Source organism: Miscanthus floridulus, chromosome 10, assembly GCF_019320115.1.
Source record: "Miscanthus floridulus cultivar M001 chromosome 10, ASM1932011v1, whole genome shotgun sequence".
NCBI classification, from domain to species: domain Eukaryota; kingdom Viridiplantae; phylum Streptophyta; class Magnoliopsida; order Poales; family Poaceae; genus Miscanthus; species Miscanthus floridulus.
The window spans coordinates 123,887,900-123,954,417 of record NC_089589.1 but is presented as its reverse complement, the minus strand read 5'-3'; the positions used below and the strand labels follow the sequence as shown (position 1 = coordinate 123,954,417).

The window sequence follows — 66,518 nt, the reverse complement described above, 5'->3', positions numbered from 1 at the left end:
TCAAGAGATGCCGTGCCACTCACCAACAACCTCCAGATAGAGCTCTTCGATATCTGGAGAATCGACTACATGGGACCTTTTCCAAAGTCAAAGAACTATGAATACATCTTGGTGGCAGTTGACTATGTCTCCAAGTGTGTTGAAGCCATGCCACGCAGAGCTGCTGATGCAAAGAACTCCAAGAAGATGTTTGAAGAACAATATTTCCAAGATTTAGAGTTCCAAGGATGGTGATTAGTGATGGAGGCACTCACTTCACCAATAAGAACTTTCAAAACTATGTGTCAAAGCATGGAATCCATCACAACGTCGCTACTCCATATCACCCACAGACAAGTGACCAAGTAGAAACATCAAATAAACAAATCATGAATATTCTATAAAAAGATGGTCAATGACATGGGGACTGCATGGAAGGATCGACAACCCGATGCATTATGGGCTTATAGAACGGCCTATAAAACACCATTGGACATGTCACCATATCAACTGATCTACGGGATGACCTACCATCTACCTGTTGAGCTAGAATTTAAAGCTCACTAGGCCATCAAGCGATGGAACATGGACTTTAAAACCGTAGGAACCAAGAGAAAGATGCAACTCTCTGAGCTTGACAAATGGCGTGAAAAAGCATATCACAATGCCAAGATATACAAGGAGAGGACCAAAAGATAGCATGACAAGAGGATAAAGAAATAAGTTCATCCCCGGAGATAAGGTATTACTTTTTAATTTCAGGGTTAAATTATTCGGGCATGGAAAACTTCGGACCAAATGGGAAGGACCATTCAAGGTGATAAGCACTTCATCACATGGAGGGGTAACACTTGAAAATGATGAAGGTACGTTATTCAAGGTAAATGGCCTCCGTCTCAGATCTTTCTAGAACCTGAAAAACCACCTGAGGATTTGGATGAGGTAGATTCTCTGATTTTACCATAGATTTACACCACTGCCATCTTCTTTACGTTTCGTAACGGATAGATATGCTTTTCAAGATTAGATAGGGATGAGGTAGCGTGCCCGTGCGTTGGTACGGGATAGCTAACAATTTATACTAAAAACACACAGATCACATGATAAGATAACAATACTGTAAAAATAAATATCAACGTTAAATTTACAGTTAATCCAAAAAGCAAAGTTTACGAAATTAACAGTCATGGAGAGCGCGGCATCACAGGCTTACAAACTCTACTTTATAGACCTTTCCGTGATGCGCCTAAGATAATGTTTTATATCAGTAGGAAGAAATCTCCGATATCCATTTCTTTGGTGCACCAATAAATCTACGAATAAGTTTCGCCGCATCTCCATACCATCCAGTACACAGGCTAAAGTATATATGTGTAAATATTAGTGTCTGTCATATAGGTAATACTGCCAACAAAGATTTGAAAACATAAAGAAAGCGACATGTTTTCCTATCCATATAGGAAATTTAAGCTCTGACCCCTATAATTTCAAATTCGTGTGTTGCAAGAAAAAAAAAATGATACCTCGGTAACATACGTATGAGCGACGTGTTTTTCTATCCATAGGAAGGATTTTTTTTGCCTTATACTCATAAAATTTTCATTTTTGTTCTCATAAAATTCACTTCTGTTTCAAATTTCTTCTATATACCTGTTTTGGATTTCCATGAGTAAATCTTCCTCCACTTATACATAACGGGAGTCATTCATATTTCAGAAATTCTAACAGAATGACAAAAAACACTGACAACAAAACAATATAGAAGGTCACCAATTCTCCCAGCGTAACAATGTGCTAGAACTTGATAGACACAAAGGAAAGCATCTGGCTATAATCAAGAGATAAACACACATTCCACATGTTTCATTCCTTAAAATATAATCACACATAACATTGGAGCCTGTTTGGTAACCCTTCGCTTCATGATTCTCGACCGAAGCGAGCATTCGGGTGCTGAGGAGCTGAAAAATATCGAGTAACACACAACACACACATTCTCTGCCAATTTTCCCTCATCGCCCACAGCTCTCTCCGTGGACAGCGTCCCTTCTCAGCAGCATGGCTGCCCTTCTCAATAGCCAGCATCACCACAACCTTTGACAAGTGTGACAATGGAGTGATGCCGTAAATCAGAAATTTCTGGATATAGTTGGACTGCATGATGCAATGTGACTATGTGGAAACATGTAATTTGAACATGCATAGAAGAAAAACATTACTAATTAGAGAATGAACAAAACAAAGCAATACAAATCATGCAAAACAAAGCTAGGAAGAATATGTTCGGAAACCCAAAAGTCAGTGGCCTGTGCATTGCTTCATAGCAAGGGAAAAATAAAAATTCGAAACAAACTGATATAGCCTGCACCTAATTTTTCAAGTCTCCATCAGTACATATGAACATTTTTTTTTTAAAAAATGATGAGACAGCATGCTAATATTAACCTCTTATTGCAACCAACATAGATGTTGCAACCCAGTAAACAGAAACCAACAACTCCCAGGATGGACTAACTTACATCATGAGACCATATCTTTTTCCCCCAGATTTTAACTTTCACTACATCAACAAATGGACATGTCACAGAATTTGGGTCTAACTTACATCAAGAGTGAACGAAGCGCCCTAAAAATAACACAGTCAAACTCGAAACCATGTCACCGTCAACCTCGAATTACAATGGCATTATTGAAAAGGCTTACACATTAGGACTTTCACAACCTCAAGGAACAACGAAAACATGCATGTGAATCCACACAAATGCAACAGCAGTATGCATGATGGTACAAACTATTCTGTGATTCAGTGTTTTGATCCCTTCGAGATTCAGTGATTTATTTAATTTTAATGATGCTTTTTTAGATCATTTACTTAGACTTCAACTCCAGGGTTTTTCAGAACTAGCAAAGTTGTTTCCAATGATATCTATGCTTAGTGAGTGAGCGAGTAAGAAATAAGGAACACAAAATGAAAATTTATAGGTTCTATGAATATGTGCATAGATATAAGTTGATTTAGCATCTGGACAGTTCGAATGTAACTATAACAGTAAAGCATACCATTTTCCCCGTTGGGGCCGAGAAACATGCCATTATATTGAAAGAATTGGACAAACTCTCATTATATATTTGAATAATTTGGGGGAGAAATATTCATGTCAGACCACAAGACTCGGTTCCAAAATTGCAGAAGCATCTAAGGGAAACACCAAACATACAAATTCAAGTAACTAATTGCGTCCTCCCTTTAGCTATTAAAGACATAAAACATAATAATAGAAAACAGAAGACATCATCAGTCTCTGGCTAGTTGCTTACACCATATCAATGTCACCGACACACTGAACTTCTAAGGTCTGCAGTGATGTTTGATCCTGAATAAAACATTTTTCAGGTTTGAACCAGCCGGAGTGAAAATGCCTGGCCGGTGTTTTTTAGGTCACACGACAACTCAGCAACTATTACTGCTAAGATATAAATTCACACAAGCCAACAGCTGACCTTCCTTGTACATCACAGCAATAAGTGATGCTGCAACTACACACATCTCTTATATTCTTTAGAGATAAGATCCAACTCATCAAGAACTAATACTGCTACAACTATGGATGAATAAACACATAGGTATTGACACCAAGGGACTCACGCCTTTATCCAGGTGATGAATTGACACCAAGGGAGAACCAGTACTGAGCTATTTACTGCAACTGAACAAAGAAGATACAGGCTAGCTGATTAGGTACTTACATGTTCACCTGATGCAATACTGGTGCCGACGTGCTTGCCTGAACTGAGGTCCTGAACTCAGCTTTCTCTGTTGCTGTGATGTTCACCTGAAAAAAGAAATTGGTAACTCTTCCTTCATAGAACATCATTTCTGTCAAATGCTTGCAGCAAACTATGCCAAGCAGGCCTTATATGTAAATGTGTTTCTTCGCTACTAATATGTATGTGTGCATAGGGATGAAAATGGATCGGATACGGACGGATATCACCGATATTACATTTATTTTCATATTTCTGTCCGGATTCGGATTCGAATACGGATAGTGTCAACTATGTCGGATAGGATACGATTGGATATCGACATCATAAATATGTGATTTGAGTATTCGGATACGGATACGGTATCGGATGTTGGATATCCGGACTCGGATACGGACAGATCTCAACCCCTCTAAATGGATTCGGTTTCGAATACAGTCGGAAAATATCCGTACCATTTTCATCCCTATGTGTGCATGATTCCTGATTACTGGAGTATGAGAATACTTATCCATGCAACCGCCACTGGTAGAGAACCGAGCTTTACTCCCGGTGGGGAACCCCCTCTAGTCCCGGTTCCCCACCCGGGAGCAAGCATCCGGGACTAAAGGGGGGGTCCTTTAGTCCCGGGTCAGGAACCGGGACTAAAGGAGGACCTTTAGTCCCGGTGGGTAACACCAACCGGGACTAAAGGTGCCTCCTGACATGCCACGATGGCCGGCACCTTTAGTCCCGGTTGGTAATACGAACCGGGACTAAAGGTTTTTTTCTTTTTTCTTTTCTTTTCATTTTTTTGTTTTCTTTTCAAAATAGGTTTTCGAAGTCGTATTGTACGCTGCTAATTATACATTTATACGCGCATATAGTATGTTTCGGTTCAAGCACAATGAACGTATTAAATCACACAATTCAAGCATAGAAATATATATATATATATATATATATATATGCATGCATGCATCATATATATATTTACATGCATGCATGCATATGTGTATTTTACATTATATTATTTCATGTGCATATATTACAAAAGATTGCATTATAGTTGTTGTGACATAACAAGTTTCCTCTCATCCTCTAGCTTGGCTTCAATGGCAGTGTTGGGTCGAAGTAGAACTCACCCTTGGAATCGATGACCTGCTCATTAAAAAATCCGGCTATAGACTCTTGAATTGCTTTGATTTGGTCTTACCGTATGACCTTTATCTCCAATCATCGAGTCTACAGGTTTGAATTAAAGGAAAATAAATTAATATATGTACATATATATATATATATAAAGACATAGTAACACAATCAATAATAATAATTAAATGAATATATAGTATATTTTTAACGTACTTTGAGTCTCTCTGTAGGAGTTCTTTGGGAGAGCACCTTGATAAACTTGCAAACATAGTAACCACAGTAGTTGTTCCCCTGTTCCTACCTCAGACACCACTTTACGAGAAAAAGATTTGTCATCCAATCTGGTGATCCGGTGAAAGCTATATGTTTAATTAATAAAGATGATGCGATTCAGTGGACTTACTTTCAAAGGGATTACATTCAGTGGCGCTTTGCATTTTTCCATGTGTTGCTTCTCAATAAAGGTTTTCCAAACACTGCCCAATAAAAAATTTGCCACGTCATCAGATATAGTTAATCATCATGTTTGTGTGTATATATAGTTGCTAGAGATCCCGAAATTACCTCTAGATAATATCTATCATATCTTGGTAGTCTTGTTGTGGTTTTCTCATCGAGTCATAGATTATCAAGTGACTTTTCACCAGATCGATGTCCATCAATATCCAGTGATTGCTGCATGTGTTTATAGGATATAACGCATAACACTCATTAATTAACTAGAATCAACATATGAGCCATTAAGGCTATGATCGACATGATTAACACTCACTTGAAGTTATAGAGAAAGAGTATATCCTTCTTGTGGCGTTGGTTCACTAAGAAGTTCATGATGTTACTCTCTGACTCAGACTTCCAATTAGTCTTTGGAGTAATTGGGTCTTTGAATACTATATGGGGATCAACAAAACCAATTTCATTGCAGCCTTCCTTTCTGAGCTCTGTCATTGTAAATCTGCATATATATAGTACTTGTTAGGATAATTTATATGCATATACACACATATGATGAGTTTAATAATAGATCGAAAGAATTATTACTTATAGGCAATAGCAGCTAATGATAACTTTGTCCAGAGAGGTTAGGTGGCATAGTTGATGAAATTCTGCAAAGTCAACATACATAACATCATCGCCACGGAACCAATGTTCGTCTCTAATTCTGACACCAACGCAGAAGTCTCCACTGGTAGACGCCTGCATGTACCACTTGTTTAGCAGGTACATTTGCGTCCCCAGATCAGATAAGGCTTGAGGGTTGTATAGACTCTGGCCTAGTACAAATTTTTTCTTCCAAATATCAACCTCCGCCGCACTCTCAATGTTTCCATCACCAAACATCTGGTAAAGGTCGAGACCAGTCTCATCAAGAAATTCACCAAGGTGATCCAAATCGACATCCGGAGGTATGTTTGTCTGATGCATTAATCCTAAATTCGAACCATATTCATTACCAACAACTAGCGGGGGGATTGATTGGTGCGCTTGTTGTCCGAGTTGGGCAACTCCTTTCCCTGCCCGCTTCTTTTTCTGTGCCGCCTCAATTGACTTGGTGAGAGTGCGGTCATAGTCTGATAACGTTGATTTGGACGGCTTACGAGGTTCCCGCTGTTGTTGCTGGTAAGAAGTCACCTTTTTTCTTAGAATATCCGGAGCTACGAAGAAGTACGGTTTCTCCGGGTTTCTCCTTGCTTCTTGATTCATTTTAAGTTTGTCATAGAATCTAGACATGTCTTTTTTATATGCATCAGTTCCTTCTTCCTTCTCTTCAGATATTATTTTGGGAATAGCCCTTGGTTTCACGGTGGCTTTCTTTGCAGGCGGGGACTGGTTCTTCGTTTGAGGGGCTGGCCTCTTGCTAGGCTTCTTGGTAGGCGGGGGCGGGGGAGGCGTTGGAGACCTCCTTGGAGGTGTTGGCAGCGGCGTTGGAGACCTCCTTGGAGGTGGCGGCTGCGGCGTTGGAGACCTCCTTGGAGATGGTGTGGATGCAGCCTCGTCTTCCAACACAATGTCATCGTACAGAGCACTATGATGATCTAGCGATTGAACAATTGGATTTAGGTTGGGGGAGGATCTGCTACAAAAAAAGGAATGACATATTATTATGAGCAGATTGTTAATTATTTAAGCCAATACAAATTAATGATGTAGTGTTTTCATCCGCACGTACCTATGGTGAGGTAGTTCAGGAGGAGGTGGAGCCGACATCCCTGGAATGATGATGTAGCGCTTGCGCCATAGAATGAATGTCTTCTCCGCTTCTCCTAGAGTCTTCTCGCCATCACCTCCAGGAATGTCAAGAGGCAAATCACTAAAACCTTTTTCAGCTTTATCTACTGAGATGGTAGCATATCCTTCTTGGATTATATTCCCATGAATCCTTGGTGTCTGGGTTCGGTCGATAGGATTAACAAGACCGATAGCCACCTTGATTGTGGAATTCTCCTTCGGAATGTGTAGCTCACACGTTGTACAAGGTTCAGTGACGTCATCCACAGGGAAGTGCAGTCCTGTGTCCCCTTGATTTGGTATCTTCGTGGAAGCGCAGCTGCTTTTCAACTGAACAGATTGGCTAATGTTGATTCCTGGCTCTGATGCCTGCTTGCTTGCACTCACTGCTATTTGCACTTGCCTTCTGATTTCCTCCTGCATTCTCGCTTCAAGGTTTTTTTCCCGCTCCTGTGCTTCACGCACCACTTCCTCCAACCTCTGGAGCCGCTGTGCCTCTTCTTCCTTCTTTCTCTGGCGACTTCTGTAGGAAGGTCTGTCCTGAGGGAATCCATGCTCCCACGAGACACTTCCTTTGCCTCTAGTTCGGCCACCATGTTCAATAGTCCCGATGGCGTATGTCAGCTCATCCTTCTCTCTGTTGGGCCTGAACGCACCACTAGCAGTAGCTCTCTGAGCATAAAACAATCTTTCTGCTGCTTCTTGCAGTCTTGCGCCATAAACGCACTTCCCTGTCTCCTGGTCTAGTGTTCCCCCATGAGCAAAAAACCAATTCTTTGCACGTTCTCCCCACTCGAGTGATTCTGGTCAGATACCCTTGGCAAGAAGGTCTGCTTCCATTTTGTTCCACTTCTTAATGGCAGTCGGGTAGCCACCTGATCCCAAGGTATGGTGGTATGTCTTCTGTTGGGCATTACATTGGTTCTTTATCACCCGACTCACACCCTCTTCCGAAGTCTTGTACTGTACAAACTCATCCCAATAGGGCCTCTGCTTTGAGATCGGGCCTGGGACAGTAAAATCTGGTGCTATGTTCTTCTTGACATACGTCGTGTATAGGTGTTTCTTCCAAGTCTGAAACTGGGTGGCCATCTTCTTCATTGCCCAATCCCTAACTCGCTCCTTCAATTCATCACCATCTATTATATCATCATAACCATCTGTTTGGAGCGTGAAATGTACCAAGACATCATTCCAAATTAACGCCTTATCACGATCGGAGACAAAACTGATATGAGGAGCATTGGTCTTCTTCTTCCATTCACGGGTACTAATCGGGAGCCGGTCCCGTACAAGGTAACCACAGTGGTGCACAAATTTCATTTTATTCGGCCCCCCCCCCCTGGTTCTCCTGTATCCACATTGAACTCTGAGATGATGAAGCGACCCTCCAATGGCTTTTTGGGACCTCGAACATTTTTACTCTTCGTTGTAGTTGTTGATGTCGATCCAGAGGGCTACAAAACATAAACATTATTTTTAATGTCATGAGCACACATAAGACATATTATAATATATATAGCTAATAATAAAAAATATATTCTTGGCCAATATGTTGTTGCTCATTTTGTTCAAGAGCTAAGTACTGACTCCCGTCATCTGCATCCTCTTGCACAATATTTTTAGCACCATCATCGCCGGCAACTTGAGTGCCAGTGTTGATCAAATTCATCATCAACTCCTCCTCATCCATATTTCTCGGGTCGGCCATCTAGCTTCAAAAAACAAAACCAATATATAGTACGTCAAATCTTTGCTTATTACATGCATAAAATCTACGAACAATATGCATTATTAAATCTTGCCCCTCGGTCACGGACGCAATTCGCCACACTAGGACGAACTACGTCGGTACTAGGGCGAATTAGGGCACAAGATAGGGCGGTGTGACAAGAGTGGCGATGCTCCACTCCGCCGTATATATGTCTGTACACATGGGTGAACGAGGGCGGCGGTGCTCCGCCGTATACATAGAAACGCATGGACGAAATGCATATGAATACAAATGACGTATATATACGTGTCGGCGCGGTGGGCGGTGTGCTGATGACGATGACGTGAGGCGGGCCGGCGTGCTGACGACGACGACGACGTGAGGCGGGCTGGGGCGGTGTCGGTGCGTGATGTTGTGATCCTATGTACCATGTGAACCATGTAGTCATTAATCATATGAGAAAATTCTATGTTAATAATGTAAGTATAAGTCATTATGAAATGTAAGTATTTGTCTGTAGCCATGCATGCAAGTCCAACCAAAACTGCTAACATCATCACATGTGATATTTTTGATAAACTAAAAAACGCCTAGTTTACAAATTGGGTATCAAAATTGAGTTCCTATTTGACCAGGATTTACAAATAATATATAGCGTGTTTATTATACAAGCCATGGATTTACATCGATCTAATTAATTTCTAAAGTAATTTCATTGGTGGTCCTTAATTAAACTTGTCATGAGTTCAGGTCCCAGTAATCTTAAAATGTATTTTTGTACCATAAAATGCAGTTTTTGACACTCTAATTAAACTTGCTAATTTGTCCATATAATATCCAAATATTCAAAACTTGCGTTAAGATATGTTTTTTATTTAAAATCATTTAGAGTTCCAAATATTCATTTTTAGTTCCTAGATTTTGTGATTCAAAATTTGGAATTTTCAATCGACCTCGAGCGTTGACATGGCTTACACCAAAGTTGTAGTTTTCGACGTGATCTATAACTCGGCAATGGAGGGCTCGGATGAATGTACAAAGAGATCGACGAATATATCACCTCGATCGAGCTTGGCAGTGTGGAGGGCCTCGGGCGCGGTGGGGCAACGCGCGGTGGAGGACCTCGGGCGCGGAGGAGGGCGCGGTGGAGGAAGAGGGCGCGGTGGAGGACCTCGGGCGCAGAGGAGGCCGCACGAGGAAGAAGAGGGCGGCGCCGGGCACGGAAGACGAACGGACGCGGCGCGAGGAAGAAGAGGGCGGCGGTGTTCGACGAGGAAGAAGACGAGCGGATCGATCTGCGCCAGGCGCTGGAGGTTATATACCAGAGAGAATTACTCCCGGTGCCAGCCACCAACCGGGAGTAAAAACCCTTTACTCCCGGTGCGTATTACCAACCGGGAGTAAAGGTACCTTTACTCCTAATGCGTGTTACCAACCGGGAGTAAAGGTATACCTTTACTCCCGGTTGGTAACACGCACCGGGAGTAAAGGATTTTTTTGGCGGGCCACGAAACTGCAGCCCACCTTTACTCCCGGGTGGGCTTCCCACCCGGGAGTAAAGGTGGCCTGCAGTTTCGTTTCCCGCCTGTTTTAAGCAATAGTCTTGTTAAATACAATAGAAATGCAATAGTTTTTGTTAAATACATAGTAAATTAAATAAAAGGCATAAAATTATTTTGTTAAAAATATGAATTTTCTTTTTGTTTATTGCACATAGGAAAAATCTATAACCTAACTTTTTATTTTTTGTTAGAATTATAAAACATAATGTAACTAATATTTATTATTTCGTTAATGCAAAAATGTAGTGTTTAATTAAAATTATTAAAACTATTGGTTTTGGACAGGAAATTTGTTTTCACATCATTTTAACGTTAATATTTTAATTTTTCATCACTCAGTATCCTAATTTACCTTTTTGAGAGAGAAATCCCACCAAATCAAACATTGATTTAATTTGAAACATGACATAATAAACATCTGAATTCACAATTATTACATAATATCTCAAACACACACTATATTAAATCACTATATCATCAAGTGGGCACAGCAGTGAACTTCTTCTTTACGTATGTCCCTTGGTTATGATCGCTTCGTAACCATGGAGTGTCCTCATCATTTACCAAGATGCTAGGGTCTTTGTTCACTTTGAAGAGCGGAATTCGGTCATCCTTTTCATATTCTTCTGACATGTCCGACTTGTCCTCAATTCCCACGATGACTCTTTTCCCTGAAAGAACTATGTGGCGCTTTGGCTCTTTGGTTGAGTCATTATCGTTTTTCCCTCTTTTTGGTTTGGTAGACATATCATTGACATAGAACACCTAATTCACATCCTTAGCAAGGACGAATGGTTCGTCTTTGTACCCAATATTACTAAGGTCTACTGTTGTCATTCCATACTCGTTGTCTACTGTTACCCCGCCTCCGGTCACCTTGACCCATTGGCACTTGAACAATGGGATCTTCAAAGTAGGTGCATATTCTAGTTCCCATATTTCATCTATGCGTCCATAATATGTCTGCTTATTCCCATTCGGGTCTGTGGCATCTATGCGGACACCACTGTTTTGGTTGGTACTCCTTTTATCTTGGGCTACTGTATAGAATATGTTCCCATTTATCTCGTACCCTTTGTATGTGACGATATGCCATGATGGTTGCATAGCCAATAAATACAGTTGCTCATGGATGCTCTCATCACCTTGACATTTTTTTCGCAACCAACCGCCGAAAGTTTCCATGTGCTTATGCGTAATCCAAGCTTCAGTCTTCCCTGGAAACTCGGATCGTAAGAGATCCTTGTGTGTCTCAATATACGGATCTACCAAAGAGGAGTTCTGTAGAACTGTGTAGTGCGCTTTATTGAAATAATCATCATCCGTACCAATATATGTTTTCCTCCCTAGTGTCCCCTTTCCGCTTAGTCTCCCCTCATGTCTCGATTCAGGAACACCAATCGAGTCAAGGTCGGGAATAAAGTCAACACAGAACTCAATGACCTCTTCTGTTCCATAGCCCTTGGTGATGCTTCCTTCTAGGCGAGCACGGTTGTGAACATATTTCTTTAGGACTCCCATGAATCTCTCTAAGGGGAACATGTTGTGTAGGAACACAGGACCGAGAGTGAAAATCTCCTTGACTAGGTGAACTAGGAGGTGTGTCATAATATCAAAGAAGGAAGGAGGGAACACTAACTCAAAGCTGACGAGACATTGAACCACATCATTCTGTAGTTTAGCTAGATCAGTTGGATCAATTGCCTTCTGAGAAATTGCATTGAGGAATGCACATAGCTTCACGGTGGCTAGACGTACATTTGGAGGTAGAATTCCTCTTAATGCAACTGGAAGTAATTGCGTCATGAGAACATGACAGTCATGGGACTTTAAGTTACAGAATTTCTTCTCTGGCACATTTATAATACCCTTTATATTCGAGGAGAATCCAGATGGTACCTTGATGTTGTTTAAGCATTCAAACATGATTTCCTTCTCCTCTTTGCTTAGAGTGTAGCTAGCACGACGTAAGTAATGGCGTCCATCATCTGTCTTCTCTGGATGCAGGTTGTCTCTTTCTCTCAAACAACGCAGGTCCTGTCGTGCTTCAAATGTGTCCTTAGGCTTTCCATACACGCCCATAAAGCCTAGCAGGTTCACACAAAGATTCTTCGTCAGGTGCATCACGTCGATCGAGCTACGGACCTCCAGGACTTGCCAATAGGGTAGGTCCCAAAATATGGACTTTTTCTTCCACATGGGTGCATGACCGTTAGCGTCTTTCGGAATAGGTTGGCTTCCATGTCCTTTTCCAAAGACGACTTTCACATCATTGACCATATCGAGTACATCCTCACCGGTTCGGTTGCGAGGCTTGGTCAGGTGGTCTGCCTTCCCTTTAAAATGCTTGCCTTTCTTTCTTACGGGGTGATTTGCAGGAAGAAATCGACGATGGCCAAGGTACACGACCTTTCGACAATTTTTCAAGAATACACCTCTAATATCACCGAAGCAGTGTGTGCATGCATTATATCCCTTGTTTGACTGTCCTGAAAGATTACTTAGAGCAGGCCAATCATTGATTGTTACGAACAACAATGCTCGCAGATCAAAGTGTTCCTGTTTGTACTCATCCCACACACGTACACCTTCTTTATTCCACAAAATGAGAAGTTCGTCAATAAGTGGTCTCAGGTACACATCGATGTCATTGCCAGGTTGCTTCGGGCCTTGGATGAGCACAGGCATCATAATGAACTTCCGCTTCATGCATAACCAAGGAGGAATGTTGTAGATACTTAGAGTAACAGGCCAAGTGCTATGACTACTGTTCTGCTCTCCAAAAGGATTGATACCATCTGTACTTAAAGCAAACCTTAAGTTTCTTGCGTCATTTGCAAACTTCGGGAATTCTCTGTCGATTGCTCTCCACTGGGACCCATCAGTAGGGTGTCTCAACATATTGTCTACCTTACGATCTTTTTTGTGCCATCATAACAATTTTGCATGTTCTTTGTTTCTGAACAGACGTTTCAAGCGTGGTATTATAGGAGCATACCACATAACCTTGGCAGGGATTTTCTTACGCGGACGTTCGCCCTCAACATCACCAGGGTCATCTCGCCTGATCTTATACCGCGACGCATGGCATACCGGGCATGCATCCAATTTCTCGTACTCTTTGCCACGGTATAGGATGCAGTCATTAGGACATGCATGTATCTTCTCTATTTCTAGCCCCATAGGACAGACAACTTGTTTTGCTTCGTAGGTAGTGGCGGGCAATTCATTGTACTTCGGAAGCATCTTCTTTTGGATTTTTAGTAACTCTCCAAATCCCTTGTCAGATACACCATTCTTTGCCTTCCATTGCAGCAATTCTAGTGTGGTTCCCAACTTTTTCTGCCCTGCATCACAAGTTGGGTACAACAATTTCTTGTGATCTTTTAGCATCCGCTCGAACTTGATCTTCTCCTTTTCACTTTCACATTCTCTTTGTGCATCACGAATGACTTGACAAAGATCATCAGCCGGCTCATCTTCTGCGGCTACCTCTTCTTCAGCTTCTCCCATTGCAGTATCATTGAAGCACGCACCATCAGGAATAATATCATTGTCGTCCCATTGTTCTTCTTCACCTTCTTCCATTACAACACCGGTTTCTCCGTGCTTTGTCCAACAAATATAGTTTGGCATGAAACCCGACTTGAACAAGTGTGAATGAAGAGTCCTTGAGCAAGGATATTCCATTGTATTCTTACATATGGCACATGGGCAGCACATGAAACCGTTGCGTTTGTTTGCCTCGGCCGCACGTAACAAAGAATGCACGCCGTCAATGAACTCTTGTGAGCGGCGATCAGCATTATACATCCAATGACGGCTCATCTGCATTACATGACATAAATATCATATTAAAACCTAGATCATAATTAATTATTTATACAACATGCGTGCCACCACAAAAGATACAAATTTATGAAAGCATCGCTACAATGTAGACAATCCCAACTACCACTAAAAGAACTAAAGCTAAAATACATTTCAGGAGCACAAGGATTTCGCGACCAATCTCAACTAAAACAGACAGATCCCCCGATTGTGCAACATCTTTGGGCTTCTTCGGCTGGATCACTGCCTCATTAGCCGCCGTATCTGCCTGTTGTGCAAGATATTTTTGCACGAGTTCAACATACTCTTTCTCCCAGTAGAAGCCTGAACATCGTCCACTGCCATCCCACTGAAATTAAAACAAAAAATTAGAACTTTAATCACAACCATTATGAAAATAGGTATAAACTAACCATAATCATTAAATACGATAAAATAACTCACATTGCGATCCGGACACTTGTAGAAGATACGATCCTTGTTGGGACCCTCCTTCTTCACTCGGTACTCCATCACAATCTTCGTCTCATCATGACACTTGCCGCATGGAATGAGAGGAAGGCCCGGCCTAAGTCGCTTTGGAAACCCATGAGAGGCCGAGGACCCGGAAGCAGTTGCCATCTACTCTCTATACTCATTTTTTAATACACTATAAATTTCTCCTTTTATAAACAAATAAAATTAACAAACTATAAAATTATCTAGATCTCTAAACAATGATATTTTTAATGGTCATTGTGTTCTCGTCTTTTACTGCGGCAGGTAAGTAATTCATATGATATTTCCGCAAATTAATAGAAGAATGGGAATGTACACACATAACAGACTACTACGACGATATCGGGACGTGTGAATAAATAACCATCCGTACTAGTTGACCTTGCTTACGTGATCATCTCGGCGAGCATTTCTCCACCGGACGGCACCGTACTTGGTCAAGGAAGAGCTCCGATTCTACGAGGAAGGGAACACGGTCTCCCACGACCGTTGTCGCTCTCCCTCGTAGAATCAAAGCTCCTCCTTGATGTCCGTTACCGCTCGACAGAGAACATGCTTGCCGAGCTGAACACGGTCCGCAAGTTCAACTAGTACGGATTTTCTATAATTTTCTAACTATTTTCTAAGTTTTTATTTATATATACTACGTTTAGGTACGGTGATTGACAGACTACTACGACGATATCGGGACATGTGAATAAATAACCATCCGTACTAGTTGACCTTGCTTACGTGATCAGCTCGGCGAGCATTTCTCCATCGGACAGCACCGTACTTGGTCAAGGAAGAGCTCCGATTCTACGAGGAAGGGAACACGGTCTTCCACGACCGTTGTCACTCTCCCTCGTAGAATCAAAGCTCCTCCTTGACGTCCGTTACCGCTCGGTAGAGAACATCCTCGCCGACCTGAACACGGTCTGCAAGTTCAACTAGTAAGGATTTGCTATAATTTTCTAACTATTTTCTAACTTTATATTTATATATACTTTAACCTTCTTTCATGTAAATATGCAAGCTTAAAGTGATTTTGAGCTCAAATTGCTTACAAATGAAAAAAACCACAATAAAGAACCATAAATATATATAGTGAACAAAATGGCATAAGAAAATGGTAAAAAATGAGAGTATGAGATTGGTAACCTTTACAACTGAAGAATCGACGGAGGAATCGAAGAAATCGACGGAGGAATCGAAGAATGGATGGAGGAACAATGGAGGGAGGAAGGAAGCAAGAACACTACTGCAGTGAGCTTCAAAATGTGCTGAGCTCGGGCTCGGGGAGGAAGGAGGAGACGGCCGATTTATAAAGGGAGAACATTTAGTCCCGGTTAATAGATCCAACCGGGACTAAAGGTAACTTTCCAACCCCGGGCGCAGCCACGGCCCGGGAGTAGACCTTTACTCCCGGTTGGAGCCACCAACCGGGAGTAAAAGTATACCTTTAGTCCCGGTTGGTGGCTCCAACCGGGACTAAAGGTCCCTGCCACCTCTGTCTGGCGCAGTAGCCGTTGGGCAGGGACCTTTAGTCCCGGTTGGAGCCACCAACCAGGACTAAAGGTATTTCTAGCCCTGGGGACAAAAAATTCAAGGACTAGAGCCAATTTTAAACGAGGATCAAAGGTCTGTTCTCTACTAGTGCGCGTGCCATACACGAATGCTGTGAGTACTAGAGCCGGGTTGTGAAATAATCAATTTGAATGCTAAAATCTACTCCCTCTGTCTGGAAATTAATTGATAATCTTTTTTTACAAGAGAAAAAGTAACATAAAGTAGATGTTGACCCTCAATTTGAATTATGGCATGTGGTCAATTGCTATAAAAACAATATCATCTCAGCATCACTTTGAATACAAATCTATTGATGCGAGTTTTATACTATAATTTGCATATAATCTTACTAGTACTAACTAAGAGGCATGTCCCTGTGATATGACGACCTCTTAAGCTGCGCTGAGGCATGTCCCTGTAATACGTCAACTTCTTAAGCTCTCTTACTTTCCTCCAAAAAGATAAATTAGAATTACAGAGACAAGTGTTCCTCATCACATCTCCTATAATTTCCAAACACAACACATTTTACTAACCGCCTTTATACATGCGGAAATTCTCAGCCACAGGCGTCCGTCCCGTCTAGACTTGGCTCCCACACCTGCGCAACGGACGGTGTAGGATCCGGTTTTAAGAACAAAACCAGATACGCACCATATATGAGTCTAGAAAGTCAAATCTCACATATAGCTATAAATAAGGGTAATATCAAAAGATAATGCTAAATATATAACGTACTTAGTATTAATGATATAACCTTAGACAACAAACAGTGAAAAGATAACTCCGATCTTCGGGTGAAGACTCCAATTCACAGGGACAGCTGACTGGTTGATCACAAGCCTAACTCCTCGAGACTAGCAATCTGGTACCCATCCAGGATTTTTCCAAAGATTTAAAAAGTAAAGCAAGCATAACTATATGTCGTACTCAACAAATATAACATGGGGTTTATGAGGCTCAAAAGGCTAAAACTGGTTAACTGCGGTTAGCTTTTAATGAGTCATGATTTTAGCAATAGGGTGACAACAACTTTATTCACAAAGCCCATATAAACACATGATCCGGTTAACATAAATAATGAATAGCATAAATAGTAATCATTAGTGAGCATCTTTATCATCAGTTTTCATCATCATTAACCATTAATAATCATCTATTTCATAAATGTTCCAAGTCCACTCGTGACCGTGAGCACGACTGATATACCAGTTTTACACTCTGTAGAGGTTGTACACTTTCACTGTGAGTCATGTACACTTTCACTGTGAGCCCACACTAGTTTTACACACTGCGCAAGCCAAAGCGAGGAGACGGGGCGGAGGCGGAGTCGGCGGTGGTAGAGTCCGACGTGGTTGGAGGTAAGGGACGACTGACAGCTAGGGCCCACCGGTCGGTGATTGAGAGAGATAGAAAAGAGCGGCCCAGTGCTAGCCCATCCTGGTGTGGGCCACGCGAGTGAGAGGAAGTGAAGGAAGACTAGGCTGGTGCCAAGTGGGAAAAGGAGGGAAACACTTGGCTGGCCAGCTGGGCAACGCGAAGAAGGGAAAAAACATGGGCCGTGGGATGAGGGAGCAGGCCGGCTGGGCCAAATGAGGAGAGGGTTTACTCCTTTCTTTTTCCAAATTGTTTTTCCTAATACTTTTTTTCAAATAGGTTTTGAATTCATTTTGAATTTTTGATTTAACCACTGATGTCATTAAACCAAATGCAAAGGCATGTATGCTCAAACATTGTTGCTAAACCTTATGATGAAATTTAATAAAATGAAAAATATTCTTTTTCCTATATTTTATGTGCACAAAAATTCATAATTAAATCATTTTAGCTCTATTTCAAGAGAAGCAAATTTTAGGGTGTTAAAGACGGGCCCCATCTGTAGCACCCGGTTTTAAAAACAAAACCAGATACACACCATATGTGAGCCCAGAAAGTCAAATCTCACATATAGTTACAAATAAGGGTAATATCGAAAGACAATGCTCAATATATAATGTACTTAGTATAAAGGATATAACCTTAAACAGCAAACAGCGAAAAGACAACTCCGATCTTTGGGTCAATACTCCAATTGCACAGGGACAACTGACTAGTTGATCACAAGCCTAATTCCTCTAAACTCTAGCAATATTGTACCCATCCGGGATTTTTAACCAAAGATTTAAAAAGTAAAGCAAGTGTAAGTACATGTGGTACTTAACAAATATAACATGGGGTTCATGATGCTCAAAAGGCTGACACTGGTTTAACTGCAATTAGCTTTTAATTGTCACAATTTTAGTATAGGAGTAGCAACAAGTTTATCATAAGCCCATATAAACACATGATCAGGTAAACATCAATAATGAATAGCATAAACAATTAACTATTAATGAGTATCTTTATCAACAGTATCATTAGTGTTCATCATCTATTCCGTAAGGGACCAAGGCCGCTCGTGACCGTGAGCACGGCTAATATACCAGTTTTACACTCTGCAGAGGTTGTACACTTTCACTGTGAGTCGTGATTTATCCTTTCGTCTGAGGTGATCAGCCTCTTAACCCATTACCAAGGAAGGTCGACAGGGTTCACTATGAAGCATTTCAAAGGTTCGTCAAACAAGTTAGGGCCATTAGATTCACTCGACAAACAGATATAGAGCCCCCCTTCCCGATGGCACAATGACGCGCAACCTATACACAAGGGGACAAAGGCCGCTCTATACCCGATTCGTCGAGCCATTCTTACGCCGATAAAGGTAACCACTAACAAGTTAGAAAAGGTCCTCATACTGAGCTAAAGCTAGAGCCATGTAGCCCTCATAGCTGTACTGTAAGTTTCGGATGATCACTTACAGATAAGTCCTTAGGGTGAGGAATCTAGAGCACCATAAAATAACCCAATGCTCTAGCCCCCTTGATTCCATGCTGCTAAAAAGCATCTTTTATTGTTTATTGCATATTCCATTAGTCAAGTTATAAGATCATGGTTGTAGTTGAGCACTAGCAAAGCTACCTAATCCAATAACCAAAAGGTATCAAGGTACAAGTACAAAAGACTAGGATATCCTTAGTGGTAGTCAAGGTAGACACATGCAGCATGAATTAAATGATTAAAGGTGTATAGGACAATAAGAAAGATCCCATGCTATACTTGCCTTAAACTCAAATCCTTCTTCTATTGAATTGTAACCTCTAAAGGACTTCTTCTAGATCACCAACTTCTTTTATATCACCAACGCAAAGCTCACCGACTGAACATGATCATAAAGCACCACACAAGCATCAATGCAATCATACATGAAGCAAACAATAGATATAAATTAGAATAGTACACTAAACATAAAATCAAGATGAAAAGTTTGTAAAATGAATCAATGTCTCGCTATGAACACACAGACGTGAAAAGCACTCTAATCGGAGCTACAACAAAAAAGTTATGAATTAAACAAGATTTCCTTTAATAAAATAATAGATTAAATCTAACCTCAAATTTCAAAAGTTGAAAATATATTTAACAGTAGTATTAACATGTAGATTATGGAATTCTGAACCTAACGCAAGTTGAACGGGTCAAATCGGAGTTAAAACAAAGATTTTCTGGCCTAAACAAGACTAGTGGCAAAACTGTAAATAGATGAAAGCGCATTTTGGATCTAACCGAAGAAACTATGTTTTCAAAAGAAGAAAACGTATTGTGAATCTAACAGAGGTATTTTACGCTTTCTGAAAGAGAAAACATATTCTGAATCTACTAGAAACAAACTATGCTTTCGGAATAGGAAAACGTATTCCGGAAGTGCGCCATGGACTGCGGGTTATATTACGTGAAACTGTAGGGGTTTTTTAGGAAAATGTCCGCACAGTCAGCACGATCGCTGGTGCGGCACACACGTGGTGATAGGTGGCGGCTCCTGAGTGGTGGGTTCATGGTGGACTGCCTACGTGGCGTTATGACGCAGACAGTGCGCTTGGTCTACGCAGTGCTCATGGACCGAAGAGGTATCTTCTAATCCCAGCCGTCCGTGATGGATTCGATGGCTGCGAGCGGTTAGGTAGAGATGGTTGCCGGGGCAGTCCTCTGGTGCGGCGGCGCCATGGCCAAAGAGGCTTGGACCTCGCTGGAGTTCACCAAAACAGCAATTCCGGGCTCGATTGCTTCAACGGATACCATGGGGAGACAGAGGGGGAAACGACGAACCCATCTAGGGTCTCGATTGAAACTGAGGTGGCGAGAGTGGGCGCGGTGGATCGATTTGGTGGCCGGCGTTGATTCGGCGGCGGTGCAAGGCTAGCAGAGAGCAAGAGGGGCATCGTGCGGTACCATCCACTTTCTTACCTCCACGCGAAGACCAGAGAGCGTCTCGAGACAACGGCGAGGCACGACAGCGATGGGACGCACTCGGCGGTGGTTGGCTAGGGTTTGACGACATGGCACAGCTTGAGCGAGGCGGCGGCGGTGACGATTAGTGTTCAGGATAGGTCTAGGCAAGGGCGGAGCAGCTCGGGGCGCTATTTATGGGGGCTCGGTAGCTTGAGGCGCAAGCCAAAGCGAGGAGACGGGGCAGAGGCAGAGTCGGCAGTAGCAGAGTCCAGTGTGGTTGGAGATAAGAGACGACTAAGAGCTAGGGCCCACCGATCGGCGACTGAGAGAGATAGAAAAGAGCAGTGCAGTGCTAGCCCATCCTGGTGTGGGCCGCGCGAGTGAGAGGAAGCGAAGGAAGACTAGGCTGGCACCAAGAGGGAAAAGGAGGGAAACACTAGGCCGGCCAGCTGGGCTACGCGAAGAAGGGAAAAACATGGGCCGTGGGATGAGGGAGCAGGCCGGCTGGGCCAGATGAGGAGAGGGTTTACTCCTTTCTTTTTCCAAATTGTTTTTCCTAATACTTTTTTTCAAATAGGTTTTGAATTCATTTTGAATTTTGGATTTAACCACTGATGTCATTAAACCAAATGCAAAGGCATGTATGCTCAAACATTATTGCTAAACCTTATGATGAAATTTAATAAAATGAAAAATATTCTTTTTCCTATATTTTATGTGCACAAAAATTCATAATTAAATCATTTTAGCTCTATTTCAAGAGAAGCAAATTTTAGGGTGTTACAGACGGGCCCCGTCTGTAGCACCCGGTTTTAAGAACAAAACCAGATACACACCATATGTGAGCCCAGGAAGTCAAATCTCACATATAGTTACAAATAAGGGTAATATCGAAAGACAATGCTCAATATATAATGTACTTAGTATAAAGGATATAACCTTAAACAGCAAACAGCGAAAAAGACAACTCTGATCTTTGGGTCAATACTCCAATTGCACAGGGACAACTGACTAGTTGATCACAAGCCTAATTCCTCTAAACTCTAGCAATATTGTACCCATCCGGGATTTTTAACCAAAGATTTAAAAAGTAAAGCAAGCATAAGTACATGTGGTACTTAACAAATATAACATGGGGTTCATGAGGCTCAATAGGTTGACACTGGTTTAACTGCAATTAGCTTTTAATTGTCACAATTTTAGTATAGGAGTAGCAACAAGTTTATCACAAGCTCATATAAACACATGATCAAGTAAATATCAATAATGAATAGCATAAATTATTAACCATTAATGAGCATCTTTATCATCAGTATCATCAGTGTTCATAATCTATTCTATAAGGGACCAAGGCCGCTCGTGACCATGAGCACGGCTGATATACTAGTTTTACACTCTGTAGAGGTTGTACATTTCACTATGAGTCATGATTTATCCTTTCGCCCGAGGTGATCAGCCTCTTAACCCATTACCAAGGAAGGTCACCAGGGTTCACTATGAAGCATTTCAAAGGTTCGTCAAACACGTTAGGGCCATTAGATTCACTCAGCAAACAGATGTAGAGCCCCCCCTTCTCGATGGCACAATGACACGCTACCTATACACAAGGGGACAGAGGCCGCTCTATACCCGATTCGTTAAGCCATTCTTATGCCAATAAAGGTAACCACTAACAAGCTAGAAAAGGTCCTCATATTGAGCTAAAGCTAGAGCCATGTAGCCCTCACAGCTATACTATAAGTCCGGATGATCACTTATAGATAAGTTCTTAGGGAGAGGAATCTAGAGCACCATAAAATAGCCCAATGCTCTAGCCCCCTTGATTCCATGCTGCTAAAGAGCATCTTTTAGTGTTTATTGCATATTCCATTAGTCAAGTTACAAGATCATGGATATAGTTGAGCAATAGCAAAGCTACCCAATCCAATAACCCAAAGGTATCAAGGTAAAGTACAAAAGACTAGGATATCCTTAGTGGTAGTCAAGGTAGACACATACAGCATGAATTAAATGATTAAAGGTGTATAGGACAACAAGGAAGATCCCATGCTATACTTGCCTTAAATCCATATCCTACTTCAAGTCAAACCTTCAATGAATTACTTCTCGATTCACCACGTATAGCTCACCGACTGGACATGATCATAAAGCACCACACAAGCATTCAAGCAATCATACATGAAACAAACAATAGAACTAAATTAGAATAGTACACCAGTAGGTAAAATGGTTTTAAAGATGTTCTACACGTTACTATGATCACATAGGCGCGAAAAGCACTCTAATCGGAGTTATAACGAAAAAGTTATGAATTAAACAAGATTTCCTTTAATAAAATAATAGATTAAATCAAACCTCAAATTTCAAAAGTTGAAAATATATTTAACAGTAGCTTGAACATCTAGATTACTCAATTACAAATCTAATGCAACTTGAATGGATCAAATTGGAGTTAAAACGGAGAAGTTATGACCAAAACAAGGTAGTGGCAAAACTGTAATTTCTAGAACTTATTTTTGAATTAAAACAAATCGAAATATGGTTTTTAAAATAGACCAGGTACTGCAGGTACAAATAAGAGGAAGGATAGGGGCTCTTTAGCAAATGTTCCAGCCAAAGGGGTACCGATCAATCTCGGCCGTTGGATCTAACTTGGATGGCACATATTAGATCGGGAGGGAACGGCTGCCGGTAGCGACACTGACAGCGGCAGCGCCATGGTTGGGATTTGAGCAAGTTCGCCGGAGCTCTTGAAGAATGGCCTATGGGCTATGATGGGATGAACCAAAGGCACGGGAAGATAGAGAAGGAAACGGCCATGTCAGCTAGGTGGCTTACCGAGGCGCGGAGCGACAGAGGGCGACACAGGATGCGGCGGGGTGGACAGCCATGGCGACAGCGCTAGGGTTGCGTGGTATGGTGGTAACGCTAGGGTCTAATTCTTGTGTCTCTGTTGCCTTGTTGTTCTTGATTACATGCATCTCTACCAATCAATCTACCTTCGTGGGATATCCCTCGGAGGACTACCGACGATATTCTGTCGACAGTTGGCGCGCCAGGTAGGGGTGTGTGTGTTGTTTCCATGTCGAACAAGATGGTAAGTTTTGTAGGCTCTTCGTCCCACCCATAGCTCGGCCAGATCTTCATGGTTGGGTTGATCTCCTGGGTCATCATTGCTGACGAAGACGGAGAGCTCATCGAGCCGGTGCAGATCAATTCTGCGACGATCACCCCAACACCTGTGACTGTAGATCTGATCTTGGAACCACCTCCAAGGTCGTCTTCATCAACAATTCGCCGCCTGCTCCCCTGCTACCTAGGGAGGCAGATCAACAATGACGATCTTATCGCGTCCATCGATCAAGTTTGCCAGAAGCTCACCGATTGCCTCTCCATCGTAGAATCAGCTCTAACCACTCAGGTTCAGCGCCGACCACCCTCCGATTCAGATCTATTGGAGGTTGATCAGGAAACTCTAGGGGTTGCAACCCTACCTTTCGAGCTCACCATCAAGCCGCACACATTCCGCTCTATGTTCTTTGGAGAAAACCTAGTTTCTAATCTCTCCCTACACATGCTACGGGGTCTGCGCTCTATGTTATGGGTGGTCGGCTATGGTTCCTTGGTCATATCTATTCCACCTACATGTGCACGGGCTCCTTGCTCGATGTTATGGAATACAGGCTAGCCAAGGGTCATGCGTCGTGATGGAGACAGTGGCGTCGTGGTTGAAGCTTTTGAAGTTCCCCACACTGCCTTGCACTAGTCGATGATGGTGTCCGGACGAGCCAGCCTATAGTCGGGCTAAGGAGCTGCCTCCATGTCAATGCAGTCAAGCACCGGCCTGACTTCGGCCACCACAGCGTCGAGCTTTCTCCTCTGGGTTTGTGCCTTTAGCTCCAGCATGTTGAACTATGCCTTGGTCCTTTAGCAGTATTCTGCAGGCACCAAGAGGATCCGTCAAATGAAGAAACCACTTCAGCAATAACTCCAAAAATGAACTACTAACCTTTCAGCTCCTCAGCTAGTTTCTCCGCTCACCTAGACGCCTTCCCCTTCTACTCCTAGAGCTAACTGATGACCTAACACAACTGGTCGAGCTCTGCATCTTGCTCTACAAAAGTGACGACCATCAGCAACATTAAAGCTGTTCGGTAATGCAGAACAAGTTCACCGATCTGCAGTACCTTTTTTCTACTTGGAGACGCTTCTAAGCTGCTTGGAGCTACGCTCTAGCTACTTGGAGTTGCGCCTCAACTGCTCAGACACAGTTGCTAGCTTCTCAGATAAAGCCCCCTTCTAGTACTCTAGGTCTCTCGTGTTTGATTCGGCAAGATCTCATTCGCGCTGGGCCATCTGGACGTTTTTCTCCATCAGCTTCATAGCCTCCTTCAACTTCGCATCCTCTTGAACAGATGCTGCCATTGTTCAGTAGTTCATGCTATGCCCTGCAACAGCATCAAGATTATAAAGAAACCTATTCTCCAACGCCAAAGACGGACATTGCCGATGCAATACTAACCTTGATCTGCTTTATGGCTATGGAAAGGGTGGACTCTAGCCTCCTCACCTCCCTACTGGTGTCCTCCTCTTCCACGACCACCACTTCATCCCACCACTTGCAGAGGATCCGAACGGCTTGAGGTCGTGATTCCTCACGCTCAATCTCCTCCACCTCGTCCTCTTCCTCCGCAACTGGTGGCGCCACCTAGGGGCTCGGTGGCTGCATAGAGCGTCCGACCACACCCTCTGACATCTCAGGGAGTGCTGCCTACTCCTCCGACACCACCAGCCTCTCCATCTAGACTCTGGCACAGTGTTGGTAGCTCCAGCCTCCACCTCCGAAGACCTGGCGGCTCTCGTCGTCATTGCCAACTGCTCTCCACCTTCAACTCCATCGGCAACGGTGGTCGACTCCTCCACAAATTGCCGAGCACCCGGGGACTCTAGGACAGAGCCTACCGGCGTGGTCTCCACACCGAGGGCTGCCTCTGGCTGCTCGCCAGTCTGGCCAGGAGGATTCAGATCCTCCGCGCACCCCGATCTACATTGGATCAGCTCATTAATCACCACAACTATAAAGATCGGACAGCAAATGATTCCAAGGCAAGTATACTTACACGACGGCTTCCCGGTAGACGGTTCTGAACTGGCGCTACCTCCTCGAGCACCTAGGCATGGCTCTGGGGTCAACCTGCGTGCCCTGGGCTAGAGGTCTTGCAGCCCCCACCGTTGGCCTCTCCTCCGCCTGCTGCTCGAGGACTCCCTCCACCAACTGCTTCGGGACTCCCTCCCCTCCTTTCGACTACACCTCCACGCACGTGTTGCATGGTGGCACCTTAGTGCTCGGAGGAGGAGCTACTAGAGCCCCATCATCGTTTGACCACTCAGACATTGCTGCACTCTGCGTCTGAGATGTCGCCTGGCTTGCGCGGAGCTACACCTACTGTTTTACTCTTCTTTCGGGCCGACTCATTTGTTGCCGCCCTTTTCCCCTAGACCTTCTCCGACACCGAGGGGCGACTCTCCTTCTGACCAGCACCTTTGCCTTCAGACTCCGACGAGACGCTGATGGCACCTTCCTCTAGCTGAGTGGCTGGCTAGGCATCCACTACCTTCGGCCAATCACTCCTCGGCATGCCCGAGAAGTACGCCGCTCATTCCTACAAATGGAGCTTTCCACAAGTGAATCAGTTCACTGCTCCGCATCGATATAGGATAAAGAGCATCAGGAACAACAGTTGAGATTTTTACCTAAGGAGGTGGGTTCATGCAGTTGAAGGCTCTCATCTACCCTAGCACGCTGAACGGCACGTTTGGAGCGAATAGTTTGGCTGCTTGGCATAGCATAGCCTCCTTTGATAGCCTCTTTGTCATCTCCCGGGTACCGTCAGTGTCCCCCTTGCAGTCAAAAACCCACGTGGGCCATCTCCTTGCAGGGCTGGATGCGGCACACTATGAAGCTCACTACCACCAGTACGTTGTTCATCTTTATACCCTTTATCAAGCCGAGGAGCTCCCTCACCTGATCCATATTAGCACTGCTTGGTTTGTCCGACCAGCTCCTCTGGTTCTCCGGAATGTGGTCGACATCGCAGCGGATGGTAGGATGACTCTGCTTCATGTAGAACTACCTAGCGTTCCACGCCTTCAGCGAGGTGTTCAGTGGCACAGTGATGTACTCGATGGCCATCCCATCACAGAGTTGTAGATATACACCGTCGACCACTCTGGAACCGCAGCCGCCCTTCTTCTTTAGCTAGAACAGGTGTCGGAAGCGGTTGAAGTGGGGAAGAATTCTGAGATGCGCCTCGCAAAAATGGATAAAAATGGAGATGTGCAAGATGGTGTCGGGATGTAGATTGCACAGACTCACTCCCCAGAACTCCAACAAATCCCAAAAGAAAGGATGAACTGGAAATCCTAGTCCACGCCAGAAATAATCTTCAAATACTATGACTTCGTTGGTATGCGGCATCGGGTAGGGCTCACCGTTGGCCGGACGCCATCCAATGGTGACACGGTTAGGGAGAACACCCGCCTTTGCCATCTCGTTGAGCTCTGCCTCCCCCATGAGTGATGGCAACCATTCCTTGTCACGACTTGATCCGATGGCCGCCTTCTTCGGGTTACCAACTCCCCTCTTCGGCGCCATCTCTCAAATCTGGTTTGGGATTGACGGCGGAAGCTCGTGTGAATGTGAATCAAGAAGCACGAGGGCTAAGGAGGAAGACGAAGTGGCGAAGTGGCAAAGGTGCGAGCGCGGAAGTGCGGCAGTGCAGTTATAAAGCACCCCCCCCCACTTTTCGCATTGAAGGGTTTTTGGGAAACCGCTCTACGATTTGCACCTCTCCGAATTCTCCGCAGCTACGTTGTGGGCCGTTACCTGGGCTTCCGCGCAACTGCAGCCGATATCACCCACTTTTCGTCACAACTTGTTACTGCACACCGAATATTTGTCCACTTTTCTGCAATACCATTAAGGCTCAGTAACTCCTACTGTACAACCATTACCCTAGTTTTTGATCTATGATTTGATTTCTCCGTGATTTCCACTTGTGGCTTGGGGACTACGTCATCACTACGACTTAGTTCCTCACCACACTGGGGACTTTCTTCTGTTTACTGTTGTTTCTGACCCTAGCACCATGTGACCATTCACCTACTGTCAGGCTTGGGGACTAAGTGGGCACACTTCACCTTGAGGTGAACGTGCGTTTTTTCATTTTAGAGCTCTGCCCGAGGACTGGTTGCCTGCTCGGCTGGTCTTCTGCTTTTCTTCTACTTTGGACCCTGGCACCACGTGACTACGTCACCTACTGTTAGGCTTGGAAACTAAATGGGCACACTTCACCTTGCGGTGAGTGTGTTTGCTTTAATTTGGAAGACTCTGTGCCTCTTGAAGTTGAAGAAGATTATCTCCCTTTCTCGTGGTCAGACTCTAAGTGGACATAATTGCTCCACCGCGGGAAAATTTTTGATTTTGAACTTGAGCTCCTTACATCCTTCTAGCAAGACTTATTTGGGAAAGCTCGTGCTTGGGCGGACAGTTAAGTTGGTCGGCTATGGTCCACAACTGCTCGGCGACTCATTATGGTGGTCGAACCATGAGTCTGACTGCTCGGCTTTGTTCACACTTGCTCAGACAAGCTCAAGACGACATTGCACATCGGATACAAGGCGCTCAGGGACTAGCTGTGGGGGGTCCGACCCCGGATACCCATGGCAAACTACATGGGCTGTGCTCCCAGGGGTGGTCCAGCCCACAAGATGAAAATCTACGGTGCACGGCACTGCTCAGCGTGTACCACAAGACATCAAGGGCGATATCCTGAAGATACTACGAGATCTATTAGGATAAGTTCGATCCCATGATTTATGTAATCTGTTATTACTTTTCGGTTATCTCCTAGATCTAACCGACTTGTAACCCTACCTCCAGACTATATAAGGTGGGCAGGGACCCCCTCAAAACACACGCAATATCATACGATAGCCAATACAATCCAACAGACCACAGGAGTAGGGTATTACGTCGCGCTGATGGCTCGAACCTGTCTAACTCTTATGTCTCTGTTGCCTTCTTGTTCTTGATTACATGCATCTTTGCTGATCAATCTACCTTCGTGGGATACCCCTCGGAGGACTGTCGACAATATTCTGTCGACAGTCCTCCACACCACCTCCTCCTATGGCTACCGGCTAGAGATGGTGAGGGCCTGGCGGCCGTGCCGTACTTCATGCCCACCTCGAGGCTCCTTGCGCCCCGGTGCCCCCAGCGGAAGAAGCTCACGACAGCCAAGCCCATGGTGCTCTTCGCTCCGCCACCGCCCAGCCTCAATCAGCCCATCGAGGCGGTTATTGAGTTCCTCAACACGCCTGACACGGTGGTCGCCATGCCAGTGTCATGCCTAACATGTTGCAAGCGTATGTTTCAAGTGTTTTAAATTTTTTTAGATGTATGTTGCAAGCATTTCATATGGATGTTGAAAAGTAAAATGGGATGTTGCATATGTTGCAATGGCTATACACATATATTGCATATGCGTCTGCTCCAAATGTTTCAGTTGATTTTTTCAGATGTATGCTGCAAGTGTGTTTATTTGGATGTTGCATATGTTTTACACATATGTTGGAAGTGTTTTATCTGGATGTAGCCTATGTTTTGCAATGGCTTTTCAAGCATTTTTTTCAGGTGTCTTTCCAAGTGTTTCAGACGCATGTTTCAACTGTTTCACCTGTCTTCAGATATATGTTCCAAATATTTCATCTAGATGTTTCAAAAGTACATCGGGTGTTGCGCATGTTGTAATGGTGCCGTTGGCTGGCAGACATGGACGTGATGAGACTTGGTGCTAACCTCGACGGAGGAGCAGCCTTCTGTCGACGAAATATGGTCAGCAGTCCACCGAGGGGGGTGCCCGTGGTGATAGATTATCGGTAGGATGCGTGTGATCAGGAACCAGATGGTGACACAAGGCGCAGAGACAGCGATTTAGACAGGTTCGGGCCGTCTGATCGACGTAATACCCTACGTCCTGTGTCTTTGGTGTATTGTATTGGGATGTATACAGATTAACCTGTCCTCTAGGGGACCCTTGTCTCTCCTTATATACTCCGAAGAGACAAGGTTACAAGTAAAGTATCCAATTTGGTACTATTACAATATCTAGTACAACTTGTAATCTTGTCATGTACGCCTTGATCTTACGGGCCGGGCCACCTCGGATGGTGCGGCCCATGTACCATCTTGTGATACCCGGGGGTATATCCCCAACACCTTCCAGGGATGCGAAGAAGGCAGCACGGCGAGGGATGGGGACGTGGTAGGGGCTTGCGGAGGGGGCTCGACAGAGGCGCATCTGAAATGGCAGCGCGGTGGCGGATCGGGGCACGGAAGGGATAGGCCGTGGATGGGGGACGAGGGCGCGACAGCTTCCGTTCGTCGAATCGGATGACCCTGACCTGCCTCTGGACACATCCTTTGGATCGGACGTCTGGTCACTAGTGCCGCCTTTGTCCTTGAGATGGAGTGTTCGTCGAACATTTTTAAGCATAAGTTAGCCACCGAATCATTAATTAGTGTGTAACATTATATTGCTGTGTACGAATTAGTGCAACAAAAAAACATAAAGAAGCAGATTCCATATAGAGCAGAGCTAGCTACGACTTATCCGTGGAACTGAACAAAACTATTGGCTCATCACCTACAAAAACAAAACTAGCAAGTAAACAACCGGCACTCATAAAACACGTCCTTTTTTTTCGGAAACACCAATGAACAACGTTTTGTAACTACTTGCAGCCTGTGAGATTAGAGGCCTGCCCAAGAGGGAGAGAAAAGAAACTATCATTGACTGGTCAGCATCAATAATAGGTTGCTAAAGGCTTGTTGTTCATGAGTGCATCATGCATGCATGGTTTCCCAAGAAATATATACTCGTACTTATATAACAAGCTGGTACGGTGCATCTTGGAGTCATGCTCTTTCTTCAACATCTACTCTCGGCAGTAGTCGGCAGCCAATTGTTAGTACGTTGCCATCACATGCATGGATGTGCACATACATATATGTATATAAATACATCCGTGTATAAGCGCTAAATGCAAGCCTCAACTCACAGACCTTAGCTTACCCTGCCTTGGAAACTTCAAACACGATAGAGAGAGAGAGATCATGTGCCAAGAGAAGAAGTCAGGGGGCTGCGCCAACACTACGGGATACTGATTAATTACCGAGTGTGATAAACACTCGGCAAATATGGAGAAACACTCGGTAAATTGTTTACCGAGTGCCACACTCGGTAAACATGACTCGGTAAACAACGACTCAGTAAAGTTAGTTTACCGAGTGTCAACTAACGGGGCACTCGGAGAATAAATCTTACCGAGTGCTAAGCCGGCACTCGGTAAACAACTACGACGTGACGGTCGTCAGTCCCCAAGCTTGCCGTTAACGGCGTCGTTTACCGAGTGTTAGACATAGCACCCGGTAAACAGATAACCATTTTCATGATTAAAACAATTCCGCAAATATTTTTCCCTAATATAGTTTACCGAGTGTACCAGTAACACTCGGTAAACATGTAACTTATTAACCGAGTGTTCCACTCGGTAAAAAATGGCACATATATCCGAGTGGGGTCGTGGCACTCGGTAAAAAATGGCACCACTCGGCAAAATTAACAGAATCAGAACCAATTTGGTTCTGTTCTCTGTTTTACCGAGTGTAACACTCGGTAAACATGACCATTACCGAGTGTAACACTCGGTAAAACTTGTCCACAGTATTTTTTTTTGTTTGTTTCAGTGCATATCCAGCCACAATTAACAACAATTATAACAGAATATCACAGTTACCAACAGATAGACAATATATATCACATATATGTCCACAAATGTCACATCCACTCATTATAACCAACATATAGCTACAACAAATGTCACAAGCACAATGCAAAGTCCACAAACACCATCAACATGTCCAAAGTCCACAAAGTTCAACCCACTTCTAAGTTCAACATACAAACAAGTGAAACATGGTCCTGTCACATGGTCGGAGCCCTACCGAGAAACGGAGACAAGTCCAAGTCTTGATCGTTGTTCGATCCAGCTGTAGAAGGTCCCTGGAATGAGGGAGCAAAAGAAAATAAACATATTTGTCAATTAATCATAAGGTAGTATGCCAAATTCAAATATTCCTTCGAAAGACCAGTTAACAGTGACATCAATATATAGGCATATAATAGATAACACATATCAAGTTAGTTGCTGTTTAGGTCTCCTCTATGTGCAAGATATCGTCACACATGGTCGAGTAGACTGAACATGAATTGGGCAAACACCTATGTACTCATGTAGAACCTAACATGATGCCTTTCAAGGTCTGAACAATATTACTAATAATCTAACTTATACATGTATGTATCCTACTCTCTTCTAGGTTCTAACATGATAGTGTTGACTGTAGCACAATCTGAACTGAAAAAGCCTTTCAAGATGAAGAGTGACTCACAGGAGTGCCGTCGCGCGGAGGTGGAGGCACCAACGGTATCATCGGCGGCGGCGGAGGCGGTGGAGGCTGGCCCATGCTCTGAGAAAAGCTGGCCATGTACTCGTACCAGGCCTTCTGCGACTGCTGGAAGGCCTCAAGCTGGGCCTGCACTCGCGCCCTCTCCTGTGCCAACTCGGCCTGGTGCGATAGCTGGAGGGCCTGAAACTGGCTCTGTGAGGCCTGCTGTGACTCCTGCAGGGCTTCAATCTGGGCCTACAATTATTTATCACATAGTTAGAATGCAAATAAAGAACGGGTAGAAAATGAATGGACAACGAATGCAATAGAACTAACCTGGAGTGCTACCACCTGGGGCTGTGAGCGTGGGCGTATGGCCGGGCTCGAACTCGTGCTCCGGGCTCTAATCTGGGCGAGTGTCTGAGTGTTGGCCGTGTCTATGGTGCTGTTGCCCATATAGTACCTCCCGTGTGGCTTACCTGGTCCCAACCTCATGACGATGTCACCCTCGAGGTCAGCGGTGCTCGGATCAAATTCTGGCCCATGGATCTCTCTCGCCATCGCCGTGTACTCGCTGAGGCGACTGTGCACGCTCAGGTTACTGTATGCCTCGGGCGGGTCCTCCGGGTTGTAGACGAGGTCGGGGTCCTTTGCCTTGCCCTTGTGTGCCAAGGCATATGCCTTGAACGAGGCGCACTCCTGACCGGGGTGGAACCGCGTCTGCAGGAAGAAGCACAACAATAAGATATTATGCATTCAGAAGTTAGCGTAGCAACAACGAAATGAAATCCGCGTACATATCTGGCTGCATATTCCTTGAGGGTAGTGGGCCCTTGTTTGTGCGAGGAACCCTGCATCATCGCACGACAACGTGAGCGTACGGCGTGATATTGCTCGTACTCCTCACTCAACCACGTGTCCACAATGGCCTCCCAGCAGTTGTCCATCCCCGCACACCAAGCAGGAGGCACCTGCACGTACACGAGTACATGACAAATCATAAATCAATTTCAGTGCAATTAATCTCAGACGATGTAATCTCATGTTTACCGTCAAGTATTGCTCCTTAGTTAGGGGCAGGTGCACTGCCTGCGCTCTGGTGACTCTGTTTCCTCTGCGGGCATGGTAAATTCTTCTGCACAGGAGCTTTGTCTCGTAGAAGAGGTCCTGCACTCGGTGAACACAGACTCTGTTCACCACGTCATCCGCGTCCTCCCTACGTACTCCCTCCGCCAAGGTGTAGTAATCCTACAAGCAAATACAGTCACTAATATACAATTAATATGATGTTATTATCAGCATAGTGCGATGAACACGTACCCACAGCTCTTTCATCACCCGGTCGGCCTTGCTGTTATAACACCTACCAGCTCGATCAGTCTGATCGCTGGCGGCGTGCCAGTGGGACCACTTCATGGCGGGCTGCACAACACCATCGATCCTCACCATCCCGGGGTAGTTTGCCCTGCACAGAAGACCCAGGATCCCGTTTACTCGGCGAGAGTGACTCCCTGGGATCACCATTTCCCAATCCCTGCACAAAGTTATTGAGATTGAATATTAGTTTCTGTTATAACTTAAAAACCTGTGAATTAGTGTTAACATTCAAAAATTACTTACTTAGTTCCGGATGGTCGAATCACTGGCCGTCTCTGTATGGGTAAGTCTGGGAGGCGCGACGACCCTCGCATCCAAACCGTAGGCACCCCATTTTCCTCTACCACCAAGTCGGCATCCTCCTCGCGCTCAACCCGCTCGGAAGCATCCTCCCTCCGTGCCTCCTCCACCACCTCCGCTATCTCCTCCCTGGTCTCCTCCTCCTCCTCATCCTCCTCCGTGGCCGCTACGAACTCGTGGTCGTCGTCCTGTGGAGGAGGTGTCGGCTCTCGACGCCCTCGTCGTCGCCGTCCTCCTCCTCCACCCTGGGCTCCTCCTCCATCCTGGGCTCCACCTCCCTGGGCACGCCCTCGTCGTCGTCCTCCTCCTCCTCCCTGGGCACGCCCTCCTCCTCCACCCTGGCTGGACCCCTCGCCACCAGCCAGTAAGGTCATAACCGACCTAAGCTTCCTGATTCCACCGCCCACCATCAATCACCTGCAACAAAAGGAATAAACTATCAGTACGCATATACAAAAGTAAATGTATCATACATGTATAAAAGAGATGCAAAATAAGTAAATGTATCATACATGTATAAAAGAGATGCAAAATAAGTAAATATATCATACATGTATAAAAGAGATGCAAAATAAGTAAATGTATCATACATGTATAAAATTGCCATAAGTACTACAGATCTTACATGTACTAGAAATAATCATCAAGATCATCGATAGGTGGGCCAAAAATCTCATCATCGCTATTGTCGACGTAATTATGATCGTCTCTCAAAGTCTCATCACTAGCGACACTGCCTGAATGGTGTTGCTCAAGTAATAACAAGTCCTTCGCGTTGTGAACCTCCTCTCCATCATCCCCGTCAACAATGATCGTATCATTGTCTACTTCCATTGCGAGATCTACATCTAAGACAATCTCAAAACTCCCTTCTAATCCTTCTTCTTGAAAGAACTCTCCGTCATATGTGTTTGCATCGATGTTATAATCATCATCGTTTGGGACGGGTACTTTACCATGCGGCGATACCTTGTACACAACATCATACGCCTTAAGACGGTCTTTGGTTTGGCACGGGTATGAGAGATAATAAACTTGCGTGGCCTGTTGGGCCACAATGTACACGTCGTCTCCTAACAAGACGGATGACTTTAGAACTTCGACTAACCCAAGCTCAGGGGTCTTTATCACTTCTTTGGGATTAAACCAATGGCATTTGAATATGACAGGATGAAGAGGTACACAACCAGGAAACTTGAGTTTGTATATTTCTTCAATTATTCCATAGTAGTCCAACCCATCTGTGCCTGGCGTGAAAACACCGGTATTTGTGGTTCTTCGATTCGGCCGACTCTGCTCATGCCGAGTTGTGTGAAAGCGATATCCATTGACATCGTACACAGAGAATGACTTGACCCTAAATTCAAATCCATTGGCAACTTGCCTCAACTCGGCACTCATAGACATGTCAGTTTTGGCCTGCTAGTTCAAGTAGGATGATTCGTTATATATTTGTCAAGTTGAGAGTTAAGTACAAACAACAAATGAAATTGAACAGTACCTCCTCCTTGAACCAACAAATAAAAGTGGGATTTCGTTCTCCCGCGCCATGTCTTAGAAGGGTTTCAACTTCCGCTTCGGTGGGTTCCCTCCGTGATGGACGATGGTAGAGGAGAACAAATTTGCTATAACGGACGTTAACAAGAGGGTTGGATGGGTGCATGCGAAATACTGACAAGAAAAGAAACAAGTTTGTGTAAAACTTACGCAATGTACGGGCCAACCTCTTCAAGGTTCCGCAACACATACAGCTGGATAGAGCGCCACTCTTCTAGGCTCAACATCTTCAAGGTAGGTTCACTTGCACTTCCGAGTTGCCCTCGGAAAAGGCTGAGGGTCGACTGATTGTCGGCAGCATTGTAACGAGGGGGTGGATTATGCACGTTAGGAAGGTTGTCGGCATAGTATCTTGTTGTGAAGTATGACACCTCCTCCACAATGGATGCCTCTGCACAGGAAGCTTCAATTTTGCATTTATTTTTGCATTTTGTTCTAAGAACCTTTAGGCATCGCTCAATTGGATAGCACCAACGGGCATGCACAGGGCCCCCCATTTTTGCCTCATATGGTAGGTGCAAGAGCAAATGTTGCATCGGATTGAAGAAGCCGGGGGGAAAGATCTTCTCCAACTTGCAGAGCAACACCGGGGCCATTCTTTCCATTTCTTCAATCTCGGTCCGAGATATCTCCTTAGCACATAGCTTGCGGAAGAACATGCTCAACTCAGCCATCACTCGCCAGATGTGATCAGGGAAATAGCCACGAACCATCACCGGAAGAAGGCGCTCAATCCATATGTGGTAATCATGACTCTTCAGCCCTGTGATTCTCATGGTACTTAAGTTCACACCCCTCCTCCAATTCGCTGCATACCCGTCAGGGAACATCAACGATTGGAACCATTGAAGAACTTCTTTCTTTTGGGCCCTCGTTAGGACGAAGTCGGCCTTAGGCTTCTTCCATGACTTCCCGCGAAAGGGAGGCAACATGTTTAGCTTTGGTCTATCGCACAGCGTTGCTTGATCCAATCTAGCCTTGACATTGTCCTTTGACTTTTCCCAGTCCATGATTGTGTGAAGGACCGCCTCGGCGAAATTCTTTTCAGTGTGCATTACATCAATGTTATGTGGAAGAAGGAGGTCCTTAAAGTAAGGAAGCTTCCACAAGCACGACTTGTGTGTCCAGGCATGCTCTTTTCCGTATCCCACGAAGCCCCCCTTTTTATTGTCGACCACAAGACCATCTAACATCTCAAGAACCTGGGCACCTGTCATCATTTCCGGTGCAGAGTCTTCCACTGTGACACCTTTTCGAAAGTTCTTCTTGTCTCTCCTGAATGGGTGGTCAAGAGGGAGGAATTGTCGATGTTTGTCAAACGAAGAAAACTTGCCCCCCTTCTCCAACCGAAAGAACTCCACAGCTGACTTGCATATCGGGCATGGCATCTTCGTGTGAACACACCAGCCACAAAATAACCCATAAGCCAGGAAGTCATGCATGGAATAATGGTACCAAATATGCATTCTGAAGTTTGTCTTTGTGAATCGGTCGTATGTCACTACCCCTTCGTCCCATGCACGGACCAAATCGTCTATCAAAGGCTCCATGTACACACTCATATTAGCCCCCGGGTGTCCTGGAATTATAAGTGACAAGAAAATATTTTGCCGTTGAAAGGCGACGCCAGGTGGGAGGTTGAGAGGGATGACAAATACGGGCCAACATGTGTATGGTGAAGAACCCATACCATAAGGATTGAACCCATCAGTTGCCAGTGCAATGCGTACATTACGAGCCTCGTCAGCTTTGTCGGTATGCTTCCGATCGAAGCTTTTCCATGATTCACCATCGGACGGATGTATCATCTTGTCAGTGTATCGGTGTCCAGTTTTGTGCCACGTCATCTGTTTTGCGGATTCCTCGCTCATGAAAAGTCGTTGGATCCTCGGTATGAAAGGAAGGTACCTCAGGATCTTTGCGCCGACTTTTGTTTGCGTCTTCCGACCATCACCAGATTCTAACTCAATGTACCTAGATGCCTTACACTTCGGACAGTACTTATCATCAGCATGTTCTCCCCTGAATAAGATGCATCCGTTCGGACAAGCATGTATCTGCTCGTACGACATCTTGAGTGCACGAAGGATTTTATTTGACTCATACGTGTTCTTTGGCAGAACGTGATCATCCGGAAGTAGGGTGCCAACTACTGTCAACAGTTGATCGAAGGATTCTCTACTCCAGCTAAACTGGGACTTCACAGCCATTAGACGTGCAATGGCATCCAGTTTAGAAACATTGGTGCGCCCGTGAAGGGGTTGTTGTGCCGCATCCAACATGGCGTAAAACGCCTTTGCAGTTTGCTCTGGCTCCTGCTCTGCACTTCCTTCATCGAAAGCCATGTCATGGTCATTTAACATTTCTGCCACCCCGGCTTCAGAATCAAACTCCTCGATCCGTTGTCTCACGACCTCTTCTCTCGCACGATGGCGTTCACCATGCATGGTCCACCGGGTATAGTTCTCTACAAATCCATTGTTGACAAGATCTTTACTCATCTCCTCATATGTTTTCATTGCCTTGTTCTTACACTTCCTACAGGGACACCAGGCATGTCGTCGTCCGTTTGCAAATGCCTTCGTCATGAAATCATTGGCCTTCTCAATCCATTCATTTGTGTATTGACCCCTCTTCTGATAGCCCGTGTACATCCACTGACGGTCATCCATCCTAACATATAGACGATATTGCAGTTTAGAGCAATAAAACTGGAAATAAGATCAATGGGACCTAAAATGATCATAGTCACCTCTCAGTATAGTCAATGTACCTATACTTAATAAATTTGGATACCAAAAACACATGGAAAATTTATCAGCTTTGCATGTGATGGAATATATGTGGCCTTTCCAGGATTGGATTGACATAAAGAACGCCACCAATCAGGATATAACCACAACTATCTAGAATAGCATGTCGCGTCCGAGCCATTATACAAAGAGGAACAGAGACATCCTCCAGAATTGGTAATGGACGCATCTAATGGAAAAAAAAGGAAAAAAAATATCTACATCTAAAATGACAAAGATATTGCTCACTTGTTAGATGAGTTCAGACAGCCAAGGGTTTGGTCTTCAACTACCACAAGTAGTATCAGAAACTCTAGTCCAAAACACAATTGCTCATCAGCACTCAAAATCTAACTTCTCAGAGCAGGAAGTAAAGAAAAATGTATATAAACTAATAATAAAAAGGTTGAGAACTGGTACTTAGGAGCTCAGACAGCCAAGGGTTTGATTGTCAAATACTACCATGATAATATCTGAAACTCTAGTCCCCAAAAGTTGCTCTTCACCACTCTCATTTCAAATGAACCATTGTAACCACACAGAAAAGAAGACACGAATCCAGTCTATGATGCTGCCTGGAACAAAGAGAAAATAGCATCTACTTAGGATAATTATCTAAAGTAGTTGGTGGCTGTGTCAGCCCTTATCTTTATCCCTAGCATCTACTTTAGCATCTCTAGAATATGCTGTAGCTTTCTTAAGGCTCAAGCAAGCTTTCTTAAGGCTCAAGCAAGCTATCCTATATGTATCCCAACCCTGCCATAGTTGTGGCATGGCTAATGAAATCTGAAATTTAGCCCCAAACCTGTGTTTTGGTTCTAACAGTAGCCACTAACCAGGCCAACCTAGCAAATAATTCCAATGATTTCTATACAAGCTCAAATCAATTTGGTCAGTCCTGTTATAAATACAACTAGTCAATAGAGGGCGTGAGCTACATGCAAAGGCAGCCAAAACTACAGAGGTTGTACATCAGACAGATGAATTAGTCTGACATATAAGTAGCTAACTTCCTTGTTCTGAAGGCTGAAAAAATAATTATGTTGCAACGAAAAGGCAAAATATGTGGCTTAAACCCACAGAAGTAAACAATCTTGTGCTGTTATTTAACTCCCAGCTCACAGTACAGAGCCGAAGCTGATGACAACACACACTCTTCGAGTTTTTCAGCCTCAACACAAATCAGAAAGCACTAGTGCAAGGATAGTTAAACTCGGTTCCGATTTACCCAGTATAATTATTTGAGAGAAATAACTAAACTACAATACTATTACTAAACTGCAAATGCATTTGGACACCGCCCAGTCTTGTCATGCGGGTGCAGCAGCTCCAAGTAGGAGCTACGTAGGAACTTGAGCCGATTGCAGACTCCAAACACTGGACGACTTCATGAGTGGCCAATGGGATGCAAGGTTTGCACCAAGAAAAATTCTCAAGTTGGACTTTGAGAAAGACTGACAAACAGAATTGAGACTTCCTTTTTGAATGTCTCAAGCAAAGAGGTTTTGGTGTTAAATGGTGTGACTCGATTAAGTTAGTAATGAGCTCTGGCACTGTTAGTGTCAAGGTGAATAATTCTAATGGAAGTTATTTTAAATCTGGTAGAGGGGTTAGACAAGGGGATCCCCTGTCTCCCTTCCTTTTCAACATAGCTGCTGATACTTTGGCTAAAATGATTTCTCTTGCTCAAAGTAATAATCTGATTAAGGGGTTGGTTCCTGAATATATTGAAAATGGGGTAGCAGTTCTTCGGTATGATGAGGACATGATTCTATGCGTCCAAGATGATAAAGAGCAAGCTGCTCATCTCAAACTTCTTCTTTACCTTTATGAGAAGATGTCTGGTCTGAAAATTAACTTCTCTAAGAGTGAGGTCATTAGATAAGTCAAGATGACACTAAAAGCCTGGAATTTTCCAATATGTTCAACTGTGCAATTGGTAAATGGCCCATTAAGTACTTAGGAGTTCCTATGGCTAGCTGTAGACTCAAATCAGGCCTTAGTGGTGAACATATATCAGTTGTGTCATGTAGTTGTAAACAAAGGTTCCTTACATTCAGGTTGAACAAATCATGACCTACTTAGAAAAAAAGGACACTCAATCAAATGAAAAGCATCACGGCGCCATGATGTTTGCAGCCATCTACTAATACTAGTTGCATCACGGCGCCACCAGACGGAGGGGAGAGGTGGGCAACAGGGCAGGTACCTGGCGTCGACGGGAGCAGGCAGGGGTCCCTTGTCGCCACCGGTGCGGCGGGAGCACGTACGGAAGGGGAGGCCGCGGTCAGGGGAGGGGAGAGAGTGCTCGCCGTCGCCGCTGCTGCTGGGGCCCACCCCACCCCACCTCGCGGGAACGGGAGCGAAGGAGGGAGCACGGGGCGGCGTCGGCGGAGGGGATCGTCGTCTGGTGCGCCGGTGCCGCTGTCTCTCTCTCCGTCTCTCTCTCTCTCCGTCTCTCCGGTGGCGGCGGCTGTGGGGGACCGCCCGGTGGCGGCGGTGGTGGAGGGGAGGAGGCGGCCGCGGCGGTGGGGAGGCGTGTGCGGTGTGTGTGTGAAAGTAGGAAACGATTTGAGGGAGAAACGGCTTGTTGAATGCTTCTGTTTACCGAGTGCCTAGATGTACGACACTCGGTAAACTCAAGCACCGCAGCCCTGGTACATGTTTACCGAGTGCCCCGATCTACGGCACTCGGTAAACATAAGCATGGTAGGCAGGTGGGCCGTGGCTAATCTTTACCGAGTGTTTTAGGTCACACTCGGTAAAAGTCTCCATTATTTCATGCAAAACAAAAATGAAAAAATGCCAATTATTTCATGCCCCGAAATTGCTTGTTTGAGGCCCTAAATGAATTCAAATCAAAAAGTGGTCAACTACAAAGTTTCATAACTTTTTGAGATCTACAATTTTCATTTAGTAAGTTTTTCCATCCGAGGTCGTTTGAAAAATTTGAATTTTAAATTTGAGAGATTCAAACGTAGTTTTGCATGATAAGATGATTTCAAATCAAAAAGTTGTCAACTACATAGTTTCAGAGTTACATAAAACTATGTAGTTGACTACTTTCAGAGTTACATGAAACTATGTAGTTGACAACTTTTTGATTTGAAATCATCTTATCATGCAAAACTACGTTTGAATCTCTCCAATTTAAAATTCAAATTTTTCAAACGACCTCGGATGGAAAAACTTACTAAATGAAAATTGTAGATCTCAAAAAGTTATGAAACTTTGTAGTTGACCACTTTTTGATTTGAATTCATTTAGGGCCTCAAACAAGCAATTTCGTTTTTTCAATGGTACACAGGTCATTTTGAACTTTTATAATGGCACACAGGTAAAAAAGGTAATTTTTACTCTGGTTCGTAGCCACCTCCGTTAGAATTGAACGGCAAGCTGACGGAAGTGGTATACAGAGCAAAAGAAATTTCAAAGAGGGTATTGGAGAACCTTTTCAAATTTCAATGGTACACAGGTCATTTCAATATTTTATAATGGCACACAGGTAAAAAACTCAATATCATATGTGGATAGAGGGAAAAGAATGAAGGGAACAAACAAGAAATTTGGTTGAATTTTACCGAGTGTTGCTCCAGTACACTCGGTAAAAGATAGTGTTTACCGAGTGTTGTGAACTTACACTCGGTAAAATATAGTGTTTACCGAGTGTTGTGAACTTACACTCGGTAAAACTTTATTATTACCGAGTGCAAATACTTCTACACTCGGCAAACATGTCATGCCGTGACGCCGTTTAGCGCACGGTTGGTACACTAGGAGACGTGACAGCTCAATACCGAGTGTCTCTTTTTACCGAGTGCGCCCCTTCGGTAAAATTGTAGTTCTACCGAGTGTTTGAGGTTACCGAGTGTTCGGACTCGGTAAAGATGTCTACTACCGGGTGTTTATGTTTTCCGAGTGTTGGCACTCGGTAAAAAATGTTTTCCGAGTGTCCCGACTTTTGACACTCGGTAATTATCTGGGCACTCGGTAACTACACAGTCTCCGGTAGTGCAAGTGGCTGCACCGTTTCAGCCTCATCTTCCGCATCGCCGGCATAGGCTTGGCGGCGGTGGCCGCGGTGGCCATGGCCACGGCGAGCCAGTGCACCGTCTACGCCGACTACGGCGCACGACCGCGCACCGTCACGTACAGCGACTTCCCTGCCTTCGTGTACGTGTACTCCAGACCAGAGAACTAAAAATCCATTGCCGCAAGTACCTGCACAGCATTTGTACATTTGCGGCTGTGATGCAGGTACCTGGTGGCGGCGACCTCCATTGCCACATTGCTAGAGGCGGTAGCCCTGTTCCTCAGCTGGAGGAAGAAGTGCAAGAGCAAGAAATCCTGGAGGGTGCTCATCATGCTGCTCCTCGGCGCCGTCGTCCCCGCGCTGCTCTACACGTCCGCCGGCGCGGCTTTCGCTGTCGGCTGGGACATCTCCTACTACTTGGAGCCCAGCGGGCGGCGCTTCAGCGTCTGCCGCAGCAGCGTCGGCGACAGCTTCTGTGGGCGGGTGCACGTGTCCATGTGGCTCGCGCTAGGCGCTGCCGTGGCTGTGTCCATTGCTGAGTTCCTGACCACGTTCCGGTGGTGCCATGGCGGTGGGTCGGGATCAGACTCCTGCTCTGACTCGGACTCGGACTCGGATTCGGATTCGGAGTCCGTATGTGGGCATGGGTGCCATTGCAAGCATTAGGATGTGCCATCTTTGTTGCGTTTAAATTTCTTGGTAAATCAATGGCTTGCTTACTCTTTGTGATTGTTTGGCCACAAGTCGTCATGTAGCTTTTTTTTTTGGTTAAAAAAAAGCATGCAACTCTGCTAAGTGTACTGCAAGAAAGGAAAAGGATTCAAAGTGGACTGGACCAAAATGAGGGGGGTTAATTAATTCGGTTGGCCTGTCAGTTCCCAAACCATGTTGGGCCGTCAGTTGGAGTTGCAAAGCAAGTACTGGGCCGTCAGTTTGACTCATGAATGCATAATTCTGAGCAGAGATGTTAACAATATATATACTACTACTATGAATTAACCATGGAACATAATCATTGCTAACACCCTAATACTCCAGGCAAATTTGTTGGCTCGCCAAGCAAACTAAGCGATTTAGCGAGTAAACTAGTGAGATTAGATGCTAATCCACTAATTAGTCATTACCAAGAAGGCAAGAAAACAAAACGGAGGTGAGCTCGTCGTGCTAACGAACGTTAGTTGAGCGTGCAAACATGCCGCCTCCAATCACTCCCGTTGACCTTCTCTTCATCATCCACTTGTTAGTTGTCACCAAATGCTCATATATGTATATATACATCTACGCGCCAGCTCAAGCTAGCTAAGGCTCAACAAGCTCAAAGTCAACAATCGAGCTTCTAACAAGCTAGCTTGCACATCCATCCATCGATCGGCGCACGTCAACCATGCACGACGAGGAGAAGAAGGAATCCAAGTGGGCGACGGCGGTGAGCATCGCCGGCCGCATCGCGGGCATGGGCCTGGCGGTGGCGGCGGCGGTGCTGATGGCCACGGCGAGCCAGTGCACCGTGTACGCGGCTTATGGCGCGCGGCCGCGGACTGTCACCTACAGCGACTTCCCGCCCTTCGTCTACCTGGTGGGCGCCGCCTCCATCGCGGCATTCCTAGAGGCCATCGCCATCTTCCTCGTCGTGTGGAAGAAGGGCAAGGACAAGACGGCCAAGGTGCTCATGCCGCTGCTGGGCGTCGCCGTGCCCGCGCTGCTCTACTCGGCGACCGGAGCCGCGTTCGCCGCGGTGGCTGACATGTCCTACTGCTCCGCCAACGGCAGGCGCGTCAGCGTCTGCGCCGGTAGCGCCGCCGCCGGTGGTGTCGGCGGCAGCAACTTCTGCAGACAGGTGCATATCTCCGTCTACCTCTTGCTGGCCGCGGCCGTTGCCGTGTCCGTCGCCGAGGTGGTCAGGGGCGTCGGAGGCTCGGCGTACGGCGGAGATTCGGACTCGGACTCCAGCTCCAGCTCCGAGTCCGGCGGTTGTGACCATGGGTGCCATCACAAGCATTAGGTTTTGCAAATGAATACTGCTGGTACGTATACAATACAGGCCACCAATAGGATTTCAATAGCATTGGTGGCCTGTACTGTATACGTACCAGCATTTCTTCGACAGCTTTTGCAGTTTTTTAACAAATTTTGCATGCGGAAGTACGTTGTTGTTCCTGCTAATTAACATTAATTCCATCAGTTATTTACTCCGATCACAAAAGATTATCAAAATTGAACAGACAGAAAGTAACTTATAATTGAATGTAGACCATAACATGATTTGTTTTTAAATTCAGTACATTATTTCACCTAGTTGCCCAATAACGAAAACGTACGATTTGAGGAATACCAAAAATAAGGTGATGTGTAATTGGCCTCTAGAATATAATTTTGACTGCTACTTTTATTTTCAAAAAATGCTATACAACACAAGTGTGTTTTAGAAAAAAAAAACACATGGATTTTTTTTATCTCTCTCGCTCTCTTTTTCTCACCGGTGACCAAAAGAAACTGCAACTCGCGTCCGTACTCTCCGCCATAGACGCCGGTCAGCAGGCCGCATACGGTTGGCTCGGCAGCATCGTGCTTCAGCACCTCGAGCTCCTCGGCCCCTTGTGTCCCCAATGCCACGGCGTGCGCGTGCTGGCTGACGCCCGAGGTACACCACGTACGATGACAGCTCGCTGGACACCGGATGCAGCAGCGAGCATGAGCGAGCACCGAGCTGCCGAGAACATGAGGGCGGTGAGGACGGGCGCTATCGACGCTCAGATAAGATGGGCCAACGCCATGAGGGTGAGCAGCCTGGGCGCCGTCGGCGGCTACCTGCAGTGACCTGTGATCTGTGATCTTGTGATTGTCTGAAGGTAGAAGAAGGCTGGAGGTAGAAGAAGGGTGGAGGCTATTGGATCTTAATCTTATGGTGCAAAAAAATTATGTGTTGGAATTGCATAAAACACATGGTTGTGTAGTATTCTAAAAAATTGCAAATAAACCCCAGTTATTAGGGAACTACTTTTCCACTCAATAATTTTAGAATATCAAAATGAAGAAATATAAAATATGTTGCGAAAAAAGGTTTTTATTTATTAAATGTTCATACAACACAATATGTGGCTTACTTGTGACCATACGGTGTCCCCTAGCTGGACAAAGGTGAAAAGTAAAAATATAATATACACCAAAAATACACACTATGACTGTTAGTGAGACATGTATAACGAAATAAGTTGTGTAAAGACTCGATCAACCAACTAGTTTGGAGCTAGCTGGATGGCGTATGATAACAAGAAATTGGCACATATATAATTTTGAGTTGAAGAGGATTCAAACCTAGATGTACATACTCAATCCAACCAACTACTTAGGCTTGGTGGGTGTTTGGTTCGAGAACGAGTTAGTTCATCATCTAGTCACACTACACTTTTTTGTTTGCATTGGTTTGTGGGATGAAATGGACTGATCCATCATTACCTCATTCCTTACAAGGTAATAATTAGTACCAGTACGAAGAATGAAGTCATTCCACTAAATTTAAGTAATAAATTCATGATACACCACCTCATCGAGGACAAAGTGATTCCTCAAACCAAATAGCCTTTCAATAAGTCATCTATACCTGCAGGTTCCTTGGACATAAACAGAATATATTGTGGTTATGATGATATCAAATAAGGCAACATTAATTACCATGCATCTTATCTATAGTTCAATGTACGTCGCTCAAGACGGCTAAACCAAATAATGATGTTGAGAGCTAGAAACTATTATATGACTTACGCCTTCAACTGCTCCTTATCTGCTTCCAAGTGCAATTCTTTGCTACAAGGAGGGAGAATGTATTGATTTGACACATATATCAAGCTTAAAGATTGCATAAAAGAAGAAAATTGAGACCTCATCAGTGGTAGAAAAACAGAATGCTTACAAACTTTGCTGATGGACGACATTGACCCATGTTGCGCAGGTTCGGAATAATGTTATATCCAATTGTTAAGACAACAGTACTCGCGTTGCGCAACATGTTATTTTACTCTGTATTTGGAAGACGTTGGTGCCTACTGAACAACAAGTACAGCTTTGTATAAATAAAGGTCTCAACAAACTTCTCTTAGAGGTCAAGTCACACACACAACTGACAGTGTCTACACCGGTGCACAAGGTGGGATATACAATGGGGACTCTATGCACCAGTTCGGAACATTCTCTGTGTGCAAAAATCATTCGGTAAGCACATGGTAACTAGCTACCAGTTTTGTAGAAAAATAAATAAATGAAAATCTGGCTCCAATGCTTTAATATATGTGTTTTTTACATTCAATAATCTATGATCCTAGGTACATTTTAAGTACACAAGGAGAGAAAATTTTGTTACTTTTGGATCACAAAACAAACATTTATGAGTTCTAGTGCCAGATGTCAGATAAAACATGACTGAATTAAGAAAGATGTCCTTGAGTTCAAATGACGTCAACAGTTGAGAGCCAAAATTTTCTTTCCATTATCCATATTTTTTAAATATCGGTTGTCACTGATAAATGGTAATAACGAAAATATCAGAAATCTAATACAAGAAAATTTCAGCCAAAATTTATATAAAAAATCATTAATTAATAGAGAAAACCAAGTAAAATATGTCTAAGCTATTTGATATAAAAAACAGACAAAATAGTAAAAAATTGAGGACATAGCGTTTGAGAGCTTGGCGTGCCGCTGGGAGAGCAAATAGCAGTAGCTTGGAAAGGAAGAGGAGGGATGAAAATAGGATAAATTTTTAGGGTTAGGTTACTGTGGGACTTTTACCCACTCGTCCTGGGCTGGTGCGCGTTCATTAAGTTCTGACAGATCAAATTCAAGTTCATGAACTTTTTTTAACGATACACGCTAAATATCAGCCTGTACCGATAATACAGAAATTTCATTTTTGTACCAGTGATATTTTAATTTAAAGCGTGTTCCAAACAAACCATGTTTTTTGGGGAAACTTTTTCAAAATGACATATTTTGCAGTTTGTATTCAATTTTTGGAAGTTTAAATAGTTAGGAAAGAAGTGTAGGTGATTAATTTGAGTTAATTATAATTATGCTTCTATATATCCAGCAATAGGCCGAATTGTCAGACTCAAAGCTCATTTGGTGAAGAAACAATATAAGTTCTTTTATATCGTCAAATGGAAAATACAAAACGAATAATGTTTGCAACTTGCAGTGGAAATGGCTATCAACAAGATGGTTAATGATTGATGTGCCTGGAAACCAAAAGGCGCCACCATGCTGATCGATATGACTGGCATGTATATAACGAGTCCAAGTCAACGATCGACTACGTACTTTATCAACTCCCCATCATTTGTGCAAGTCGAGTTTCTATAGTAATAATATATTCATTCAAGTTTGCTCGTGCGTGAGAGTAGTTAACCACGTCATCGTAATGATTTGCCTTATTCGTTTGGCTGATAAGCCATGGTTAAAAGTACTATTGGTTGATTTGTTGTGAGAGAAAAATATTACTCGTAAGCTGAAAAAGTACGGCTTATAAACCCAGCGAACAGGACGATAATCGTTTGTTGCTGCTGCTACGGTGCTACCTGCTCGATCTTTAGCTGTCCCAGTTGCCAACTTGCCATCAACAGAAACGACGGAGGAATCTGCAACTTTGAGCAAGCCACCATGTTAATTGACTCTAGTACTAAGTAGCCATGTTAATAGACCACACGGGCCACGAATAGCGATGCATGCAGTAACTAGTACCAGCAGCGGCGGATCCAGGAAATATTTTAGGGGGGACTGAATAACACTGCTGTTCGATCTTAAGTCTCAGCCCCCCTATACTATAGAACTTTGCCTAAAAATTCATAGAACTTACCTGCACAGCCGTACTGGCTGACACCTTGACTTCAACCAGCATAGTTTGCTTGGAGTCTTCTGCTCTCGTCCCTGTCAGGCTACCACTAGTACGTGGTTTGGCTGCGTCTGCAGCCACAACCACCAGATTCCTGAGGTCTTCCGGGGCTCCCGAAGAGCTTTCGCTTTCGGATTAAACATTGGCAGCGGCGGCGGCGAGATGCCTATCGCCTACCGCTGGATTATTGCAAATCATTCTCATGCGGGCGTGTTCCTGTCCAAGCCAACGTATAGGACATGCACAGCGCAATTATGTTAGAGCAGGCGGGACTGGGACAGTGTTCATGTGGTAAGTTTGTACATTCAGCAGCTTTTAGGGAAAACAAATGAGCGAAAACAAATGAGCTTGATGGAGGCCTACGATCAGCAGGCGTAGGAGGGGGACAGATATTTGTCCTAGACATGGCATCCTGTTACAGATAACAGATTAGGATATCTGAATACGGGCGTTTAAGTTTCAACACTTCAACTGCTACGGTCGGAAATATCTGCAGGATGTATGCACGGGTGCACCAACCGCTCCGACACTAGTTTCGGTTGTTTGTACACATCTTCAGGGGGTGGGTGATGGTCATGCGTGCCATTAATATTTTGAGACTTTTAGACTAGTTTCTTCTTACACTTTAGAGTATTTTGAGACTTTAGACTAGAACTGGTGTGCATCTCCATTGATGAATGATATGTTTGGTTGAACCGCTGAACCCAAGTTGGGTTCTCATTCCCTGTTTGTGTGATGCCCGGGTAATAAATATTAATCTTTAGTCCCGGTTTGGCCCCCTAACCGGGACTAATTATCCCAGCCTATACACCGGCTCATTTCTTCCTCCCCGAGCTTGCTGCCTCTGTTCTTTAGCTTGCTGTTGTTCTTGCTCTCTCCCCCTCCATTGGTGTTGCTCTTCGATTTTGGAGATAACAAACTTAATCATCTTATGTTTTATCAGTAGCTTATCTCATTTTGCGATGTAGATGCATATGTAACTTTATATGTTGGACTTTATTATGATTTTATATGTCATTTTTAGCTCAAAATCACATGATGATTTGCATATATGTTTGGATAAACAAAAGTTAAATTAGTTCATCAAAATCACGCCTCGCTCGTCCTCGCTGGAGCACGCGCCATCCTCGTCCCCGATGGCTTACGTGATCTTAGAATTAATTTTTCCATGAAATGAAAAACTTAGAAAATAGTTAGAAAATTGTAGAAAATCTGTACTAGTTGAACTTGCGGACCGTGTTCAGCTCGGCGAGCATGTTCTCTGCCGAGCGGTAACGGACGTCAAGGAGGAGCTTTGATTCTACGAGGGAGAGCGGCAACGGTCGTGGAAAATCGTGTTCCCTTTCTCGTAGAATCGGAGCTCTTCCTTGGCCAAGTACGGTGCCGTCCGGTGGAGAAATGCTCGCTGAGATGATCACGTAAGCAAGGTCAACTAGTATGGATGGTTATTTATTGAAACATGTTTTTGAGCTATAATTTGATGGATATTTGATAACTTCAGACCTACAAATGTCATCTACAAATGTTACTATCCTCGGCAACCTAAACTCCCGCGAGCTCGCCGATATCGAGCAGGTCACTTAGAATTGTTTTTTCCATGAAATGAAATACTTAGAAATCATACCTTTTATTTTTTAGAATTAAATTTTCCATGAAATGAAAAACTTAGAAAATAGTTAGAAAATTATAGAAAATCCATACTAGTTGAACTTGTGGACCGTGTTTATTTCGGCGAGCATGTTCTCTGCCGAGTGGTAACGGACGTCGAGGAGGAGCTTTGATTCTACGAGGGAGAGCGGCAATGGTCGTGGAAGACCGTGTTGCCTTCCTCGTAGAATCGGAGCTCTTCCTTGGCCAAGTACGGTGCCGTCCGGTAGAGAAATGCTCGTCGAGATGATCACGTAAGCAAGGTCAACTAGTTTTGTTTAAATATATTATTATAGAAAATGTGAAATTTACACGAGTTTGCAAAAATAAGTATAGAAAGTAGATGACAACTGGTACCGGATCCTCGGCCTCTCGTTCGGTTGCGAAACGACTGAGGCCAGAACTCCATCTCATTATCTGCGGCAAGTGTAAGCAGATGATTGTGATGGAGTACCGAGTCAAGAGACAGGGACCCAACAAGGGTTGTGTTTTCTACAAGTGTCCAGATCGCGATGTGAGTTTCTTACGCATTTGATTATTATGGCTATTTGACCTGCTTTTCTTGAATATTTTTGACTAAATATTTTTTGGCTTTAATTTTAGTGGGAGGGCAATGGATGCGATGGTTGGTACTGGGAGGAAGATTATGCTACATACGTGTAGAATTCGGGTGCGCTTGAGGTAGCGGCTGCTGATGATGAGGCAGTGAGCCAGCAGGAGAAGCTTATTGATATTCAACAGAAGAATGATTTGTCTGTTCTAGTTGCGTACGGTCACGAAATAATTATGTTACTGAAGTGCATTGTAGTTTTAGTTTGTTTAGTGATAGTTGGGATTGCTTACGTTGTAGCCAGGCTTAGTTAATTAATCAACCGTGTGTGTGTCATCTATGTTGTGTAATAAAATACTTAATTATGTTCAAGGTTTTCATAATTTATCGTGTAATGCAGATTATGTCACGCCATTGGATGTACAATGCCGATCGCTGCTCCCAAGACTTTATTGAGGGCGTGCACTATTTCTTAGGTGTGGCCGAGGCAAATAAGCAGGATGGTTTCATGTGCTGTCCATGTGCCATATGTAAGAATTTAAAGGAATATTCAAACTCAATGAGTCTTCATTCACATTTGCTTAAGTCAGGTTTCATGTCAAACTATATATGTTGGACTAAGCATGGAGAAAGCGGGGTCATGATGGAAGAAGGTGAAGGAGAAGATTTAGACATTGATGATATTATTGCTAAGTATGGTGCCTTTGATGATACTACAATGGGGAGAGATGAAGAAGAGGTAGCGGCAGAAGATGATTTCAGTGATGCTCTTAGCGATGCCATTCGTGATGCACAACAAGAATGCAAAAGTGAAAAAGAGAAAGTTAAGTTCGAGCGCATGCTTGAGGATCATAGGAAGTTGCTATACCCGACGGCCGAAGAGGGGCAAAAAAAGTTGGGTACAACACTGGAATTGTTACAGTGGAAGGTAAAGAATGGTGTATCCGACAAGGCATTTGGGAATTTATTGAACCTCATAAAGAAGATGCTTCCGAAGCCAAATGAATTGCCCACCACTACGTACGAAGCAAAAAAGGTTGTCTGCCCTTTGGGATTAAAAATCCAGAAGATACATGCATGTCCTAATGACTGCATCCTCTACCATGGCAATGAATACGAGAATTTGGATAAATGCCCGGTATGTAAAGCAGCGCGGTATAAGATCAGGCGCGATGATCCCAGTGACGTCGAGGGTGAACAACGTCCTAGAAAGAAAATCCCTACCAAGGTTATGTGGTATGCTCCTATAATACCACGCTTAAAACGTTTGTTCAGAAATAAAGACCATGCAAAGTTATTGCGGTGGCATAAAGAAGACCATAAGGTAGATAATATGCTGAGACACCCAGCTGATGGGTCCCAGTGGAGAGCGATAGACAGAGAATTTCTAGAGTTTGCAAATGAGGCTAGAAACATTGGCAGCGGCGGCGGCGAGATGCCTATCGCCTACCGCTGGATTATTGCAAATCATGCTCATGCGGGCGTGTTCCTGTCCAAGCCAACGTACAGGACATGCACAGCGCAATTATGTTAGAGCAGGCGGGACTGGGACAGTGTTCATGTGGTAAGTTTGTACATTCAGCAGCTTTTAGGGAAAACAAATGAGCGAAAACAAATGAGCTTGATGGAGGCCTACGATCAGCAGGCGTAGGAGGGGGACAGATATTTGTCCTAGACATGGCATGCTGTTACAGATAACAGATTAGGATATCTGAATACGGGCGTTTAAGTTTCAACACTTCAACTGATACGGTCGGAAATATCTGCAGGATGTATGCACGGGTGCACCAACCGCTCCGACACTAGTTTCGGTTGTTTGTACACATCTTCAGGGGGTGGGTGATGGTCATGCGTGCCATTAATATTTTGAGTCTTTTAGACTAGTTTCTTCTTACACTTTAGAGTATTTTGAGACTTTAGACTAGAACTGGTGTGCATCTCCATTGATGAATGATATGTTTGGTTGAACCGCTGAACCCAAGTTGGGTTCTCATTCCCTGTTTGTTAAGTAGCAAAGAACAGAACAAACGACCAAGTCGTTAGGGCCCAATAATTTTTTTTTCTTTTGAAAAATATCAGCCCAATGGGCATTTTCTGAAGACAACTCGGCCCAATGGGCATCGATGAGGCCGCGTCTCTTCTTGCTATGGCCGTATCGGTGTGGTACTGGGCCTGGCAAAAACTAGTTGCAGAACTCGACAATACTCGCGACATTCTGTTCCAGCTCAACGTCACCATCGGCATCCTCTTCGCCAACCTCGTCAACTACGGCACCTCCAAGATCCACCCGTGGGGATGGAGACTGTCGCTGTCGCTGGCGGGCATCCCGGCGGTGCTGCTCACCCTGGGCGCGCTCTTCGTGATGGACACTCCCAACAGCCTCATCGAGCGCGGGCGCCTGGATGAGGGCAAGGCCGTGCTCAAGAAGATCCGGGGCACCGACTACGTGGAGCCGGAGTTCAACGAGATCGTGGAGGCGAGACGCGTGGCGCAGGAGGTGAAGCACCCGTTCCACAACCTGCTCCAGCGCCGCAACCGGCCGCAGCTCGTCATCGCCGTGCTCCTCCAGATCTTCCAGCAGTTCACTGGGATCAACGCCATCATGTTCTACGCGCCCGTGCTGTTCAACACGCTGGGGTTCAAGAGCGACGCGTCGCTCTACTCGGCGGTCATCACGGGCGCTGTCAACGTGATCTCCACGCTCGTGTCTGTCTACTCCGTCGACCGCGTCGGCCGCCGGATGCTGCTCCTGGAGGCCGGCGTGCAGATGTTCCTGTCGCAGGTGGCCGTCGCCGTCGTGCTGGGCATCAAGGTCACGGACCACTCCGACAACCTGGGACACGGATGGGCCATCATGGTCGTCGTCATGGTCTGCACCTTCGTCTCCTCCTTCGCCTGGTCGTGGGGGCCCCTGGGCTGGCTCATCCCCAGAGAGACCTTCCCGCTGGAGACAAGGTCGGCGGGACAGAGAGCGTCACCGTCTACGTCAACCTGCTCTTCACCTACCTCATCGCGCAGGCCTTCCTCTCCATGCTCTGCCACCTCAAGTACGATATCTTCTTCTTCTTCTCCGCCTGGGTACTCGTCATGTCGCTCTTCGTCCTCTTCTTCCTATCGGAGACCAAGAACGTGCCCATCGAGGAGATAACCGAAAGGGTGTGGAAGCAGCATTGGTTCTGGAAGCGCTACATGGACGACGACAACCACCACATCGTCAACGGCAAGATCACCGCCAACAATGGCGCCTCCGTTTAACTACTCCATCTGATCTGTTGATGCATCAGACTTGAGACTTGAGGAGATCGAGTATATCCGACCGCCGACAGCGTACTACAGTACTACTACTGCTGAAGGAATTTATGAGCACAGTGTTCACTTATATGCGATGCAAAAAGGCAATTGGTAGTAAGTGCTGCAACCTGCAACTGCAATGGCAATGCCGCCTTGTTGTTCTACAGGAGCCAAGTGTTTCGGCCAAAGTCCATACTCATCTTTGATTTGTATCTTTCAACTTTCAAGCATAGTTTACACGGATTGTAATCTCATCCATGCCTGATCCTCGAAACCTACATGCATACTAGTAGAACCTTGTACTAAGCGGATCTTGTGAATGTAATGGTGCCATTCCCCACTCCCCAGTGACCTCTATTTTTCAGCGCAGCTATGAGTCAAGTCCAACACAGAAACCGTTTCTGATACAATACCACACGAAAACTGAACTTTCAGGCATGTTCAGATTGCCCGGTTAGCTAAAATGGTACTACAAAACAGTACCATGTACAATTGGAGCAGGATACACATGTGAATATGTTAGCTTTGGTTTGTTCGTTACATGCAGAGGGGCTACACGTTCCGTGGTTTTTATTTTCAGAAATTAAAATTTATAGGGGTCACAGATAAAAAGGATAAATATGATATATCGGAAATGTCATTCTCCGTGGACGACTTCGGCACCTGCGGCCGTCGCAGGGTCGACGTGGCGTCTGCAAGGGCTCCGGCGAGTTCTGCCAGCGGGTCCGTGCGTCCGGGGCCGTCTCGATGGCGGCCGCAGTCGCACTGGCTTCGTCCAAGTACCTGAAGGACGTGCCGGCCTCGATATGGTTCAGGGGTGATGAAAGGCAAAGCCGGGTTGTGGCCGGGGCTGCCATTGCCACCATTAGCTCATCTCTGCGGCTCCCTTAGCCAGCCGTCAATCATAATACGAAAAGTTCTTTATTTGGAGAGTTGAATCAACTGGATTTCTTTACTAGAAGAATCTGTTTCTGCAATTAAGTTCGAATTGAAATATTAAGAGGATCGATTCCTACTTTACATTCACTACTTCAAAAAGCATTTTTAGGGGGCGGCTGGTAACCCTTTGTAGGGACGGTTTGGCCAGTCGCCCCTACCGAAGCGTCTCTACAAATCATGCATTTGTAGGGGCGGCTGGTATTACGAACCGTCCCTACAAATCTATTTGTAGGGGCGGCTCAAGAACCAACCGCCCCTACAAATCTATTTGTAGGGGCGGCTGTAGTGCCAGCCGCCTCTATAATACCTGTTTGTAGGGGCGGTTCAATCTAGAACCGCCCCTACAGTACATTTTCCCGCAAAAAAAAATTCAAATTTACAATTCAAATTCGACCAGAACTGTTTGTTTCTGCGTATTCCATCCAGCATCCGCGTTGCCGAACGGCCCGCGACCAACGTTCCAAACCGCGTTCGCGTTGCCGAACGCCACGCGACCAACGTTCCGAACGCGACTATATAAAGTACAATTACAAGTCCAATTCGTAATGATATATATATATACAATCCATCATTAAATATACAAATTTCATACACATTGTTATCAACGTCCTAGAGCTAGCCTTTCAGTCTCACGAAGGTGTTGGTACTGAGGATTTGTACCTAAGTCAGACTCTCGATCATGGTAGGCGCCTCTGACGTGTACAATCTGGTCCAATATGAAGTTGCAAAGGTCGCCGACGAGCTCTAAGAGTTGGTCATCCTTGTATGGAGAAGGCCTCTGATTTTTGTATTAATTCTGCATTCTGCCTGGACTGGAAATTCAGTTAATACTTAGTACTACACGGTATTGTTTTGTGATTCGTAACAATCTGGTGAGGACGTCCGTCCTAGCGCATCCGTCCGGACGCCCTGTTCCTAGACCTGTGTAGCGATCGGGGCCAATAGGTCTGCTCAGCTCCACCATCAGTATGGTTTCTCCAAAAAAAAAGCCAGCGACATTTCGGTTCCCCCCTTACCCACCCGCCACATGCATGCGATCCTTCCCCACCGCCGCTCGCAATCGACCACCGCGAGCTCCTCTATAGAGCCGCATGCATGCAACAGTCGCGGGAGCCTCCATTGCGGGGTCCGCCCGCCGCGGCCTTCTCCAATGTGGCGGCGCCGCACCGGGCCCATCCCGCTCTGCTTCGCGCCCCACGTCCCTTCTGTTGCTCCTGCCGCCCACCCCGCCTGCTGCTGCTCCCGCTCCACCTCCGGTGCTCCTGCACTTGCTCCGCGCTGCTCCTGCCACTACTGCGCGCGCCCGCCTCGCTGCACCTACCGCTGCTCCTGCTCTGCCTACCCCGCTCGACGACGCCAACAGCCGCTTCCAGCGCAAGGAGAAGCACCGGACCCTGCGCGCGGAAGCCCTCCGGCCTCGCTTCCTACTACGGCTGCGGCACGATGCAGGCAGCGTAGCATGCAACACTAGGATATGATGCATGTTGCAAGCGCACATTTCAAATGTTTTAGATGTTTTATAGGTATGTTGCAATTATTTCATACAGATGTTGTAAAACTAGATCAGAATGTTGCATATTTTACAAGCGTATGTCCCGAATGTTTCAGCTGTTTCTTAGACGTATGTGGCAAGTGTGTTAATTTAGATGTTGCATATGTGTCAGAGATATGGGCAGGGGTACCTGCACCGCCCATATATATGACCATCGCCCAGCTATCGACCCAGCAACCGTCAAAGGAGGAGGCCCACAAGGGCTGACGCGATCGACCAACGTGGAGATCAAGGCAAACCAAGGCAAATGTATCTGGACGATAGTTAGGATCAATATGTTGTAACAAACTAGGAAACAATCTGTTAGCCTAATCGCCCTATCGGTAACCCTACCTCTCCTGCCTATAGAAAGGAGAGTAGGGACCTCGGGCTCGGGATCGATCCAATCTTCCACCAATTCCATCTACCTCATAGTTAGGAGCAACAACCCCTGTAATTGAGCATAAGAATACTACAGCAGCTGCACCACTGGAGTAGGGATTAGCGTGTACATTCCCTAAACCAAGTATAAATCTCTGTGTCTCATATGCTACCATCTGATTTCGTCTATGCGATCACGTTGCTGGATATTGCCGGAACAAAACAATCCGACAGTTGGCGCGTCAGGTTGGGGCCTTTCACGTTCAGATTCGTTTTTGTGTTTTGGATGGCTATTCTCTGCAGGTCGAGTAAGGGTGTGATCAAGAGGCATCGAAGAAGGACGGCCATGGTGCTACCACCTCCACACGATCGAGGGTTCCACGGCATGGCAACCTCAAGACTCACGCGCCGGCCTCGATGTCTTCATCGCCCGATCAGCTCTACCTCACCAGGCTCGAGGACATGATTGACGCAGGACCGCTTTAGCTAGCACGTCATGTAACTCGCTACGCCGAGTCTACTTTTTCTCAATTCTGTCAGGAGTACCTCCTCAACACTACACGCACGATCTGGTGGGAATCACAGCATCCAGATGATACACAACCATCGCCATCATTGGATGTTGTTTTGCCTAGATTCTTTGACAGGCTCAAGAGCGCCGCGATGGCACGCGCCTGGGAACTCTTCTCGACGCTCGTGATCAACCCTAATAGGGTCGGGTCACCCTAGATAACGAAGAGAAATCGCGGAACCAACTGGCTGAGCGTTAAGCGAAGTCAAAAGCCGAGTTATCGGGTAAATCTTGGCTATGCCATGAACCTTCCATGTCAGAACCACGAATACCTAGTGGCTGATCTCACCATAGATTGTAAGATTTATCGTGTGACAGCTGCCACGGTGACTCCCTCATGGGGCACCCCTCGAGGGGACAATCGGTGGTGTAAGGGACACTCAAAACAAACCCTCAAATGAGTGATGACCATTCATGCCCATACTAGGATCCGGTCAGATTTGGGACATACACCAGTTGTTCGGGAGGCTCGCGTCGTGGCACCAGCATCAACGACCCAATTACCTTGGTTAGAGCACCGGATCACTTTCGACGAAAGTGACCGACCCGAACACTCGGTCGACGTCGGTAGGTTCCCCCTGGTTGTCAGCGCAGTTCTCGAGACTGTCTGCGCCACTATGATCTTTATGGATGGTGGAAGTGATTCCAATCTGATATATTGGGACACTTTCAAAAGACTAATGATCGGCACAGACAAATTGCGCCCACCAAGACGCCCGATCACCAGAATAGTACGTGGGAGATAGGTGATGCCTCTTAGCATCATAGATCTATAGGTTACATTCGGTGAGGCGATGAATTTTTGCCAAGAGATACTCTCCTTTGAGGATGTGGATTTTTAGGACACCTATCATGCCATCCTTGGCATACCGTGTTTCGTCAAATTCATGGCCGTCCCTCACTATTCGTACCTGTCGACAGAATATGCTCGGCAGTCCACCGAGGGGTATCCCACGATGATAGATTTGTCGGTGGGGATGCGCGTAATCAGGAACCAGATGGTGACACAAGGTGTAGAGACAACGATTTAGACAGGTTCAGGCTGTCTGATCGACGTAATACCCTACGTCCTGTGTCTTTGGTATATTGTTTTGAATACATGATGTCGAGTAGAGGACCCCTGCCTCTCCTTATATACTCTGGAGGGGCAGGGTTACAAGTAAAGTATCCTATTTGGTACTATACAATGTCTTGCGGTGCACGCCGAGCAGCGCCGTGCACACCTTGATCTTGTGGGCTGGGCCACCTCCGATGGTGCGGCCCACGTCTTGGGGGCCATACCCCCACAGTTAGTCCCCGAGCCTGACAGTAGGTGATGCAGTCACGTGGTGCCAGGGTCATAAAGTAGAAGACCAGCCGAGCAGGCAGCCAGTCCCTGGGCGTAGCCTTGAGATGAGAACAAGCACATTCACCGCAAGGTGAAGTGTGCCCACTTAGTCCCCGAGCCTGCTGGAAGATGAAGAATGAATCTTGTAGCAGGGTCAAAGAAGTCTGAAAGCTTGCCGACGTCGTCTGACATACGCGTATCAAGACCCCAGACGTGCTGCCCAAGATCAGCACCCTGATCCAAACAGCATGGAGCAGCTTGATAGCACACCGACGAGACGTAGCAAGATCCGAGCAGCAAGGGAGTCCCCGGCATCGCTGGCGATGACCGAGCACCGAGGAGCGAGGAGTCCCCGGTGTAGGCGGCGATGTCCGAGCACTGAGGAGCGAGGAGTCCCCGGCGTAGGCGGCGATGTCTGAGCACCGAGGAGTCCCCGACGTCGCTGGCGATGACCGAGCACCGAGGAGCGAGGAGTCCCCAGTGTCGCTGGCGATGACCGAGCACCGAGGAGCGAGGAGTCCCCGGCGTCGCTGTCGATGACTGAGCATCGAGGAGCGAGGAGTCCCCGGCGTCGCTGGCGATGACCGAGCACCGAGGAGCGAGGAGTCCCTAGTGTTGCTGGCGATGTCCGAGCACCGAGGAGCGAGGAGTCTCCGACGTCGCTGTCGATGACCGAGCACCGAGGAGTGCCCGGCGTCGCTGGCGATGACCGAGCACCGAGGAGTCCCCGGTGTAGGCGGCGATGTCCGAGCACCGAAGAGTCCTTGGCGTAGGCGGCGAGGTCCAAGCACCGAGGAGTGCCCGGCGTAGGCGGCGAAGTCTGAGCACCGACGTAGCTGACGACATCCGTGCGGTGAAGTGTGCCCACTTAGTCCTCGAGCACGAAGAATCCGAGGGCCGAGGAGTAACCAGCGTAGCTAGCGATGAAGCATGAGCGGCGAACAGTCCGATCAACTGGTCGGCGACGGAGTCCATGAACCAAGCGGTCTGACCAGTTGATCGGTGGAGAAGTCCGAGCACCAGGTGGTCCGATCACCTGGACGATGATCCTGCAATACAAACATGTAGAACGGGTAGTACATGATGTAAAAATAAATAAACTCCAGAGAAAAATCAGCAATGGTGATGAAACGACGTATGCAGTTCGGCGCTCAGTTGGCGTGAAAATATATTTATGTTTAATATAAACCGCCCGAACAGTTAGTGTGTAGTTGAGTCTCCAGCCCTAGCTAGCCCATAGTCCATAACATCGAGCGCGGAGCCCGTGCACGTGTAGGAGGAACAGGAGTGACCAAGGAGCCGCTGCCGATTACCCATAACGCAGAGCGCGGAGCCCGTAGCACGTGTAGGGAGGAGCCGGAGACAGGGCCGTCTCTGGAGTCGTCCGAGCATCAACAGGACTGTTTGGGGGTTCGAAAAATCGTTTGGAGAGCAAACATGGAGAAAACAGTTCGGAAAAACATTATGATGATATACAGAGATTGGAGAATATTTAGAAGAATATTAAAATGTGACTTAGCTTTAGACAGAGTGTCTTGTCAGCGACGTATAGCGTTATCTGGTCGGTGACGCAGGCAGCTTGCTTGCAGCTCGGCGGCGACGAGGGATGTCAGTGAGGGCCAACCAGAGCAGCGGTGGCTAGTCATCGACGAGGACTGATGAGAGCAGCGGCGGTGAGTTGTTGGTGAAGACAACCTCGAAGGTGGTTCCGAGATCAGATCTGCTGTCGCAGGGGCTGGTGTAGCAGCGATGAATCATCGTGGACCGGGATGGATCTCCACGAGATTGACGACGAGAACGCGTTGTTGATTTGAGATCCATCTGGCTCGCCATGGATCAAGCGCACACCCCTACCTGGCGCGCCAACTGTCGACGGAATATGCTCGGCAGTCCACCGAGGGGTATCCCACGATGGTAGATTTGTCGGAGGGGATGCGCGTAATTAGGAACCAGATGGTGACACAAGGCGCAGAGACAACGATTTAGACAGATTCGGGCCGTCTGATCGACGTAATACCCTATGTCCTGTGTCTTTGGTATATTGTATTGAATACATGATGTCGAGTAGAGGACCCCTGCCTCTCCTTATATACTCTGGAGGGGCAGGGTTACAAGTAAAGTATCCTATTTGGTACTATACAATATCTTGCGGTGCACGCCGAGCAGCGCCGTGCACACCTTGATCTTGTGGGCCGGGCCACCTCCGATGGTGCGGCCCACGTCTTGGGGGCCATACCCCCATAGTACCTAAGGATGAAAATGTCGGTTCCCAAAGGTATCATCATGATCTCTAAGGATCTTCAAAATGCCTATCAATGCGATCTACTCGCAATTGAGAACACGGTCCAAAACATGGATCCGGCGCACCATGAGCTTGACTATGTCCTCATCCAAGGACAGGGCTCAGGGGCTCCAATGTGCTCCGCTGCGTCTCAATTTCCAGTCTCAACCTCCTGAAGAAAGGAGGCTACCACTAGCCCAATTCACGGCCTCGGAGCCAACCGTGGCCCCATCATTCATGCCTAGGAAAGATTCGAGGAAAGTCTACATGGAGAGAACCAACCTGAGTAAGACCATGAACGTCGGGAGGAGCCTGAACCAGGTACAACAGGACGAACTCATCAAATTCCTAATTAACAATCAGGATATATTCGCTTGGAAACCCTTAGACATGCTGAGGGAAATCGCTGAGCATTCCCTGAGAATCCGGGCCGACGCCAAGCCAGTCAAGCAACACCTGAGACAGGTTGACGACAAAAGGCGCAGGGCTATAGAAGAAGAAATAGCCAAGCTCCTCGATATAGGCTTCATCAGGGAGGTCTTGCACCCAGACTGGCTTACAAACCCCATCCTGGTGCCCAAAAAGAACAACAAGTGGAGAATGTGTGTCGACTATACGAGCCTTAACAAGGCATGCCTGATGGATCCTTACCCCTTACCCCATATAGACCAGATCATTGACTCCACTACAGGATCAGAATTACTCTATTTCCTCGATGCTTACTCCGGTTATCATCAGATCCAGTTGAAAGTGTCTGACCAACTAGCTACTTCATTCATCACCCCGATCGGAGCATATACTGCTATGTCACCATGCCATTTGGGTTGAAGAACACATGGGCTACATACCAGCGCTGCATGAAGTGCTGCCTCCACGAGTAGATCGATAGAAATGCTTAGGCTTACGTCGATGACATCATCGTAAAATCATCTAAAGTTGTGAACCTTATTCAAGATCTCTCGGAGACCTTCAATAACCTCTGAAAGTTCAAGATCAAGCTCAACCCAGAAAGTGTACCTTCGGGGTACCATCCAGCAAACTGCTTGGCTACATCATATCGGCTTGCGAGATTGAGACCAATCCAATGAAGGTTAAAGCCATCCTCGATATGGGACCTCCTCGAGCATTAAGAGATGCTCAGAAGCTCATGGGATGTCTGGCTTCCCTAAGCTAGTTTATCTCTAGACTGGGCGAGAAGAGACTCCCCCTCTATAAGCTCTTACGCAAGACGCCAGACTGGCGATGGACCCCAGAGGTTCAAAAATCTTTCGACGATATCAAGGACTTCCTGACCAAAACCCCATACTGGTGGCTCCTCATGAAAAATAGCCTCTACTTCTGTACATCACAGCTACTACCTAGGTGGTCAGCGAGGCTATCGTTGTAGAGAGAAAGGAACAAGGCCACATTTAGACCATTCAGCGACTGGTATACTTCCTCAGTCAAATACTGGCCAACAGCAAAACTCACTACCTGCACATCCAAAAGATACTCTATGGGGTGTACTTGGCAAAGAAGAAGCTGGTTCACTACTTCGATGTACACACGATTACCATGGTCACCTCCTTCCCGCTAGGAGACATCATCAACAATCGGGACACGACCGGATGGATAGCTAAATGGGCCCTAGAACTTATGGCATATGGCATCACTTATGTGCTATGCACGTCCATAAAATCTGAGGCTTTGGCGGACTTTGTTGCCGAATGGACAGAAGCGCACATTGAATCGGCTGTAGCCGACCTGGAGTACTGGAGCATGAACTTCGACGGCTCCTTGATGCTACAAGGAGCAGGAGTGGGAGTTATTTGTCAAAGGAAATCATGGAATTCTACTGCGTAAACTAGGTACTCTCAGTGAAGTGTTGCATCGGTATAATATCCGTGCGCTTGCGGATGATTCTGTGTGCATTAATATATACCAATAAGCATTTTTGGCACCATTGCTGGGGAAACGGTTGCTGAGTTAATTTCGAACCTAGCTTAACCTTGTATCATTATTCTTTTATCTTTTCTTTTCCTTTCTTTTTACCATGGATCTAGAATCCACCCCCATCTACCAATATGGTGCACCCACAAGCGCATGCCTATAGCCACAAGAATCTTCAAAGCCTATCATAACACCTGGCTATGAGCTACGTCCATGTTTAATCAACATGGTTTAGGATCAATCCTTTTTAGGCAAAGACAATGAAAACCCCTATTCTCACCTAAATGAGTTTGAGCAAACCTGTGCATGCCTACGCATTGCAGGCATGTCAGACGAAACATTATGATGGATGCTTTTTCCTTTCTCTTTGATGGGAAGAGCGAAACGCTGGTACAATCTCACAATAGGGAGTAGACAAGGAGATTGGGAAGCCCTATGCTCTAGCTTTTGTTTACAATTCTTTCCCATCTCTATGGCAGTTAGCCTTTGTTTAGAGATTCTATCTTTTAAACAAGAAGAAAAAGAATCCCTGGGCATGGCTTGGGAACGCTTTAATACCCTTATTAATATTGACCCTGACCTTGCCATTGAAGACCCCATTCTTCATCAACACTTTTATATGGGTCTTGATAGGAAAACCTCAAAGCGTCTTAATACAGCTTTAGGAGGTTCGTTCTTGCATGTCTCCACCAATTCAGCGAGAAGCATTCTTATAAAAATCTTAGAGAACACCCCTAAAGAAGTAGAGAAGCCACTAGAGGAAGAACCTCAGATAGCCGAACCAGAATCTTTAGCAAACCCATCACAAGTTTTAGTTGTCCCAGATCTTGAACCACCGAAAAAGGAGAAAACTCCAATTTTGGATTTCATGCTTGAATTTGAGGATGAACTTTTTGATGAATATGGAAATACCTCGAATTACCATGTTGTGAGGAGACCCTAGAAGCCTAGGAAATCATCTTATGAAGAACCTTTAGACCCTTCTGAGGAAGCTTTCCTTAAAAAAGACTATGAAAGAGCTAGTATCTATTATAAGCAATGAATGGTTAGAAGAATCAGAGCTTTCCTCTGATGTGATTCATTTAGATTCACCTTGTATATCCATTAGTTGTCAAATTAACAAAGCTCCTTTCGATACTCTTTACAATCCTATTGTGGGTGTTAATATCATGTCTGCATCTTTTGCTCATGATTTGTTGGAACATATGCCTTTAACCTCAACAACAAAGTTATTGAAAAGTCTTTCAGGACACATTCTCCCGAGTTTGGGAATTTTGTATGTCCTCCCTATCCAGGTAAAAGGAACTAAGGTTCATCTGAGCTTCTATATCTTTGATATTATGGAGTTTGACCTATTGATAGGACAACCAATTGAAAGACTTATTCAAAAAGGACAAACGAGGAAGTTGAATTTAAGACTTGGGAAAACTTTAAGCTCTCTATACCCATCACTCACTCTCTAAATGCTGAGACTGAGCCAATTCCCGAGGAAGACTCAATGGAAGAGGTTAAGGTTGCATCTCTTAACGAATTGATTGAACCCAACCTTGAAGATGATGCCTCGTTCTTCATCGAAGAAGAAGACAAAAATCCCATAGAGGCTGAACCTTTAGATGAATTGCTGGAATCACCTAAATCCACCATTGAGCTTAAACTCCTGCCTTCTGGTCTTAGATATGCTTTTCTTAATAATGATCAAGATTCCCCTATGATTATAAGTGATAAACTCTCTCAGGAAGAATCCCTACGCTTGCTAACAGTCTTAGAAAAGCATCGTTATGCCTTTGGCTACTCACTCCAAGACTTTAAGGGAATCAGCCCTGCTCTGTGCACCCATCCCTACAGATCCTGACTCTATACCTTCTAGGGAGCCCCAACATAGGCTTAATAATGCGGTGAGAGAGGTAGTTAAGAAAAAGGTTTTGAAACTCCTGCATACCAGGATCATATATCCCGTACCATATAGTGAGTGGGTAAGCCCTGTTCAAGTTATGCCTAAAAAGGGAGGCATGACTGTTGTTAAAAATGAAAAGAATGATTTAATCCCCCAAAGAACCGTCACTTGATGACGGATGTGCATAGATTATCGAAAACTTAACAAGGCAACAAAGAATGAAAATTTTTCGTTGCCCTTCATTGATCAAATGTTGGAGCGACTGGCGAATCACTCTTTCTTCTGTTTTCTTGATGGGTATTCAAGTTATCATCAGATTCCGATCTATCCAGATGACCAAAGAAAAACCACCTTTACATGTCCATATGAAACCTATGCTTATCGTAGAATGTCTTTTGGATTATGTAATGCTCCAACTTCTTTTCAAAGATGCATGATGTCTATATTTTCTGATATGATTGAAGAAATCATGGAAGTTTTCATGGATGACTTTTCTGTTTATGGAAAAACTTTTGATGATTGTCTTGAAAATTTAGACAAGGTTTTGCAAACATATGAAGAAAAACACTTAGTCTTTAATTGGGAAAAATGTCATTTTATGGTTAGAGAAGGCATAGTGCTTGGACACTTGGTATCCAAACGAGGGATAGAGGTAGACAGAGCTAAAATTGAAGTAACTAAATAGTTCCCTCCTCCCATAAATATCAAAGGGATCCATAGTTTTCTTGGTCATGTTGGTTTCTACCGTCGCTTTATAAAAGATTTTTCATATATTGCTAGACTGCTGAAAAATCTTTTGGCTAAGCATGTTCCCATTGAATTTGATGATATATGTTTGAAATCTTTTAACATTCTTAAGAAAGCACTCATCTCTGCACCAATCATTCAAACCCCTGATTGGTCGCTACATTTTGAAATTATGTGTGATGCTAGTGATTATGTTATGGGGGCAGTTTTGGGACAAACAAAAGCTAAGAAGCATCATGCAATTGCTTATGCTAGCAAAACTTTGATAGGACCTCAACTTAATTATGCAACAACTGAAAAAAAGCTCATGGTTGTTGTTTTTGCTATTGATAAATTTAGATCTTACTTATTAGGAGCTAAGATGATTGTTTATACTGATCATGCTGCTTTGAAATACTTGCTCACTAAGAAAGATGCTAAACCTAGATTAATAAGATGGATTTTGTTACTCCAAGAATTTGACTTAGAAATAAAAGATATAAAGGGAGTAGAAAATCATGTTGCCGATCACTTGTCCAGAATGCAATTTGAGAATTCGCAAGAACTGCCCATCAATGATTCACTACGGGACGACATGCTCTTCAAGGTCTTGAAATCGGACCCTTGGTACACGAACATTGTCAATTTTATGGTTGTAGGTTATGTACCACCAGGGGAGAATAAAAGGAAGCTTGTCTATGAAAGTCATCTCCACATATAGGATAAACCTACCTCTTCTGAGTGTGCTCTAACTGCCTACTCAGAAGATGTGTTCCAGCAGAGGAAGGCATCAAGATTATAGAACGATGCCACTCATCATCATATGGAGGACATTATGGTGTATTCCACACTCATTCAAAGATCTGACAAAGTGGATTATTTTGGCCAACCATGTATGAAGACACGAAGGACTTCATCCGAAGGTATGGAGCATGTTAGAGGCACGGGAATATCAATTCAAGAGATGCCATGCCACTCACCAACAACCTCCAGATAGAGCTCTTCAATGTCTGGGGAATCGACTACATGGGACCTTTTCCAAAGTCAAAGAACTATGAATACATCTTGGTGGTAGTTGACTATGTCTCCAAGTGTGTTGAAGCCATGCCACGCAGAGCTGCTGATGCAAAGAACTCCAAGTAGATGTTTGAAGAGATAATGTTTCCAAGATTTAGAGTTCCAAGGATGGTGATTGGTGATGGAGGCACTGACTTCACCGATAAGAACTTTCACAACTATGTGTCAAAGCATGGAATCCATCACAACGTCGCTACTCCATATCACCCTCAGACAAGTGACCAAGCAGAAACATCAAATAAATAAATCAAGAATATTCTGCAAAAGACAGTCAATGACATGGGGACTGCATGGAAGGATCGACAACCCGATGCATTATGGGCTTACAGAACGGCCTATAAAACACCGTTGGACATG

General features: G+C 45.1%; 3 protein-coding genes, 1 long non-coding RNA gene, 4 other non-coding genes and 2 pseudogenes across 8 annotated transcripts; 3 read left to right on the top strand and 7 right to left on the bottom strand.

Annotated features, from left to right (window-relative positions):
- Nucleotides 1–31,529: 31,529 nt before the first annotated feature.
- Nucleotides 31,530–32,770, bottom strand: LOC136485575 (uncharacterized). The gene is made up of 3 exons (XM_066482425.1): nucleotides 32,411–32,770; nucleotides 32,078–32,329; nucleotides 31,530–31,688 (listed from the first exon to the last, which is right to left on the bottom strand). The coding sequence occupies exons 1-3, from the start codon at nucleotides 32,633–32,635 to the stop codon at nucleotides 31,611–31,613; spliced, it is 555 nt and encodes a 184-aa protein (XP_066338522.1). The 5' UTR covers nucleotides 32,636–32,770; the 3' UTR covers nucleotides 31,530–31,610.
- Nucleotides 32,771–34,932: 2,162 nt separating this feature from the next.
- LOC136485982 (uncharacterized) lies at nucleotides 34,933–35,716 on the bottom strand. Its single transcript, XR_010766625.1, has 3 exons — nucleotides 35,459–35,716; nucleotides 35,253–35,376; nucleotides 34,933–35,170 (listed from the first exon to the last, which is right to left on the bottom strand). It is a non-coding gene; the product is annotated as an uncharacterized lncRNA (long non-coding RNA).
- Nucleotides 35,717–38,143: 2,427 nt separating this feature from the next.
- Nucleotides 38,144–38,279, bottom strand: LOC136490509 (small nucleolar RNA snoR80). The gene has a single exon (XR_010767787.1). It is a non-coding gene; the product is annotated as a small nucleolar RNA snoR80 (small nucleolar RNA).
- Nucleotides 38,280–38,354: 75 nt separating this feature from the next.
- On the bottom strand, nucleotides 38,355–38,449 carry LOC136490485 (small nucleolar RNA Z157/R69/R10). Its single transcript, XR_010767763.1, has one exon. It is a non-coding gene; the product is annotated as a small nucleolar RNA Z157/R69/R10 (small nucleolar RNA).
- Nucleotides 38,450–38,520: 71 nt separating this feature from the next.
- Nucleotides 38,521–38,615, bottom strand: LOC136490487 (small nucleolar RNA Z157/R69/R10). The gene has a single exon (XR_010767765.1). It is a non-coding gene; the product is annotated as a small nucleolar RNA Z157/R69/R10 (small nucleolar RNA).
- A 574-nt stretch (nucleotides 38,616–39,189) lies between these two features.
- On the bottom strand, nucleotides 39,190–39,291 carry LOC136490504 (small nucleolar RNA snoR97). The gene has a single exon (XR_010767782.1). It is a non-coding gene; the product is annotated as a small nucleolar RNA snoR97 (small nucleolar RNA).
- Nucleotides 39,292–39,396: 105 nt separating this feature from the next.
- LOC136490436 (small nucleolar RNA Z278) lies at nucleotides 39,397–39,498 on the bottom strand (annotated as a pseudogene).
- A 142-nt stretch (nucleotides 39,499–39,640) lies between these two features.
- LOC136489505 (CASP-like protein 1U4) lies at nucleotides 39,641–42,799 on the top strand. Its single transcript, XM_066486119.1, has 3 exons — nucleotides 39,641–39,973; nucleotides 42,113–42,273; nucleotides 42,358–42,799. The coding sequence occupies exons 1-3, from the start codon at nucleotides 39,641–39,643 to the stop codon at nucleotides 42,797–42,799; spliced, it is 936 nt and encodes a 311-aa protein (XP_066342216.1).
- Nucleotides 42,800–43,517: 718 nt separating this feature from the next.
- On the top strand, nucleotides 43,518–44,135 carry LOC136486596 (CASP-like protein 1U3). Its single transcript, XM_066483532.1, has one exon. The coding sequence runs from the start codon at nucleotides 43,518–43,520 to the stop codon at nucleotides 44,133–44,135; it is 618 nt and encodes a 205-aa protein (XP_066339629.1).
- Nucleotides 44,136–52,327: 8,192 nt separating this feature from the next.
- On the top strand, nucleotides 52,328–53,845 carry LOC136489504 (sugar transport protein MST4-like; annotated as a pseudogene).
- The last annotated feature ends 12,673 nt before the right edge of the window (nucleotides 53,846–66,518 follow it).

What these genes read in the sequence shown, in the direction of transcription:
- LOC136485575 (XM_066482425.1), bottom strand. Translation starts at nt 32,635, where the DNA reads ATGGCGAGAGAGATCCATGGGCCAGAATTTGATCCGAGCACCGCTGAC. An exon ending in CCCAGGTGGTAGCACTCCAG is followed by an intron (nt 32,330 to 32,410) that starts GTTAGTTCTATT and finishes AAATAATTGTAG; the next exon opens with GCCCAGATTGAAGCCCTGCA. An exon ending in CTCCGCGCGACGGCACTCCT is followed by an intron (nt 31,689 to 32,077) that starts GTGAGTCACTCT and finishes CCCTCATTCCAG; the next exon opens with GGACCTTCTACAGCTGGATC.
- LOC136489505 (XM_066486119.1), top strand. Translation starts at nt 39,641, where the DNA reads ATGAGCTCTGGCACTGTTAGTGTCAAGGTGAATAATTCTAATGGAAGT. An exon ending in TTAACTTCTCTAAGAGTGAG is followed by an intron (nt 39,974 to 42,112) that starts GTCATTAGATAA and finishes AGTCTCCGGTAG; the next exon opens with TGCAAGTGGCTGCACCGTTT. An exon ending in AGCGACTTCCCTGCCTTCGT is followed by an intron (nt 42,274 to 42,357) that starts GTACGTGTACTC and finishes GCTGTGATGCAG; the next exon opens with GTACCTGGTGGCGGCGACCT.
- LOC136486596 (XM_066483532.1), top strand. Translation starts at nt 43,518, where the DNA reads ATGCACGACGAGGAGAAGAAGGAATCCAAGTGGGCGACGGCGGTGAGC.